We start from the raw sequence: 72,089 nt of genomic DNA on the forward strand, positions 1-72,089 counted from the left end.
CACGACTTTCACTTTTCCCCTTACAATACAAACTTCATTCACCCTGTTTTACACTCACACTTAAAAAAGAAGTTAGAAGTGCAGAAACTAGTTTTAGTCATTTGGACATAAGCACAGTGGTGACTGAAAATATAGACTTTCAAAAAGACTTTCCCCCAAAGTGCATACCTTTGAAAGAGAAAAAAACTGTAGCTGGATACAGTAGCTCTTTGTATAACTTAGCCAGCTTACAAAGCTATTTTCATTTATAGAGTTGTATTGTCTGTACTGTTACCAGTTATTTCTAAGCACAAAATGTTTTAGCAATCTATATTAGCAAGCAGAGTAAACATGCTTTGAAAGGCTCCAAATGCAAATGTAAGCTAATACTCCAAACGTTTCTATTCTGCACAAGGGCACATGGCCTCTAGAGTTCCATTCCCTAGCTTGCTCTCCCTTCCCTGGGCTTCTACTGTGGAAGACTTTTTCAGATAGGGTTGAGGGGCTCCATTTGTCATTCTGTCTTTCGTATGGGATTCTGCCTAAGGTAATTTGGCATCTCCTGTCCCATTTCTGTTGATATTTCCTACTTACAGTTGAAAGGCAGTACAGATTTTGGAGTCAGACAGACTTGGGTAATTCAAATATACTGGACTTCATCAAAAACAAGGACCTGCCACTGTTGTAACTTTCATCCTCTAGATTTTATTTAAAATAACTTTTGGCTCAAATACTACAGATTTGTAAAGAGCATTTTGCCTTTGTAATATTCTCTACGCTTATTACTATAGCTTAAAATGCCAGTGAAATAAACATGCAGTGATTTTAATGCCCCGGCAATTAGTGCCATGTAAGGTTAGAGTATCCAATGTCAAAAGAAAGACTAAATCGGTAGGCTCAAGATTCCTTCCTATAGGTTTCTTTTATCATTTTTCCTGAGGTGACATTCACTAACATCAAATCAATTATTTAAAAGTGTACAATTCAGTGGCATTTAGTTATTCACAGTGTTGTGCGACTACCATCTCTGTCTAATTCCAAAATAGTCTCATCATTCCAAAAGAAAATCCTGTACCCATTAAGCAGTCAGTACCCATTCCCTTCTCCCCCAGCCCCTGGCAACCACCAGTTTGTTTTCTGTCTCTATAGATTTACCTACTCTAGATATTTCATGTAAGTGGAATCATATAATGTGTAGCCTTTTATATCTGGCTTCTTTCCTTTAACATTATTTTTGAGGTTCATCAATGTGTAGCATATAGCAGTACTTCATTGTTTTTATGGTAGAATAATATTTCATGGTTTGGATACACCATATTTTGTTTATCCATTCATCCATTGATGTACATTTGGGTTGTTTCTGCCTTTTTTGACCATTGTGAATAGTGCTGCTATGAATATTTGTGTATGTGTATTTGAGTACCCATTTCCAATTCTTTGGGTTATATACTGAGGAGTGGGATTTCTGGGTCATATGATAATTCTGTGTTTGACTTTTGGGGGATGCTTTTGGCTTTTTTTCTCCAAGGGGAAAGACACAATCAAAGAAATGGGAGTTGAGAATTCATGTGAGCCATGCAGCCAACCCAATTTTTGTCTATCCTACTCAGCCAACCCTTTACCTTTCACCTCTTCTCCCAGCAAAGAAAGATGAGTGTTGTGGGTCCCTTACACCTCTGGCCTCTGTCCCCTAGGGCTGTGTTTGGCTGTCCCTGGGAAAACTGTGAGGTGGTGCGCCATCTCAGATCATGAGGCCAGTAAGTGCTCCAGTTTCAGTGACAATATGAAAAGAGTCCTTCCAGCGGATGGTCCTCACGTCACCTGTGTGAAGAGAACCTCTCACCTCGAATGTATCAAGGCCATTATGGTAAGTTGCAGCTGCCTACAGGAAAGTGGAAGAAAATCTATACTTCCTTTTTCTGGGGCTTGTTATTGTTTATTGCTTCAGAACAACTTTCTTCCCACAGGAACTAGACAATGCTTTAGACGAGAAAGAAATAAGCTGAAGACCTGAAAGTACAGCGACTGTGTGTAGAGAAAAATATAGGTGCTCAACATTCATTAATAGTAAAAACAGTAATAGTAATTAAATGACTAATAAAGAAGGATTCAGTAAAAATGCCTGCCATAAAGCAAAGCCAGAATTGCACTGGAAATCCATAGAGTCAGAAATAAACAAGAAGCTATAGTGTTACCGTTATTACTTAACATTGTTTTTGGAATTTCCCAGTAATGCAATATGATACAAATGCATATGATATAGAAAGACACAAATAAAATATCAATATTTTCAGATGATTGCATGCCTGGAATGTACAATGGGGTCAAGAAAAATATTACTATAATTATTTATTAATGAATAAATTAGTTTGACAAAAGATAAACATATCACAATGTCATTGTTGTGTATCAATGGTCATTAGTTGGGGGAAAGTTGCCCAAAATTGTGACTTATTTTCATTTAAAACAATATACTGTAATTTTATTATATTATAATATATTCTATAATATAGTAGAAAAACATTTCAGGAAAAAAATCATAGGAGAGATCTGCAAGATTGTTATAATACAAAAGTCTAGAACAAATGAACAATATTTATTAATGAATTAAAACATATGCCATATTCCTAAATGGGAAGACTAAATTATCATATACTTGCATATTTTCCCAAAGAGTAAGTTTAATATAATTTTCATCAAAATACAGTCTTTTTAAAAAGAATCAATTGAATAATTATAAAATCCTAAGAAAAAGCACATGGATGAGAATATAAATAGTATTATGAAAAAGAAAATTAGCAAGGGAGTGGCTGAGGCCTACCTGAAACTATAAAATATAAAAATAGCAGTGTTACAGAGACCAGGGTCCTAGTGTAGATGTAAGAGACCTGGAAGAGAACAAAATTCACACATTTAGTTACATACATTCATCCATCTACTTGTCTATGTGATATGATACAGATGTCAACTATGATCGATATCCAACATCAGGGCACTAGGGCCCTAGGTTTAATAAATTTAGGTAAGATACATGTAGATTTACATAGATATGTATGATAAGGCAAACTTTCTAAACAAATGGCTGAGAAAAGATTCTTTAGTTGGACAACTGGGTAACTATTTAGCAAAAAAAACAAGTGAAATGTTTAATCCATATACCAAAACAAGCTTTCAGTTTGACTCAATTTGACTAATATAGATAGACATCACAAGATAAATTGCAGAGGAAGATAAATTTGGAAATGAAAAATTATAAATCTCTGACAAAAAATTTTTTAAAGCCTTAAGCATCTAAAAATATATTCACCTCAGCTATGACAAAACACCATAGTGCAAAAACTAGATAAAGATGGCATTTAAATTTATAAGAAATGCTTAAGAATATCAAGCTATACACAAACCATTCACAGAAAAGAAATTGTAACTAATAAATAATATAAACCGTAAAGGAAAAGTGTTCATCCTTTTTAATAATCAAATGCAAATAAATGCAAATAAAGCCATTTCTTAAAGTAACAGTTTATACCTAGAAATGTAATAACATCTCTTAAATGATAGCATTTCTTTCTAGTAAGTTTCTGTGACATTAGGATACATTGCTATTGGCATTATAAATGATAAATTATGTCATTTCTGGAAAACAATTTGGAAATATTCAGTAAGAGTCATAAATATGCACACAAACTTATTTATTTATTTTTCTCTAATTCATGGAGAATGATTTGTTACAAGAATTTGACCTTACACAATCATGGGAGCAGGTTAAACTTCTCTATAACAGTACTGTCTTTGCATCTGCTCTTGGAGCTTGAGGAGGAGGCTGCCAGGAAGGGAAGATGTATGTAAAGTAGGGGAAGAGCAAGAACAATCTAGAACCTCAGTCTTGGAGCCCATGGGTGTGAACTGAAACCCATGTCTGTAATTGCTTCTGACCTTGATGGTGTTCACTAGGCCCAGTGGCCTTCTTGTCCTTTTACCTTTATACTAACTCCTTCCTTTTCTCAAATTAATTTAAGTTGGGTTCTGATACACGCAACCAACAGAGTATTAATTATATATAATACATACATATGTAAATACATAAGTGTGAATACATGTGTAATAAAAAGATGGGATGGGGAAAAAGGAGGCAAGTATATAGAAATGCAACACTAAATTCAGAAAAAGCCTAGTTACTTTAAACGTCAATTAATAAATGAATTTAAAAAATGATTTCCATGATGGGTTGAGAAATGATCCAATCTCATTTCTGAGAAGAGGCTGGGAGGTTGCTGCTTCTCACAAGAAGGAAGGAATGCTGGGCTGACTGACATACTTGAAGAGGGAATCCAGATGTGTGAGTGCAAACCATGACTTCTTATGGATAGAAATATTTGACAATTCACTCATTCACTTATCCAGCAAATGTTTATTGAACACTTACCTGTAGAAGGTGCTTCTCTGGGTACAGTAGGAACCTTAGAAGGAAACACACACACACACACACACACACATGTGTCCCCACCTTGGTGGAGCTTACATTCCAAAGAGGAAGGCAGGCTGTAAACAATGAAAGTTTGTCAGGTGGTTGATAAGCGCTAAGGAAAAAACAAAGGGGGATCCAGCATTCATGCATGAAGTTTTAAGATACGGTTGTAGAGAGCCTCGATGAGAAGGTGACCTTTGAGCAAACACTGGGGAGGGAAGGAGGTCTGACCCATGCAAGTATCTATGGGTCAAACATCCCTGGCAGAGGGCTAGGTTAGGGGCTCCGTTCATGGTCTGGTCTCTTCTCTCTCAGGCAAACGAAGCAGATGCCGTGACCCTCGAAGCAGGTTTTGTGCTTGAAGCGAGCCTGCCCCCCTTCAACCTGAAGCCTGTCGTGGCAGAATTCCATGGGTCAAAAATTGGTGCGTTCTCCCTGGGGCCCCAGGTCTCTGATTTGACACTGAGCCATCAGGGAGAAGTCAGGGTCTCTGTCAACACTGCACCTGAAGGAAACAGAATTGCTGGAGCTCTTTGGATCGAAGGAGGCTGTCATCTACACTGCCCCACAAGGGCTGGAATGTTGACTCTCCCTGGGAAGCTGTGAACTGTGTGCATCTAGGTGGAAGTACCCTTGGTGCTGCTAGATAAGAGGGGGGCAGGGCTGTCTGGGGTCCATTGCCTACCCAGTGGGGCTGCACCATTGGAAGGCCCATCTCTGGAGACACACAGACCTGGACAGGCTCTTCCCTGTGCTGAGTCCCCTGCAGGTGCTACAGAACATGGGTCTGTGAATGCCATGAAGAGAGGTTTGCAGGGGGCGGGGGGGGGGGCGGTGAAGAATAAGCCTTTGCCTCCGCCCCATACTTGTCCGTTAGTGTCATCAGTGTGTGTATGAGCACAGCCCACCTCAATCAGACTCCAACTTGCAGAGCCCTGGCAAAATCCTGGGGTCTCCCCTGCATCTGTCCTCTCAGGCCTTCACCATTGTGTCTGGGCTGCAGACGGAGAAGCAGAGAAGGGAGAAAAGCCTTTGGAGAGACAGAGTAACATCACAATGACTGGGAGCTGAAGATCTCCCTGAGAAAGCCCTGTAGGCCCTGTAATAGCTGGTGGCCCCCACCCCCATGTCTCTACTGGCTTGGAGGGGCTGGCAGAAAGACACTAGTGTTTATTGCCTTGAAAAGCACCCCCCCCCCCCCCCCCCCGGTTAATCAAAGGCTTTTTTCTTTTCCTTTTCTACCTGTTCACCAGGGAATGGTGGAGATCCTAGGATTCCCTAAAGTTGGCCGTTGCGCACACTCTGCAAGATGAGCTAGTGACAATGTGGTATCTTCCTTTAGCCCTTCTTTCTCTCCGCTCCTTTGCAGATCCACACACCTCCCATTATGCTGTGGCCGTGGTGGAGAAGGGCAGCGACTTCCAGCTGAAACAGCTCCAAGGCAAGAGGTCCTGCCACACGGGCCTAGGATGGTCGGCTGGGTGGTACATCCCCATCCAGACACTTTTTCCTTCTGACTCTGTTAAAGAAGGTGAGCTGGCTAAGGCTGGGTGCCCTCAGGCAGGGCTCCTGCTCCAGTCGCCCGCAGGGATTGTAGTGGGGCCATACAGTCACTATCAGGCGTATCAGTTTCATGAGCTGCAAGATGGGGTGAGGACAACCTGCTTCACGTGTGGTTAGCTGGGTTTGCTGCAGCAGCAACACCTGGGAACTGGCAGCTGAGTCTTCCCTCAGCAAAGGTACCTTGGTCTCTGAGCTCCCGACAGCCCCACACTCATTGTAACCCCGGTGGTTTGGCTTGACAGGGAAGGCCGCTTAGGCTCACGACACACAGGAACTCCCTCTGGCTTCCCAGGAAGGCTCACGAGGGATTATAGCCATACCACCAGCAGTCAGGCCTTTGTGCCTGGGGTAAGGGCTTGGGATGGGGGCAAGAAGGGAGGAGTGGCCTGGAGCCATGATTTGTGTGTGTGTGTACTTCTTGTCCAGTTATGATGAGCCAAGCGAGCCTAGGGAGCCCCTTTAGCCCTTGGGAGATGATGGCCAAATCTTTCTGTGCTGTTGAGGCCTGCCGACTCTGCAGCATTCATGTTTGGCCTGTAATAGGGACAGGGGGCTGCTGGGGTCAGATGGAGTGCTAGAGCCTGGGCCACAGCTCTGACTCTGTGTGCCCTTTCTTGGGGCCTCCCTCGCCTCAATGTCAGACACTGCTGGATGTCTGTGTGAAAGCTTGTGAGGTGGCTGTTGGCACACCCCCTTCCCCACCACCGGGCAAGTTATCCCAACCCCCTCCCATGGATTCCTGGAAGAGAAATCCCCACAAACTACCACAGCCCCTGGACCCAAAGGGGGGAGGAGTGGATGGGACCATGTCCTGAGGTAAGGAAGGATGGTCGGAGTTCCCGCAGCGTCTGGGGTTCTGCCTGCCGCACTTAGAGCCTCTGTGGTGAGTTAACAAGGTGAGTGGTCCTGGGGTTGCAGCTTGGTTCCGTGTAGGTCAGCCGCCCTCGTGTCTCGAGTGGACAAGCTAGGAAGCATCTGGTGGGCTGGAGCCCCAGGCCCACACAGTAGTGTGATACCTGAACACATGGGGACCCCGGGCCGTCCACTTCCTCAGCCACGGGCACTGTCGGCCACCTCTGCTCATCTGCTTCCTCAGGATGGTCCTGGGAAGTGTGTGCAGGCTCACGGGCTCTCACATAGGGCCACTCACCCCCACACATGTGCAAGCTGGAGGCCCCCAGCCGGTTCATGCCCTGAGGTCCTTATGTCTGTGTTAAGCAGCCACAGCAGAAATGGCCCAGTTCTTCTCCGGCAGCTGTGTACCCTGTGCCAACAGGGAGGTGTTCCCCAAGCTGTGTCAACTGTGTGCAGGGAAAGGGACAAACAAGTGTGCCTGCTCCTTCCAGGAACCATACTTCGGCTACACAGGCGCCTTCAAGTGAGTGGGGACACTCCCCCAATCCCCCACTCCTCCTCACTCTGATGGCAGGGAAACTAAGGTACAGGGAGTGGACAGGGCCTGCCCAGACCACCTAGGGTGTCAGTGTGAAACCCAGGGTCCTGAATGCCTCCCGTGGCCTGCCCTCACTCCTAACCATCCTGAGGAACAGTCTTCTGTGCGGGAGCCCCTCTTCTCTCCCTACAGCCTAGGGTCTGTATGTTACCCTCCCGGACCAAGGAGGGCTGAAGGGACAACACTGTATCTGGGACTCTGGGATTCACAGACACAGGCTTGGGCTTCCAGCTGGGCCAAAGGCCAGGACCTCCCCAGCTTGCTTCTTTCTCCCTGAGCATCTCCCTGTGTCGTGAACATGTGCCTGCCTCTCTCCACCTCCCTCTCAGCCCCCTGCAGGCACCTCTCCATGTCTGTAAGAGACAAGGCTACTGCTCAAAGCCAGAACAAAACTGTCCAGGAATCTGAGGCTATCCTAAGTTTTTATCCTCTGTATTAGGCTTTATTAAAACAAACAAACAAACAAACAAACAAACCCAAAACCCAATCACTTTGGGTTGCCTTTGAAGGGGAAGGTGAGGGTCCTGCCCTCACATCATCCCTCCCTACAGTTACCTGGGTTGTGATTTACAGAGCTCCTGCCTGCTTCAGACCCAGGTTGGCTGTGGGAGTACAAAGGCCCCTCAGATAGGGCCATGGCCTCTGAGGACACACTGAAGCCTGGGCAACTGTGGGCAAATCCCTGTGAGCCAGTGGTCAGGGCAGAGCCTCAGAGGGGTTGCATGGGGCAGGGGTGAGCTCAAATCATGGGGATTGGCCTGACGCCTGCTGTCCTGTTCCTCAGGTGTCTGCAGGATGGTGTAGGGGATGTGGCCTTCGTGAGGCATATGACAGTGTTTGGTAAGTGCTGGATGGAGGAAGAATCACGTGAACCATACTGGCCAGGGCAACTGGTTCCTGCCTGACGGTTTCCTTACATCCAGAGATGGGTGATGACAAGACCGTTAATGACATGGGAGAGTTTCTGAACTACTAGTCTCCTCAAATAACATACTACATCCACTAATGGCAAGATTTAAAAAAAAAAAAAAGGAGACCTGTACAAAAACCATTTCTGTTATTCGTACTTTGTTTAGTGTTCAATTTGTTCAGTCTGTAAATCTACTAAACAAATTTTCTGAACATTTAAAGAGTATTTACCAATTAATAAAATGAGGCAAATTTTAATAATTCAATTCTCTTAGCCACTGCAATATCCATTTTAAATGTAATCACACTCTCCTGAATGCTTCATTGTAAATGGTTCCTAAATCCTATAAATACCTTAAACAAACAAATTATAATGATTTCAGAACTTATTAGCACATCTTCAATTAGATGTGTTGCAAAAGCATTATTACTGTGGACAAAAATATATATATATATTTTTTTTTAAAAACCTTTCAAGAGTTTTGGCCAATTTATCAGAAAGAAAGAAAAAAACAACATAAATCTCAGACAAGTTGAAGTTACAGAATTTGTGTTTTGTTTTGTAGCCAATTAAATTTCTATCAGATACAGAATACACTTGTATCAGGTATATTCAGTATGCTAGGTTCATTTTTGAGATAAATGTCTGCTACCTCAAGGGAAATTTAAAGTCATCACTTTTTTTTTTTTTATGGGCCTTAGTTCCTTACAACCTAGTGTCTTTTTCTAGCATGAAATAGGAGCTCGGTGTCCTTTGTTCCCTTGTTCAGCCATTCACAATTCACTGTTCCTTCATTATTACACACTGACCTGGTTTGTTAGCATTTTGGCAATCGAGGACTGTCTTATTATCAGTACATTTAATTAGTGGGGTCATCTAGGGGTTTCGTCTCCCAGAATCAAGTTGTTCCAGATCCTTGTCCTTGCTGTTTCTTCTGGTCGCTCCAGTGAGTGCAGTTATGTTGCCAGTGGGCAGCATCTTCTAACACTCACCCTGACGTGTTTGAAAACATCTTCACTTTCTGAAAACACCAGGTTGTCCCAGAACGTCCTGGTTTATTTTTGCTGAAAGTCACTTGTCCGCTAATATATAAGATCACTCACTGCCTTTTTTTTTTTTTAATTTTTTTATTCTTATGTTAATCCCCTTACATTACAACATTAGTTTTAGATGAAGTGTTCCATGATTCATTGTTTGTGCACAACACCCAGTGCTCCATGCAGAACGTGCCCTCCCAAATACCCACCACCAGGCTAACCCATCCTCCCACCCCCCTCCCCTCTAGAACCCTGTTTGTTTTTCAGAGTCCATCGTCTCTCATGGTTCGTCTACCTCTCCGATTTCCCCCGCTTCATTCTTCCCCTCCCGCTACCTTCTTCTTCTTCTTCTTCTTCTTCTTTTTTTTTTTTTCTTAACATATATTGCATTATTTATTTCAGAGGTACAGATCTGAGATTCAACAGTCTTGCACAATTCACAGCGCTTACCAGAGCACATACACTCCCCAGTGTCTATCACCCAGTCCCCCCATCCCTCCCACCCCATGCCCCACTCCAACAACACTCAGTTTGTTTCCTGCGATTAAGAATTCCTCATTTCAGTGAGATCATATGATACATGTCTTTCTCTGTTTGACTTATTTCACTCAACATAATACCCTCCAGTTCCATCCACGTCGTTGCAAATGGCAAGATCTCATTCCTTTTGATGGCTGCATAATATTCCATTGTATATATATACCACATCTTCTTTATCCATTCATCTGTCGATGGACATCTTGGCTCTTTCCACAGTTTGGCTATTGTGGACATTGCTGCTATAAACATCGGGGTGCACGTACCCCTTCGGATCCCTACTTTTGTATCTTTGGGGTAAATACCCAGTAGTGCAATTGCTGGATCATATGGTAGCTCTATTTTCAACTTTTTGAGGAACCTCCATACAGTTTTCCAGAGTGGCTGCACCAGTTTGCATTCCCACCAACAGTGTAGGAGGGTTCTCCTTTCTCCGCATCCCCGCCAACATCTGTCGTTTCCTGACTTGTTAATTTTAGCCATTCTGACTGGTGTGAGGTGATATCTCATTGAGGTTTTGATTTGGATTTCCCTGATGCCGAGCGATATTGAGCACTTTTTCATGTGTCTGTTGGCCATTTGGATGTCTTCTTTGGAAAAATGTTTGTTCATGTCTTCTGCCCATTTCTTGATTGGATTCTTTGTTCTTTGGGTGTTGAGTTTGGTGAGTTCTTTATAGATTTTGGATACTAGCCCTTTATCTGATATGTCATTTGCAAATATCTTCTCCCATTCTGTCAGTTGTCTTTTGGTTTTGTTGACTGTTTCCTTTGCTTTGCAAAAGCTTTTTATCTTGATGAAGTCCCAATAGTTCATTTTTGCCCTTGCTTCCCTTGCCTTTGGCGATGTTTCTAGGAAGAAGTTGCTTCGGCTTGAGGTCAAAGAGGTTGTTGCCTGTGTTCTCCTTAAGGATTTTGATGGACTCCTGTCTCACATTTAGGTCTTTCAACCATTTGGAGTCTATTTTTGTGTGTGGTGTAAGGAAGTGGTCCAGTTTCATTCTTCTGCATGTGTCTATCCAATTTTCCCAACACCATTTGTTGAAGAGACTGTCTTTGTTCCATTGGACATTCTTTCCTGCTTTGTTGAAGATGAGTTGACCATAGAGTTGAGGGTCCATTTCTGGGCTCTCTATTCTGTTCCATTGATCTATGTGTCTGTTTTTGTGCCAGTACCATGCTGTCTTGATGATGACAGCTTTGTAATAGAGCTTGAAGTCCGGAATTGTGATGCCACCGGCTTTGCTTTTCTTTTTCAATATTCCTCTGGCTATTCAGGGTCTTTTCTGGTTCCATACAAATTTTAGGATTATTTGTTCCATTTCTTTGAAAAAAGTGGATGGTATTTTGATGGGGATTGCATTGAATGTGTAGATTGCTCTAGGTAGCATTGACATCTTCACAATATTTGTTCTTCCAATCCATGAGCATGGAACGTTTTTCCATTTCTTTGTGTCTTCCTCAATTTCTTTCATGAGTATTTTATAGTTTTCTGAGTACAGATCCTTTGTCTCTTTGGTTAGATTTATTCCTAGGTATCTTATGGTTTTGGGGGCAATTGTAAATGGGATCGACTCCTTAATTTCTCTTTCTTCTGTCTTGTTGTTGGTGTATAGGAATGCCACTGACTTCTGTGCATTGATTTTATATCCTGCCACTTTACTGAATTCCTGTATGAGTTCTAGCAGTTTTGGGGTGGAGTCTTTGGGGTTTTCCACATAAAGTATCATATCATCTTCAAAGAGTGAGAGTTTGACTTCTTCTTTGCCAATTTGGATGCCTTTGATTTCTTTTTGTTGTCTGATTGCTGTGGCTAGGACTTCTAATGCTATGTTGAATAGCAGTGGTGATAGTGGACATCCCTGCCGTGTTCCTGACCTTAGGGGGAAAGCTCTCAGTTTTTCCCCATTGAGAATAATATTTGCTGTAGGTTTTTCATAGATGGCTTTTATGATATTGAGGTATGTACCCTCTATCCCTATACTCTGAAGAGTTTTGATCAAGAAAGGATGCTGTACTTTGTCAAAAGCTTTTTCTCCATCTATTGAGAGGATCATATGATTCTTGTTCTTTCCTTTGGTAATATACTGTATCACATTGATTGATTTGCGGATGTTGAACCAACCTTGCAGCCCAGGGATAAATCCCACTTGGTCATGGTGAATAATCCTTTTAATGTACTGTTGGATCCTATTGGCTAGTATTTTGGTGAGAATTTTTGCATCCATGTTCATCAGGGATATTGGTCTGTAATTCTCCTTTTTGATGGGGTCTTTGTCTGGTTTGGGGATCAAGGTAATGCTGGCCTCATAAAATGAGTTTGGAAGTTTTCCTTCCGTTTCTATTTTTTGGAACAGTTTCAGAAGAATAGGTATTAATTCTTCTTGAAATGTTTGGTAGAATTCCCCTGGGAAGCCATCTGGCCCTGGGCTTTTGTTTTTTGGGAGATTTTTGATGACTGCTTCAATTTCCTTAGTGGTTTTAGGTCTGTTCAGGTTTTCTATTTCATCCTGGTTCAGTTTTGGTAGTTGATACATCTCTAGGAATGCATCCATCTCTTCCAGGTTATCTAATTTGCTGGCATAGAGTTGCTCATAATATGTTCTTATAATTGTTTGTATTTCTTTGGTGTTGGTTGTGATCTCTCCTCTTTCATTCATGATTTTGTTGATTTGGGTCATTTCTCTTCTCTTTTTGATAAGTCTGGCCAGGGGTTTATCAATCTTGTTAATTCTTTCAAAGAACCAGCTCCTAGTTTCGTTGATCTGTTCTACTGTTCTTTTAGTTTCTATTTCATTGATTTCTGCTCTGATCTTTATGATTTCTCTTCTCCTGCTGGGTTTAGGCTTTATTTGCTGTTCTTTCTCCAGCTCCTTTAGGTGTAGGGTTAGGTTATGTACTTGAGACCTTTCTTGTTTCTTGAGAAAGGCTTGTATTGCTATATACTTTCCTCTTAGGACTGCCTTTGCTGCATCCCAAAGATTTTGAACAGTTGTGTTTTCATTTTCATTGGTTTCCATGTATTTTTTTAATTCTTCTTTAATTTCCTGGTTGACCCATTCATTCTTCAGTAGGATGCTCTTTAGCCTCCATGTATTTGAGTTCTTTCCGACTTTCCTCTTGTGATTGAGTTCTAGTTTCAAAGCATTGTGGTCTGAAAATAGGCAGGGAATGATCCCAATCTTTTGGTACCGGTTGAGACCTGATTTATGACCTAGGATGTGATCGATTCTGGAGAATGTTCCATGGGCACTAGAGAAGAATGTGTATTCCATTGCTTTGGGGTGGAATGTTCTGAATATGTCTGTGAAGTCCATTTGGTCCAGTGTGTCATTTAAAGTCTTTATTTCCTTGTTGATCTTTTGCTTAGATGATCTGTCCATTTCAGTGAGGGGGATGTTAAAGTCCCCCACTATTATTGTATTGTTGTCGATGTGTTTCTTTGCTTTTGTTATTAATTGCCTTATATAATTGGCTGCTCCCATGTTAGGGGCATAGATATTTACAATTGTTAGATCTTCTTGTTGGATAGATCCTTTAAGTATGATATAGTGTCCTTCCTCATCTCTTATTACAGTCTTTGGTTTAAAATCTAATTTGTCTGATGTAAGGATTGCCACCCCAGCTTTCTTTTGGTGTCCATTAGCATGGTAAATGGTTTTCCACCCCCTCACTTTCAATCTGGGGGTGTCTTTGGGTCTAAAATGAGTCTCTTGCAGACAGCATATCGATGGATCTTGTTTTTTAATCCAGTCTGTTAGCCTGTGTCTTTTGATTGGGGCATTTAGCCCATTTACATTCAAGGTAACTATTGAAAGATAGGAATTTAGTGCCATTGTATTGCCTGTAAGGTGACTGTTACCGTATATTGTCTGTGTTCCTTTCTGGTCTATGTTGCTTTTAGGGTCTCTCTTTGCTTAGAGGACCCCTTTCAAGATTTCCTGTAGGGCTGGTTTTGTGTTTGCAAATTCCTTTAGTTTTTGTTTGTCCTGGAAGCTTTTTATCTCTCCTTCAATTTTCAATGACAGCCTAGCTGGATAGAGTATTCTTGGCTGCATATTTTTCTCATTTAGTGCTCTGAATATATCCTGCCAGTCCTTTCTGGCCTGCCAGGTCTCTGTGGATAGGTCTGTTGCCAATCTAATGTTTCTACCATTGGTAGGTTACATATCTCTTCTCCTGAGCTGCTTTCAGGATTTTCTCTTTGTCTATGAGACTCGTAAGTTTTACTATTAGATGTCGGGGAGTTGACCTATTTTTATTGATTTTGAGAGGGGTTCTCTGTGCTTCCTGGATTTTCATGCCTGTTTCTTTCCCCAAATTAGGGAAGTTCTCTGCTATAATTTGCTCCATTATACCTTCTGCCCCTCTCTCTCTTTCTTCTTCTTCTGGGATCCCAATTATTCTAATGTTGTTTCGTCTTATGGTATCACTTATCTCTCGAATTCTGCCCTCATGATCCAGTAGTTGTTTATCTCTCTTTTTCTCAGCTTCTTTATTTTCCAGCATTTCATCTTCTATATTACTAATTCTCTCTTCTCACTGCCTTTTAAGTAGCAGCTTATGACTACCCACCAGGCTTTTGGGGTGCAAACGAGTGTTGGTGGGGAGCTACTTCCACCACTGGACCCCTGAGTGACTGATGTCGAAAAGTTCTTTCTTTCTGAAGCTAGGAAATCATATGGATTCTTTTAATTTAAATCTGACATTACTAAATCATTTAAATTTTTTCTTTCAATATAAAGATTTAAAGAGTATTTTCTCTACAACATACATAACTAAACTTGTAACCATTCACAAGAACTCTAATTGTAGTCCTTCTCTTTCAGTATGAGAATATATGAACCCCACAAACCTCTATGAGTTTGCTAGGGCTGCGATAACAAAGTACCACAAACTGGGTGCCTGAAGCAACAGCAATTTGTCTCACAGTTCAAGAGGCTAGAAGTTCAAGATCAAGGTGTCGGTAGGGTTGGTTCCTTCTGGAGATTCCTTGCTTCTCCCCTGGTTTCTGGTGGTTTGCCGGCCATCTTTAGTATCTGTTGGCTTGTAGCCACATCACCTCACTCTACCTCTTTCCCTTCACATGGCATTCTCCCTGTGTGTGTGTGTGTCCTTTGTATCAGGACACCAGTCATACTGGATTAGGGGCCCACACTACTCTAGTATGACCTCATCTTAGTTAATGACATCTGCAATGACTCTTTTCCAAGTAAGGCAACATTCTGAGGTACTGGGGATTCAGATTTCAACATGGGAATTTTGGGGGGACGCAATTCAACCCAGAATACCTTTGAATACCTAGACCAGGGGAACCAAAGAGCCTGTTTTCCTCACAAGGTTTTCTGGTCTTTGTACCTATAGAGTACACTGACTGGGCCTCTAGGCCTCCTTCAACTCTTCCCCCAGCTTTCCCCAGCAAGCTCTGCCTCCAGGCGGGTAGTGCCACTGTAATAGGGGGACCCGGGCTGTCCTAACATGGCGATGCATCAGCCTCACACTGGCTGACAAGTCACTTTCTGTCTCTAAGTCTCCCCATCTCTAGAATGGGATCAACCTATTACTGGCCTCCCCTGGTTGCTATGAGGATTAAATGAAACAGAGCATGGAGAGCCTTCGGGACAATCTTTGCTGTGCTGTGAATGCTCAGAAAATATCATCATCCATATCAGTAGAGTTACAGATATGTGGGGATACCTGGAAGGGACCTAGGCAAGCGTGCCTCCCCAGCCTCGTGTCTATCTGCAGTAGGAACCAGTCATTTTGCCTCCTAAGGCCTCAGGTTCCTCATAGGTATAAAATGTATTTGGAAAAGATTCTCTTTCAGTCTCTTTGGGTTGTTAAAAAAATTATTAAAGGAGACAAATTAGGTGATACAAACAAACTTGAACATTTCACGAAGTGGACAGTCTCGTTTTGGAGAACTGCAAAATGGGGCAGAAGGCAGGGAGCTTCTATAGGACAAAGAAGAGGAAGAGACAAACACAAAGTATCTGATTGGCTGGGGCCACACAGTCAACCTTGTCTGGGGTGAGAGGCCCAGAGTTGGCTTTGTGTTTGGGGACTGGCTGACTGAATATACTTTGCTTCTGGTCAAGTGGAGCATTTATAAGAACACAAAAGTCATCTAGATTTTGGCTTGCTTAAGTGGCACCTGGGCAGGAGCAGGGCCTAGAAAGTTATTACAACAAGGTCAAAGAGTCTGTGATTCAGGGAGCAGCAGGGACCACAGCTCATGGTTCTGCCTGCAGTCGGCTCATCTGGGCTTTCCTCCTGCAGAGAACCTGGCAAACAGGACTGACCGTGACCGGTATGAGTTGCTCTGCCCGGACAACAGCCGGATGCCTGTGGATAAATACAGGGAGTGCAACCTGGGCCTTTTCCCTTCTCATGCCGTCGTGGCTCGAAACGTGGGGGGCAAAGACGACTTGATCTGGGAGGTTCTCAACCAGGCCCAGGTATTCCCACTCTCCATCCTCACTTCCTGCTTTGTGTGTGTATGGAGGGGTGCCTGCTTAGATTTGGGGCATTTTCTTACATTCCCTTCTAGCCACTCTGAAAGTTCTTTTGGGTATCAGACAGGAACCATGTCATACATCATCTGCTTCACCGAGAAACCACTCAGTCTGTGTGTTATAGACAGCAGAGGCCATGAACCCCTCACTTGGCGTCATCGACTCCATGGACCAAAGACTCCATAGAAGTGCCTCATTGCTCCATTTTTTTTTCTTTTCAGTTCTAAAGGGGTCCTCAGGATGTGGAGTAGATGCCCCTTCTCCATGGAGTGTTCCCCTATTATCTTACTGGCATGTGATCCTGCCCTCCTCACTTCCCTCAGTGGCAGGTTCCCTGGCCATGAGCATGTCTCTGTCTGGTGTTGGTGGCGGCCTCTCCTGGCCAGCTGTCATTCATTCCCTGTCCCTTCTCTATTAGTGCTCTCTGCTCAGCACTGGGGATCCAGAGATGAAGTGGACGGGGACTTGCCCTTGAGTTGCTTCCAGACGTGTGGGGGACATGATGAGTACACATACAAATTATCACCAGATGAAATGGTCCAACCTTGGGCACATGGATTGCGTACTTTGTAGAGGACAGGAACTGAGTTGCAGGGTATATCTAGGAAGATTCTTGAGCCCTGGGAAGAAAGCTGTGCGTACCCCTAGGAAGGCGGGTATTTGCCAGGGAGGGCAGCAGGTGACATTTCACGTAGAGCCACCACAAAAGCAAAAAGCAGACAGACATTGGAAAGAACTTGGGGATAGGTGCCATAGTCAGGAATGGCTTTGGGCCAGTTAGTGGGAGTTGTAGACAAAGGGCCCTTCCAGTTTTTGGAGGCCAGAAAGTTCCCAGCTGGTCCTTCAGTGGTAGGCCTGAGGTCAGAGAGGAGCCCAGGGCTCCTGACCTCCAGGCTCAGTGGCAGGTGTTGGACCACCAGCCGTTCTGGGATGAAGGCCACCAGAGCTACTTGGGACAGTCGGCTGGCCAGGAGTGAGGCAGACTTCACTGCCTGCCCTGTGGGAATATGCCACTGGAGAAGGGCAGCTGCCTGGCACGTGGCAACCATACCTCTTGGTGTGGAACTCGGGGAACCGCCCCTGGCTGTTTCCGTGAAGCTGCTTATGGCCAACTAGCTGGGATTTGGGTAAAGCATTCCCTGGAGAGAGGCAGGAGAACCCTGGGAACCACAGGGGTTTTGGTGGGCTGGGTGCTTTGCCTTAGCTCTCGGGTGTTCATATTTTCTCTCTTCCAGTTTTCCTTGTCTGGTTTTGGGTTTGTTTTCCCTTTCCCTTGCTACGCCAGCTTCCCTCCTTCTCTGTTTCTTTTATCCTTTGAACAGGAACATTTTGGAAAAGACAAGTCGACAGAATTCCAGCTCTTTGCCTCTCCTCATGGGAAGGACTTGCTGTTTACAGATGATACCGATGGGTTTTTAAGAGTTCCTCCTAAGATGGACGCCAAGCTATATGTGGGATACGAATATTTTGCTGCCTTTCAGCATCAGAGGATAGGTGTGTAAAGTCCTGGGAGGAAAGTAGAGCAGGAAAGCCAGAGAGGCTTTCCCAGTGCCTGCAAGCGTCACCTCACCCAAACTTCACTGGCCCATGGAGCCCAAGGGAGCTACCAACTGCACTGGGTTAGTGAGAGGATTTTCTGCTGAGCTGGAGAAAAGGCCTGAACTATGAGATCACAAAAGGTTTTTGAAGATCTTCAGATTACAGTCAGCTTGAAGTAATGATGGTTCTTGCTCCTGTGTATTAACCAGGGTCACCCCACCCAGTGGCAGGTCTATATGACAGGGAAAAATAGCACATCCCAAACTGAAGTGGGGACATGTCCTCTGCCACTACCAGGAGTGAAACTAGAATTTCAGAGGGTATTAATCCAACCTTTGCCTTCCTCTAGATCACTATGGTTCATTTCTTCTTTCCTTCTTTCTTTCCTTTTGTTTTCATTTAGTCAACCAATGGTTAATGAGCATCCACAAAAGTCAGTGTGTTAGATGTGGGCATACTGTGGTGATCAGACATTGGGTGAGGGGGAGAGCAATCAGGCTCACCCAAAGAACACATGACTACCAACTGGGGAATGCTACTGTTGGGAGAACCCAGTCCTGTCAGAGCAAACTCTGGAAGGTCCTGACCTTCTGGTGCTCAGAAAGTGTTCCCCTCAGGAGGATATACTCAAGGAGGTGAGGTCAGGAGGGTGGGGAACTGCTCTGCCTTCACTACTCTTTCTGAGTACCGAGCTCCCCATTTCTCCTGGAGGGTGATAGATAGGAATGAGCAGTGATATGGGCATGAGACATATCCACTCTGCTGCTGTCAGTGAGGGCCCCATTGGACAGCCATTCTATAGCCAGTGGCACTAAGCTCCCAGACATATCTTCGGACTTCTTTTGGATGCCTGGCTTTTCTCCACCTGTCCTAGGTGTGGAAGACACCCAGAGGGTGCTGTGGTGTGCAGTGGGCCACCATGAGAGGGTCAAGTGTGATGAGTGGAGTGTCCTAAGCGGTGGTGCCTTACAGTGCACCATAGAGGAGACCACTGAGGACTGCATCGCCACCATCGCAGTAAGGAGGGCCCCACCTCCACAGCTGGGCTTGGACACCCAGACATGTGGCCTCTCTGCCCTCTTCCCATGTCTTCCTGTTGGCCATGAGGCTAAAATGCACCCACTCTCCAAAGCCCCACCCAACTCTACTGAATGTGCTCCTGTAGCTCAGGCTGGCCCGAGACCCAGACTCCTTAGGTCAGCTCTGGAGTCCTGGGAGCTCTGAGTATTGTCCTGCCCAGGAGATGCAGGAAGGGGGGTGACATCCCAGGGGGTGGTCAGGGCCCCTGTGGATTGTGAAAGCAAATCAACCTCAGTCCTTGAGTTGTAAATATAATTTTTTTTCTGGTGATAAAAATATTATATGCTGGAAGTGAAAGGAAAGATAAGATCATTCACAACTTTCTAACTCAGAGATCATTACCACATAATTTCTGAGTTATGAAGTTGTGTCATTAACTTTCCATTTCTCTATGGGCAGATAATATTTTTGTGATTAGAAAAATAAATTTACAATAAAAGACTAAAAAATTGACACTCAGGAGATACACATTCTTCTTTAATAAGATCTTTATTTTTTTTTTAAGATTTTATTTATTTATTTGACAGAGAGAGACACAGCGAGAGAGGGAACACAAACAGGGGGAGTGGGAGAGGGAGGAGCAGGCCTCCTGCCGAGCAGGGATCCCGATGTGGGGCTCGATCCCAGGACCCTGGGATCATGACCTGAGCCGAAGACAGATGCTTAACGACTGAGCCACCCAGGCACCCCTAAGATCTTTATTTTGATAAACCTTCCTGGGGCTAACCCATCACTAAGATCTTGCAATTTATACAGTCTCCTAAATGTGTCAGTTTTAAGGATTAGATGAATTTGAGTGCTCAGGACATTGCCTAGCATATAGTATGTAGTCAATAAATGTTATCTATTGTTGTTATTTAAAGTCAGCACAGTAGGTGCACTTTCTTAGGTATCGGAATATTCATTTAAAATGTTTTTAATGGCTGCACAATATTCCACCAATATTTCTGCCTCAAATTATTGAACTGATTTCTCAATGTCTACATTTGAATTATTTCCAAATCCTTTGCTATTGTAGATAATATGGGATTGAAGATTTTTGTTCTATAACCTCAATATTTCTGGGTATATCTTTAATAATAATAATAGCTAATATTTTGGAAGTTACTTACTATGCGCCAAACATGTTTATGAGCTCTTAACTTGCATTAACTCATTTATTTATTTATTTTAAAGATTTTATTTCTTTATTGTCAGAGAGAGCACACAAGCAGGGGGAGCGGCAGGCAGAGGGAGAGGGAGAAGCAGACTCCCCGCTGAGCAAGGAGCCCGAATGTGGGACTTGATCCCAGGCCCCTGGGATCATGACCTGAGCCAAACGCAGATCCTTAACCTATTGAGCCACCCTGGCGTCCTGCATTAACTCATTTAATCCTCACAAAGAGCCTATGAACCCATTTTATGGATGAAAAAGAATGTGTATAGAATAGTTTTTAGGTATGTGTTCTTCAGAATAGTCTGATTCAGGAGGCCATGTGGTATACTGGTTATGAGCAGAAGCTAAGGAATTAAACTGTTTAAGTTTTAGTTTTAGTGAGCATCTATTGGAGAAATTATTTAACTTCCCTCTGCTTTACTTCACTAATGTATAAAAGGGGAAGAATTATAGTACCTACCTTATTGGATTTTGTGAGGAATACATGAGGTAATCACTGTAAGATGTTTAGAAAGGGCCTGGCACATAGTAAAGGCTTGGTAAGTTTTTGTTTGTATAGTTGCTACTGTTTTAAGATAGATTTCTAGAAGGACAGTTAATGGGTCAAAAGCCAAGAGTGAGTATGTATCTGTTTGTTTTTATCTCAATGATCTTATCTATCACTGTAAGTATACATTTTTTGCTCTGTTGTTGGAAAATTTCATTGATTAAAATAAGTTAATTATTAATGAATTATTTAATTAGAGAAATTGTTTCTTGCAAGTCTTTGTTGTGCCAGGGCTCTGAGTATAGTGCTAATGGGATTATGGGAACAGAATTGAACTCCACCATACAGAAGAAGAAATTCCATAGAAACATAGTAAATACAGGGGCGCCTCGGTGGCTCAGTTGGTTGAATGTCCAGCTCTTGGTTTTGGCTCAGGTTCTGATCTCGGGGTGGTGAAATTGAGCTCCATGTTGATCTCCGCGCTCAGCTTGAGAATGTGCTTGAGATCTCTCCCTCTTCCACACGCGCCCCCTCCCCGCTCCTCCCCATTTGTACTCTCTTTCTCTCAAATAAATAAATAAATAAAATCTTAAAAAAAAAAAGAAACATAGTAAATACAACCCCTGAGTCTGGCCATGTAGATTGTTGAGTGACAGTGGTCACAAAGAAAACGTGGTGAGGGCATGTCCAGTACTCAAGATGGGTCTAATGAGAGGTCAGAGATGCCAGGGAGCAGGATCTGGGTTGGGCACTTATTCCTGGGTCAACATGTCCAGTTTTCTAAACCCTGTGGTGAAATGGCAGAAGTTTTGGGTGATCCATGATTTGATGAATCAAAAGGACATGTGACATAAAGCCAATGAGAGATACCTCTGAGAGTCAGTGAGACAGGAAATGGCCTCACTGTTGTGCTACTGATTTATTTCTTAACTTCAGAAAGGAGAGGCTGATGCCATGACTTTGGATGGAGGCTTCATCTACACAGCGGGCCAGTGCGGTCTGGTGCCTGTCCTGGCGGAGAACTACAGTAAGTGGAAGGGGTGCCTGTCAGTGTTTTATTTTCTCTGGGCCGTGGACATAGAAAGAAGGAGAAATGATCCAGTTCCTTGTCGAGATAATAATTAACTACGGGTAGAGTGTAAGAGGCTAGCAGACAGTATCCTCCTTCTGCAGAGTCAGAGCCAATGAAGATACGGACACAGGAGTTAGCCAGAACGAGATGAAAAGAGCTATTTATTACCGGAAGGGTGATATTGGAGGGCATGGTACAGAGCTGGCTTCAAGGCTGGCCAAATTGCCCTGGAGTTAGAGTCACCCACTAGTTCAGGAGAACAGGTCTGTCGGCTTACCCTACGGCTCAGGGTCCGGGAGAATGCATATTGTCATAGAGCTTCATCGAAAAGATCTAAACTGCCCTCTCCCCACTCTCTTCCATGAAGAAAGGAGGGGTTGAGCCACATGTGCCTCACTCAATACTTTTGCTAAATTTACTAGTCCGAAATTAACTCACCCCAGCTGCCCTCGAAGGTTGAGTGGTGAGGCTACAAGGTCATGTTCTTCAGTGGGGATCCTTTCACATAAAAAAATAAAGCTGGGGAAAAGGGGATTTCACCAATATAATTTATTAAGCACCTCATCTGCTAGGCAGTGAGCAAGAAACCATACATTTTCCTTCAAAACAAAACAGCTCTGTGAAGTAAATAATGGTAGCTCTGTTTTACTGATATAAAAACTAAAGCTGGGAGAAGTTAAATGAGGTGTCCAAGGTAGAATGAAGACTGTATCCAGGTTTTTCTGACTCCATGGACTGGTTTTTTTCCCCTCCAACATGGCAAGAATATAATGATTGCCTACCACAGTCCAGAGCTCTGAGGGGAAAAAGATGTCAGGATGACTTGAATCACATAGCCAATGCAAGAGATCTTTGTCAAGATCTTTAGTGGTCTCTGCCCCTCTTCAAAGGGCATCTCATTTTCTTTCTCCGTAACTCCCTGAATGCTGGGGAGATTCTGGGGTGGAACCTAATATTCAAATGGCAAAGTTCAGGGAGAGAGGAGTTAAATGGGCCTGCAGAATCTTGGCTTGTTGATAACCAGTGACAAACTTCTTAGCTGGTGTTTCTTATTTTATTCCTCACTCTTGAGATTGAGAAGCTCATGACTTTGGATTGAGTAATATGAGAGTTTAATGCCATGTATCCCGATTGTTTTTCTTTTTAGTGCCTAAGGATGGGTCTACGTGTGTAAATACACCTGTGGTAGGTGAGTCAGAATCAGTAACACTGGGGCTCAAAGGTAAAGGCCATCATTGGGGAGAGGGTGAGGAGAGTCTTCAAAATGAAGCAAAGTTACTAGAGTTGTAAACAAAACAAAACAAAAAACAAAAAACAACAAGAAGGAGGATGAGCTATCACCACTACAGCTTATTGTTAAAGAGCAAATCTGTCATGAAGCTGTGGTGATAATTACTGTTTGTGGGGTTCTTTACCGGCAACAAAGGACTCCTGCTTGCACTATTCCCGTTTACTCTCCTCAGCAATCCTCTAGGATGTGGGCATCATTATCCCGTGTTGTGTAGATGGGGAAAGTGAGGCCCAGGGCCACACAGCCAGGGAGTGGCTGTACCTGGGCTTGAGAAGAGGTGGTGTGACCGGAAACCCCTTGCCCTTCCTGACGCACCACCTTACTCCTTGTCATATGCTGCCTGCCCTTCTCTGCGCCAGGAGGCAGGAGCCCACTTCTGACACTTCTGGGCCAAGTGGAGGCTTCACTATAGGAGGAGAGTCATAGATGCTCTAATGAAGAGGAGGGGGGAAATGAACTTGACCTTTTAGCTTTCAGCCAGCTGATTTTAATAACGGAGGAGTCGATCTTGTCTTTAGAATAGACCAGGTGACAAGTTCTCCCATCTGTATCTACATAGGCAGGGAGGGTCTGTATCTGTTCCTGAAGTACCTAATCTTGGAACACAGAGCAGTGTTTCTCAATCTAGTGTAGTGCCTGGACCGGCTGCATCAGGATCACCTGAGAACTTGTGAGAAATGCAAATTCTTGGGCTCCACCCAATCCACTGAGTCAGAAACTCCAAGGGTGGGGCCACTGCTCTGTGTTTTAACAAGCCCTCCAGCTGATTCTGATGCACATCGGGGTTTGAAAACAACTGTGGGGGAGGATTCTGAGATGAAAACAGGTGCTCACTTGGGTTTGGAGTTTCTTATGGGACAGGTAAACTGGGGGAAGTGGGTGGGTGGGTTTGGACCACCACAGCACCAGCAGCAGCTCTGGTCCCCGCTGAGCGCAGGGCCACAGAGGCCCTGCAGGCCCATGCCCCACCAAGGCCTCTAGAGTGCAAAGCTGCTCCCCTGCAGCAGCTCCCCTCCATGTGCAACAGGACCCAAGCCCTAGGATATGCTGTCCCCGCCCCCTCTGCTTTTATGGCTAACAGTCTTCAGTGAGCTGCGTCTTCATCCCCAACCCGAACGGCTGGCATTTTGTCAGCCATGCAGTCTCTTGAGTATGGAATACGTGAAGTCAGAAAGAACTCCGCTTCAAGAATGGTTGACATTTCCAGGAACTGCAGTATATGCAAATGCAGGTCAACAAAGATGCTTAGAAGACAGTTCAGGGTGGCTGGCTGTGATGCAGAAGGTTAGATTTGAGTAGAGACAGAGAGGGATCAACTCCAAAGACAAAGACACACACACAACACACACACACACACACCCGATGGCAATAATTAATGCCATTTGTGCAGAATTAGTTACACCTCCAGAAAGGTACTGCAACAGTATTTGGCTGCCAGAACGGTGTAATAGGGCACAGTCTGGTAAGCAAGGGCTTGCCCTGGCCTCAGGAGAATCTGCCTCACTGAGAGGGGGGCTCTGGTACTGCTTGTGCCACCAGCTGCATGGCCGGAAACCCAGCATTGTAACCTCCCCGTCCTATCCTAATGTACCATGTGCCCATATTAGCACATCTGATCCCCCCGAAAGCCCCCTGGATGGGTATCAGTGTCGCCATTTTACTGAGGAATAACTGGCAAGGCAAGTCTTCTACCTGCCATGTTGACTTCCAATTTTTCCAGGCTTGAATATACAAACCCGAACCATGACGGCAAGCAAGGGAGTGTAGAGGGGAGGGGGGGTTCGGAGTAGTGGTGGAGGACCACATTCCCTTCTAGTTCTGAAGATTTAGGATTCTAATCTTCTTATAAATTCTGCTTTACTGTTTAGGCCTCAGTCAATAAGTACAATGCAGTTACAGAGTATTGGGATAGGAATATATCAAATATCAGTGGTGTTCCCGTTAGAATCAAGAACACGAGAAGAAGGCCCACTCTCACCAAAGACACTTGGTATTACTTTGGAAGTGAATGCAGGATGATTTAAAAGATTAGAAAAATATTTTTCATATTGGAGAGAAAAGAGATTAAATTGTCACTATTAGAAAATGATGTTATCATAAATCTAGAAAATCAGAGACTTTAAAAAAGAAGTTATTAAAGCTCTTTCTTTTGGATTTCAACAAAAGTATTTCTTTTTTTTTTTTTAAAGATTTTATTTATTTTTTAGAGAGCGAGCGAGAGAGAAACAGCATGAGAGGGGAGAGGGTCAGAGGGAGAAGCAGGCTCCCCGCTGAGCCGGGAGCCCGATGTGGGACTCGATCCCAGGACCCTGGGATCATGACCTGAGCTGAAGGCAGACGCTTAACCATCTGAGCCACCCAGGTGCCCTCAACAAAAGTATTTCAACAGGCACACACTTATATGTACAAGATTTATATAGGTGATTTGTAATATGGCAAAGTGGGTCACACTGTAAATGCCCACCAGTGGGGGGATTACAAAATATGGTACTTCCATACAGTGGAACATAACTTAGGTTCAACCAATAAACAGAATGAGATAGCTATATCTACTTCTGCTGAATCAAAAAGGTGCTCACAATATATCACGGAGGGAGAATAAAGCATCTCGCAGTAAAGAATGTATAGCAGGAATCCATTGAAAAAGTATGAAGTATGTGTGTAAATATTTCTGGATGTCTGTATGTAGAAATGTCTGGAGAGCAGTAGTGGCAGACTGTTTGGCCCCATACCTAATAATGATAGTTATTGGTAGGGTCTTCTGCTAGAGTAAGGGGAGGTGTTCAAGGCATTCCCCTTCCCCTGGGAGAGGGGCAGGCAGGGGCTAACTGTAGCAGCTCTAGAATACATTTTCAGAGGGTCCTGGAGCTACTGAAATTGCATTTTGTTATCTCTGTTGCCAGGTCATTATGTCGTGGCAGTGGTTAAGAAATCAGATCCCTACGTCACTTGGGGCTCTCTGCAAGGCAGGAGGTCCTGCCACCCCGCAGTTGGTACTTCTGCAGGCTGGATCATCCCCATGGGTTTGATATACAACAAAACCGGGTCCTGTAAATTTGGTAAGTGTATTCTGTGATGCGGTGCAGCAGCCCCTTCCTTGAGCCTGTACCTGCGTAGGACAGGAATTCAGTTCAATGACAAGGAATGTCAAGGGATGGCATAAATTGATAGTGGGGTCAAGGGCTGGGCAGACATTACAGGTGAGCTTCACCTGTCCTTGAGCAGGTGCTTCCCTTTCTCCTCACCTCCTTACTTCTGAGGGGAGTGGCTTGGCCCAATGGGTAGATATCAGGGAAATACCCTATTCTTTATGTTTTACAACTGGCTCAGGGAACAAGCCTGGGGTTGCAGAGTAAGAGTGGTGTGTGTGTGTGTGTGTTGTTTTCCCATATAAACCAGATTAGCTGCTTTGTAAAAATTGAAAACCATATACCAGTAAGTCCTTGGGTGCTTTTTCGCTTGCATCCTTATCTCCCTTAGAGTCTCAGATCTATCATTTTAGCAGTAGTCTTGCCAATACCTAAAAGGCTCCCGGTGCCCTGCTTTTCCCAGCCATCTGACAAATCCCACCTCTGCATGAACCCCATTACCTGCTCCCTTCACTCGCTTAGCAGCTAAGGAAGCTTCATGTCTTAGCAGCTAAACATGGCTGGAGAAGTCACAGGGTAGATCAGTTCGTTCCACTGGAAATGGTCCAGAAGCTGGCCCCGGTGGGCCTCGGGCAGGCACACCCTCACTGTGTTGCTCCTCCACACCCCTGTACTTCGCAGTAATTATCCTAATGTCCTCGCTGTCCACACGTTTCCAGCCAACACCCATCTACCACCCGTTCTCAGCACATGACTCATCTCAGCTGCAACGGACAACTGAAAGGGTCAGAAAGGTTCCCCCTCACCATCCCACTGCCAAAGCTGTGGGCCTCCTCATGGCTGTATCCGCTCAGCTTCCCTCCACCTGTACTTTGGGTGTGGGCCTACAGAAAAGGGGCCTCCCCTCCCTAGAGCCTCATACCCTTGGTTACTACTTCTCATTCTAGTATAGCCAACAATTTCTTTCAACGTCAGTGTTTTCCATCTTTAAAAGTCCTCCCTCTCCCAGCAGTCTCCTCCAGCTTCTGACTTGTTTCTCTTCCCCCTTGCTGCCAGACTCCTTAACAGCATGGTCTGAGCCACTCATCTCCCACTCACTCCTCCACTCCCTGTCCTCTGGCTTCTCTGCATCATTCCATAGGAAGGACTCTGGTCAAGGCTACGGTGACCTCCATGTTGCTCAGTTGGAAGGTCATGCTCCAGGCCATTCCTCTGTTACTTCTCTTTCTTCAGATCACCTTAAAACACTATCTTCTGGCTTTTGTGAAAACACTGGCTTGGTTTTTCTCCCACCCTTACAAAGCCCCCTCTCCCAATCTGGTTAATAAATGTTTCAATTGCTTAAAGCAACTTTCTTCCCCCACCCTAACTCAATCTGCAGGCACTCACATCCATGCCTCGTTTACCATCTAAGCAAATAATACTATACATACAAAACTAGGCACTTGCCGTTTGCAACGATGTGGATGGAACTGGAGGGTATTATGCTGAGCGAAATAAGTCAATCAGAGAAAGACATGTATCCTATGACCTCACTGATATGAGGAATTCTTAATCTCAGGAAACAAACGGAGGGTTGCTGGAGTGGTGGGGGGTGGGAGGGTGATAGACATTGGGGAGGGTATGTGCTATGGTGAGTGCTGCGAATTGTGCAATACTGTTGAATCACAGATCTGTACCTCTGAAACAAATAATACAATATATGTTAAAAAAAAAAAAAAGCAGGAGGGGAAGAATGAAGGGGGGGAAAGCGGAGGGGGAGACGAACCATGAGAGACGATGACTCCGAAAAACAAACTGAGGGTTCTAGAGGGGAGGGGGGTGGGAGGATGGGTTAGCCAGGTGATGGGTATTAAAGAGGGCACGTTCTGCATGGAGCACTGGGTGTTATACACAATGAATCATGGAACACTACATCAAAAACTAATGATGTAATGTATGGTGATTAACATAACAATAAAAAATTTTAAAAAAAACTAGGCACATAGCCAGCACTAGATAAATGTTTGCTGCTATCACTATTATTGTTATATCTATATGCTGATAACTATTACATCTTTATCCCTAGCACAGATCTCTTTTTGACCTCCACACCTGTGTATATTGAACTGCCTATCTGACGTTATCTAATTGGATATTTCAAAAGCACATTAAGCTCAAAACAAAATGTATCATCTCTGCTGAGTCTGCTCCAGAGCTGCCTAGCTCAGTGGAGGACCCTACATCCATCCACTTGCCCCAGCGGGAAACCAAGCTGTCATTCTCCACGTACCCATCCATCACCAGTGATGTCCCCCTCTACTGTCTCCCACCCCTTGTGTTACTCTAGTCCAAGCTGTCCTCATCTCCCCTGGACTACTGCACCCCTGCACCCCACATCTGCCCTGGATTCCATTCATCCCACTGGCAGACCAATCTTTGCAAAGTGCAGATCTGGCTATATCCGGCCCACTACCCCTGGTCCAGCATTGCTGTAGGCCTTCAGAAGCTCCTGATTTCTCTAAGGATAAAGAACAAAATTTATACAAAGGTGTAAAAGCGGGTCTGGACCTTGCCTCCTCTCCATTCACTCTTGTACTGGATGGTCTAGACCAATGGCCTCTTATTGAACTTTCCATGCTATTTGCCCTCACTCCCCACCCCTGCCCTGGGCCTTTTCAGATGCTGCTCCGTGTCTGGAAAGCTCTTGTCCTTTCACCCTTTACTTAAGTAATTGCTATTCATTCTTCATCTCTCGACTTGAGGCCTCTCCCTGATTCCCAGGTCTTTACCAGGTTCCTTTATGTACAACCGTGTAGAACCATATTCTTCTTTCCCATTGCAAGCCGGGTAGGAGGTGGGGGGTATGAATTCACTAGTGTGGCTACTTGAGTTATGACTGTTGCTCATGGACTTGGGTTCCAGGAGCACAGGGCCTATGTGATGTCCTCACCGCAGTGCCCTGGGGCCCAGCACAGGGCTTGGCAGCTGAGCCTCTCAGCCCCTTCCTGCATTTGGAGTCAAGATGGAATACCTTATAAGGGAGGGCAAGGGCAGCAGAGGTCAGGGAAAATGTGGGAGAGGTTCGACCGGGTGGGGCTTTCAGTTTTGTTCTCTCTCTTAGAATTGCATCTGTGTCTATCCTTCCACACCTCCCACCCTGTGCCATTTCTGTTCCACAGACCCTTGTCCCAACTTCAGCCAGTCCCCCTTCACTTTGCTCTAGTTGCAACTTTTTTTTTTTTTATTCTGTAAGGTTCTTCTTTGTAATAATATGGTACCAAACACCCAAATGTGTCTCTACACCATTCAAGCAACTCTAGGGACAAAATCGGAGGCTTTCTGGCCAACACAGGCAAGAAGAGCTGACCTCCTGTGTTTTCCTGCACAGATGAATTCTTCAGTCAAAGCTGTGCCCCTGGGTCTGACCCAGATTCCAGTCTCTGCGCTCTGTGCAGTGGTGGCAGCAGCCCAGCCCACACCTGTGCCCCCAACCACCACGAGAGATACTATGGCTTCAGCGGGGCATTCAGGCGAGTAGTGTCTGTGCACCACCTTTCTCTTGGGCACCAACCCAGCGAACCTCTTGTCCTTTCATCTTTTCCATCACCCCAGGATCTGGCTGCTACAGTTAGGAGAAGCCAGAATTAGAAAACAGAACGGCAAATTCCCACTGGCTCTAAGGACTCAAGCCCAGCTCCTTTCTGGAGCGCTTTTCTGCAGACCCAGCTGACTTAGGGCACCTGAGGAGAGGCAAGAATGAGGGGTGCAGGATCACAACCCTGGGTCTACTTTTGTTCTTTTCTTCTGTGTGATTGTGGACAAGTCACGGAATCTTTCAGAGCGCCAGTTTAAAATCAGAGGACGGGTACTGGACATGTGCTTCTTACACCTGGCTGATGAGTACATTTTAAAAATAGATATTCCTGGGCTGCTCCAGCCCTTCAAGAAACCTTTATTGAGCACCTACTATGTGGCAGGCACTGGTCTAGGTAGAGGGGTTATAGCAGCAACAAGACACAGGTAGCTCCCCTGTCGCCTGTGTCTTATCTCAGGGGGAGAGTAGGACAATAAACATATAAATAAGGGTCAATCACTTCCTGACTGTGCTGAGTGCGGCAAAGGAACAAGGAGGGTGCTGTGGTAGTGACCTGGGTAGACCAAACGAGAGTCAAGAATTTTTAAATAAAATTATACAAGGGGAATTTTGTCTTCCTAGATATAAAAATCACATTTTTTTTTAAGATTTTATTTATTTACTTGAGAGAGAGAGTGAGAGAGAGAAAGAGCACAAGAGGGGGGAGCGGGAGAGGGAGAAGCAGACTCCCTGCCGAGCAGGGAGCCCGATGCGGGACTCGATCCCGGGACTCCAGGATCATGACCTGAGCCGAGGGCAGTCGCTTAACCAACTGAGCCACCCAGGCGCCCCTAAAAATCACATTTAATACTATATAATACTGTAAGACTATGATCAGTACAGCCTGGTTTGTGTCGAAGAATGACAAATCAGTGGAAGAGAATAGACTTCAAAGACTTATACATGGACACATTATATTTGGCGTATAACAAAGATAACATTTCAAACTGGGGAAAGATGAACTTGAAAGATCAAATAAATGAGTGTGGCGAACTGGCCCCTGGATCTGGTGGGAGCAGATTCAATAGTGAGTCAGTCCCATAAGCTGATTGGCAGGGGTCGGTGAGGGTGGGGTGAAGGGGTGCTGATCACAGGTGCAGTGATTCCTTTTAGGTGTTTGGATGAGTTGGGGAGGGAGGCCCATTGCTAAGGGCAGTGTGGGATCGAGACAGGGATTATTGCTTTTCAAAAAAGGAAAGAAGTATGAATGCTGATGAAAAGAGCCCAGTGAATGGAGGAAGACTCCAATTGCATAAGGGAGAGAGGATAACTATCAGAAGGTGCCTGAGGGGATGGGATGCAGGACACCTGGGGAAGACACTGTTGTAGAGAGGGAGACCTTCACTTCTTTGTGCCTGGAGGGCAGGAAAAGAGCCCTGGAGACTTAGGCTGACAGCTTTGGCAGAGGGAGGCTGGTAGAAAGCTCATGTCACGATACCTGTATTTTCTCTGGGAAGCAGGAGCACATGGTAGAGTGAGTGTTGGGGAGAGGGTATGTGGAGAGACAGACGCATGCAGGAATTTGAAAAACATTTTAGTCACTGCTCTGTGGAATGGGGAGGTGGCTATCTCAAACAGTGGTTCTCACCACTAGAGCACAGATTCTCCTAGGGGGCTTGTTAAAACACAGATTGCTGTACCCCACCCCCAGAAGTTTCTGATCTAGTAGGTCTGGGGTAGGGCCCCAAGAATGTGCATTTCTGACAGGTTCACAGCTGGTGCCGATGCTGCTGATCCCAGCCCACACGTAGAGAAACACAGATCTAGAGTAGAATGAGGAAAGCAGGAATGCCCAGGAGAAATGAATGATCAGGAGCTTCTCTGCTCTGCCTCCCTGCTGAGGTACAGACACCTGAGGCAGACCATCATGCTTATTCAGGACTGGGATTATATGAAGGGCAGGAAGAGGAAAGAAATGGGGCAAAGGGAGCTTAGGAAAACTGAATAGGAGTAATTAGTCCTAGCTAAGTATAGAGGGACCTGAAGTTAGGAGAGAGAGAAAACTGGAGAGGTGCTCCTGATAACCAATCACTAATGTCAATTGCCAACTGATTGGATGTCATAGTACTGATTGTTAATGTGTTTGACATTTCTCATAAAGAATGGACCTTAAACACAGAGGAACAGTTTTCTGGGGATTAAGTGTGAACACATATCTAGTGATGCACATTCACTACTGAGCATTAAGGCTGACTAGGCGTATGGATGTGAAAAGCCTCCTTCAAAATCATGTCTTCCATGTTGATTTTAATCTCTGGTGTGAGTTTTGATCTGACCAGAGAGTCATTCTTGAATATTCCTATTAATAGGAGAACACAAACATCTCCTCTGGAGAAAATGATCCATATTTAAAATAAGGAACCCAACAGTGGTTATCTACAATGGAAACAAAATAAGCAGGTTTCTTCTTTTTTTTTTTTTAAAGATTTTATTTATTTATTTGAGAGAGGGAATGAGATAGAGAGCATGAGAGAGGGGGAAGGTCAGAGAGAGAGGCAGACTCCCTGCTGAGCAGGGAGCCCGATGTGGGACTCGATCCCGGGACTCCAGGATCATGACCTGAGCCGAAGGCAGTCGCTTAACCAACTGAGCCACCCAGGCACCCAGCAGGTTTCTTCTTATTATTACATTTCCCCTCGAAGTCTCTGGGACAACCCGAGTGTTACAGTTGTGTGTGTGGATGTGGTAAGCATTAGGTGTGCCCACTGGCCTCAGGTGGAGGGGGTGTGAGCCTCTCAGTGGTTCCCTCTGGGTGTCTCTCCCTCCCACTCCCATTGGAGCTCCTCACTGATCTGACGCTTGCTCTGCAGGTGTCTGGTTGAAAAGGGAGACGTGGCCTTTGTGAAGGAGATCACCGTCTTCCAGAACACTGACGGTATGTGCCTGTGCTGTCATTTCCTCCCTTGGAAAAAGTCTGGGTCTCTTCCAGGAAGTCACTCCCCAATCGGGCAACTAGGGAAGTTTATTAAAGCATGGCTGGCTCTCTTCATTTATAGGCGTTCCTTATATATTCTGGATACAAGTTTTTGTCAACTATATGATTGACAATACCTTGTTTCTCTCTGAAAGGCTTACCTTTTCACTTTCTTAATCATGTCTTTCGATGAACAGGTATTTTAATGTTTAATGTAGTTCAACTTATCAATCTTCTTTCTGGCTAGTGCTTTTTCAGGCCTGTTTAAGAAACTTTTGCCTTTAACAGGACTGAAAAGGCACTAACCAAAGAGGCTATGAATTTATAACTATGCATTTTTCTCTTTCTTCTATTTTTAAAGTTTAATTATTTCATTTTTCTGTGTCTCTGTGATTCTCCCAGACATTGGTGGTTGGTCACATCCCCCCGGGGAGGGCACCTTGACCAAAGCTGTCAGCTGTGGCTGACCAACCTTCCTCCTCCCCAGGAAAGAGCCCTGAAGCATGGGCTAAAGATCTGAAGCTGGGTGACTTTGAGCTGCTGTGCCTTGATGGTACCAGGAAGCCTGTGACTGAAGCTTGGAGGTGCAACCTGGCCATAGTCCCAAATCATGCTGTGGTCTCAAGGAAAGATAAGGCAGCTTTTGTTAGCAGAATGCTCTTCAATCAACAGGTATGGGCACACAGGAGGTCCTTCTACACGGTCCCCCCAGCCGAGTACTCAGGTCACCTCCAGAACTGACACCCAGCCCAGTCTCACACCCTTTCTCCCTGGGCAGATTCTCACAGCCCTGCCTCTGAGGAAAGCAGAAAGCTAGCTGGTAACTATGTTCAATTTGTGCTCTGGGGGTGTCTAGGATATCAACATGGACTGAAAAAGCTTCGGACACATGAGTATCTGAAGGGTCTCCCTAAGACTCACTTACCTCTCTGGGCAGACTCCTGGTATCTCCTGGACTTGTTTAGTTCCTCCATGAGAGTTATCTCTTTCTTCTTCTGTCACAGAAATAAGGGATTTGGCTCAGTGCCCTTCACACTAGAGTGAGGAATTATATGTGGGAAAAGCAGAATAGAGGCTACTCTACCTGACTTAGGGTGGGTCCCAATGCATTACTGAACCTGGGCAGGCTGAGCTCTGCTTTAGGCTTCATGAAAGTTCAAAAGCCAACATTCAGACAACTTATGACCTCTACAGGCAGCCAACAAGGGCTATGAAGTAGCAGGATGCCTAAATCTTAAGGAAAACCCAAAGCCTCAGCTGCCTATCACACTCATATGCCCCATTCCTGGAAGAGCCCCATATGAGTAATCCATGTCTTAGCATATGCTGCCCACATGTTTAGTTAGAGGACTACAACCCAGGGAGAACTGGCAAAACCAGAGACTCTTGGTCAGGGACTCCTGAAGGCATGTCTCCCAAAAGGCAAGCTGCCCCCTTGGCTGTAGGGGGCTGAACAAAGAAAGAGGAGGGGAAGGAAGAGATGGAAATGGTCAGGTGCCTGGGGCACATGTAGAGAATAGAAGAGGCAAGGCAGCAAGGGCTTTGGGCAGCAGAAGACAGGTAGTATGACCCAGGAAGTTGAAAATATCCAGCAGTGACTGGCAGAATTGTGATACAGTGGCTACAAAACTTGAAGCTTTTTTTATTTAGCAATTACTTTACATACACCATCTCCATTTACAAATGAGTAAACTGAGGCTCACTGACACAGTAAAGAAGTTTCCTAAAGTCACATGACAAGGAAAAGTGAGGGCCACGATTTGAACCCAGATGCCGTGTTTTTTTTGCCATTAATGGTGCCTCTGAAACTGTTGGCTGTGTCCCAGGTCTCCCGGGGGCTGGAGCTGAGCAGTGCAGTAGACTTAGATCTTCTGAAGCAGAACACACAACCTCGTGCTCTCTGGTGCTGCTGCTAACTCTCTGTCTGTCTGTCTGTGTGTCTGTCTGTGTGTCTGACCCAGGAGCTCTTTGGAAGAGATGGGTTTGAATACAGGATGTTCCAGATGTTTCAATCCTCAACTAAGGACCTGCTCTTCAGCGATGACACGGCATGTTTGGCTAACCTTCAGGATAAAACAACTTATCGAAAATACTTAGGACCAGAGTATCTTACGGCCATTGCTAACATGGGACAATGCTTACACTCTGGTGAGTAGAATAAAACACCGAGGAACAATACCATGGGGGTCAAGGTAAACATATTTGTATTAAGGACCATTGTGTGCCAAGCCATGGGCCAGTACTGATGGGAGCACAAAGATGGAGAAGGCTTGCTTCTGGCCCTGCAGGAGGATGCAGACCTACCAGTGAGGTAACTCAATTAGATGGCAGTATAAGAAACTACCTGAAAAATGACCAAATCATTTGAAGGAGAAAGAGAGTGCAATTGAGATCATTTGGAAACTAAACTTGTTTACTTGTGCATTTCCATTTTTTTTTTCCTAACAAAATGAAAAGGTATACATGTGTGAGCACTTCAGTGTAGAGAGAGGGTTGGGAAATGACCTATATATATCACTCATAGAGGATCAATTTTCAAAGATTTTAAGTAAAATGTATAAATAATATTAACAGAAACAGAATGAAGTTAGCACTGTATGTGCCCTTTCTAGTTTTATATATACGTATTAGAACGGCATAGTGTATATGTGTGTGTGTGTGTGTTTTAGAATGGTATAGTTGCCTCAAAAAGGATTAAGCTGGAGAAATAAAATTAGAGCTGGGATAATCAAATTGCTGGGAGTGTGCCTGAGTTTTTGTTGAATTATATTGTGTGTTGGAGATGATGAGAGCAGGAGGAAAGGAAAATGTAGGTATTTAAGGATAGCACTGACATCAATTAGGAGATACAGACACAGACACAGAGAGAGAGAGAATTTAAAAAAATTATTATTGGGGTGCCTGGGTGACTCAGTCATTAAGCATCTGCCTTCGGCTCAGGTCATGATCTCACGATCCTGGGATCGAGCCCCGCATCGGGCTCCCTGCTCTGTGGGAAGCCTGCTTCTCCCTCTCCCGCTCCCCCTGCTTGCGTTCCTGCTCTCACTGTATCTCTCTCTCTGTCAAATAAATAAATAAAATCTTTTTAAAAAATTATTATTACCTAGCATTTGCTCTTAGAAAACAGGAACAGAATTGTGTTTAGTAAGCACAGGAAGTACCTAAAAGTCTTTCTCTTATGTTTTGCTTCACAGAACTTCAAGATGCCTGTACATTTCATGTACATTAAAAACCGATCAAAGTGGTTAACCACAGATGCTCAGTGCCTGCAAATATGGTGGGGACACATCCTCACTTGTCTGCATGTGGGCCTCTGTTAACCTCAGTTGTTTTATATAATTATGTGCTGTAACTGATACAAAAATTAAAATGAATAAAAATTATTGTGTCTTCTCAGAAAACTTCATTATATGTTCTCAGATTTTTTGAGGGGAGAAAACTATGTCTTTATACTAGATTTATGCTTCTAAATTTAATATCTATTAGATTGTACTTTCTTAAAGAACTGCACAAGACTAGCTCATCTTCCCACCCTATTCTTTATTTTACTGAAGAGGTGAGTCACTTACATAGAATTTAAGCAATAAATCTGTGTGAAGGGAGCCTGAGTGGTGATTACAAGTGTGCAAAAAAAATAAAAGCATCAGTGTGCGCAGTATCAAGGACTTACATAATAAAAACAAAGGATGAGGAATGAGTTTGTGTATTTAAAAATATATTTGAACATTTAAAATTCATAATGTCAAGTGGAATAAAAATCCTGACTCAGATTAATTGGGAGACATTAAAATTGCTGCAAAAATCGAACTCTACTACCCTTTTACAGTCAACTTCCCGAAAGTCTGACTCAATTAAGTCAGTTTCTTAGTCAAAAGTCAGAGATTCTGCCATATCTAGTATTACCATAATTGCAGTTTATGGTAATGACTCAATAAATATTGAATGGGACCCTAAGTTATATATTGTTAAATGTTAGTTTTATGAGTGTGAACTTCTGTTTCTTTCTGTGAAAGAGTAACCAGTACAGGACTTGCCCTCTTTCCATAAACAACTAAAAAACTGGACAAAGTATATGAAACAACCATTGGACAATAGCAGCACAGGACTCCGGTCCCTCAGAGAAGGGAAAGAAAAGAGGTAAGCAGGATGGTGACCCTACTTTTTGCCTGGAGGAAGTTTCCAGATGATGACCCAGGGAGGGGGAACCCAAGAAAGCCTGTCACACTGAGTTGAGGAAACAGAGGTAAGAGCTTGGAGAAGCAAGATGACTGGAGTTTGTATACAGAAGACATCTGTAGAAGAGTCCTCCTTGAGTGTTTGGTGAAATACTAATCTGCATGAGTGTAGAATGAAATTGAAATCCATCAGACTAGACAAAGAATAACTGTGAGAGACCTATAAGCTGAACAATTCCCAGCGCCCACACAGAGCTAGGAATCATTTGTGTTCCTACTATAACCAGAGTGAAGAGACCTAATTGAATATCTAAGGATTTTACTGAAGGTCAGGCCTTGGATGGGAGGATAAATAAAGTACCTGTAGACGAAGGGCTGCTCTATTACTGCACTGAGAGTGAAACTAGCCTTGGTAGGATCCAGCTGATCTGTAAGTAACTTAACTTCCTTCTAAAACAAGCCTCAATACACATAAAGAAAGACAACAAAATCTAAATATTCGGAAACATAGCTTACGTAATATCTAGCATCAAATGCAAAAATTACCAGATATGCAAAGAAGCATAAAATGTAACTCAGAGTCAGAAGAAAAATCAACCAATAAAAACACACCTAGAGGGGCACCTGGGTGGCTCAGTCGGTTAAGTGTCAGACTCATGATTCTGGCTCAGGTCATGATCTCAGGGTTGTAAGATGGAGCCCTGTGTTGGGCTTCATGCTCAGTGCAGAGACTGCTTAAGATTCCACTTGAGATTCCCTTTGCCCCTTCCCCCCACTCTCTCTCAAATAAATAAATACTTAAAAAAAAAAAAAAGCCCCACACACCTAAAAACCAAAGAGATGATAGTATTTAGACAATGGACTTGATTTAAAAAATTTTTTTTCTTCAAGTTTTATTTAAATTCTAGTTAGTTAACATACAGTGCAATATTGGTTTCAGGAGTAGGATTCAGTGATTCACCACTTACATATAATACACAGTGCTCATCACAAGTGCCCTCCTTAATACTCATCACCCATCTAGCCTATCCCACACCCACCTCCCTCCATCAACCCTCAGTTTGTTCTCTATGGTTAAGAGTCTCTTATGGTTTCCCTCTCTCTCTTCCCCCCCCTTCCCATATGTTCATCTGTTTTGTTTCTTAAATTCCACATATGACTGAAATCATATGGTATTTTTCTCCAACTGACTTATTTCACTTAGGTAATACACTCCAGGTCCATCCACGTGTTGCAAATGGCAAGATTTCATTCTTTTTGATGGCCAAGTAATATTCCACTGTATATATGTACCACATCTTCTTTATCCATTCATCAGTTGATGGACATTCTGCCTCTTTCAATATTTTGGTTATTGTTGATAATGCTATATACATTGGGGTGCATGTACCCCTTCAAATCTGTATTTTTGTATCTTTTGGATGAATACCTAGTAGTGCAATTGCTGGATCGAAGGGTAATTCTATTTTTAACTTTTTGAGGAAACTCCATACTGTTTTCCACAGTGACTGTACCAGTTGTCTTCCCACCAACAGTGCAAGAAGATTCCCCTTTCTCTGCAACATCGCCAATACCTGTTGTTTCTTGTGTTGTTATTTTAGCCATTCTGACAGGTGTGTCTTATCATGATTTTGATTTGTATTTCCTGATGATGAGTGATGTTGAGCATCTTTTCATGTGTTTGTTAGCCATCTGGATGTCTTCTTTGGAAAAATGTGTATTCATGTCTTCTGTCCATTTCTTAACTGGATTATTAATTTTGGGGGGTGTTGAGTTTGAGAAGGTCTTGGATACTAACCCTTTATCAGATACAGACAATGAACTTTAAAACAGTTGTTATAAACATTCCCAAAGATTTAAATGAAAACATGAACATAACAAAGAAAAAAGTATAAGGCTTAAAGAAGACCCAGTGAAAAGCTAGAGCTGTAAAATTTGTGTTTTTTAAGGAATTTGTCTATTTCATTTCAATTGTCTATTTTTGCTATAAACTTGTCCAAAATATTTCCTTACTATCTTTTAATATTTATAGGTTGTATAATGTGTCTATTCTTCCATTTTCATACTGGTAATTTGTGTTTTCTCTCTTCATTTTTCTTGATCAGTCTAGTCATAGCTTTATCAATTTTATTGAACTTTTCAAAGAACAAATTTTTTTTTAATTTTCACTATTTCCCTATTTTTTATCTCATTTTCTGTTCTATTTTTTTAAGACTTCATTTATTTGAGAGAGAGAGAGCATGCCAGAGAGAGAGCACGAGCAGGGTGTAGGGGCAGGCAGAGGGAGAAGCTGAGCAGGGAGCCTGATGTGGGACTTGATCCTAGGACCCTGGGATCATGACCTGAGCTGAAGGCAGTCACTTAACTGACTGAGTCACCCAGGTGCTGTCATTTTTTGTTCTTGCCCTTATTTCCTTTCTGCTACTTACTTTTCATTTAATTTGCTTCTTTTCTTAGATGCTTACGGTACAAGTTTAGATCAGTTATTTAGAAGAGTCTTCTTTTTTTTTTTTTTTTAAGATTTTTATTTATTTATTTGACAGAGAGACACAGCAAGAGAGGGAACACAAGCAGGGGGAGAGGGAGAGGGAGAAGCAGGCTTTCCGCCGAGCAGGGAGCCCGATGAGGGGCTCGATCCCAGGACCCCGGGATCATGACCTGAGCCGAAGGCAGATGTTTAACAACTGAGCCACCCAGTCACCCTGGGAATTTATAATTTTAAATGTCTATATTAGAAAAGAAGACTCTTGGGGCGCCTGGGTAGTAATACTTCTTAAGCCTATGTCATTGGATATTAATATGATTACTACATATTTCTTGTGAATGGTGTGTGCTTGGTAATATTGTTTTTCATTCTTTTACTTTAATCCATCTGTTTATATTAAGGATGGTTTCTTAGAAAGAGCACATGGTTGGGTCTTTATTCTTTCATTTGGTGTGACAATCTCTACCCTTTGAAAGGATGTGTTTAGTTCATTTATATATAATGTAATTATTAATATTTGTTTTCTATCTGTTTCCTCTGTTCTTTGTCTCTTGCTTCCTCTTTTCTGCCTTCTATTGGCTTGAGTGTTTTTTAGTATTACATTTTATCTTCTCTATTGGCTTTTTGGCTATTTTTTATTTTTTAATGTCTTCTCCAAAGTTTACAATACTTATCTTTAGCTTAAAACTAGTGTCAGATAATGCTATACCAGGATACAAAGTTAATATACAGAAATCTGTTGCATTTCTCTACACCAGAAATGAAGTAGCAGAAAGGGAAATTAAGAAAACAATAATATTTACATTTGTACCCCCAAATAATAAAATACCTAGGAATAAACTTAACTAAGGAGTTGAAAGACCTGTACTCTGAAAACTACAAAACAACTTGAAGATGACACAAACAAATGGGAAGATAGTCCATGCTCCTGGATTGGAAGAACCAATATTGTTAAAATGTCTATACTATCCAAAGCTATCTATAGATTAATGCAATCCCCATAAAAATATCAGTGACATTTTTCACAACTAGAACAAATAATACTAAAATTTGTATGGAACCACAAAAGACCCTGATAGCCAAAGCAATCTTGAGAAAGAAGAACAAGGCTGGTGGTATCACAATTCCAGACTTCAAGCTCTATTACAAAGCTGTAATAATCAAAACAGTATGACACAGGCACAAAAATAGATACATAGACCAACAGAACAGAATAGAGAGCCCAGAAAAAAAAAAAAAAAAGACGAAAGAGGCAAGAACATACAATGTGGAAAAGACAGCCTCTTCAACAAATGGTGTTGGGAAAAATGGACAGCTACAAGCAAAATAATGAAACTGGACTGTTTTCTTACAGCATATAAAAAATAAGTTCAAAATAGATTAAAGACTTAAATGAAACCTGAAATCTTAAAACTCCTAGAAGAAAACATAGGCAGTAATTTCTTTGACATTGGCTATAGAAACATTTTTCTAGATATGTCTCCTCAGGCAAAGGAAACAAAAGCAAAATTAAATTATTGGGACTACACAAAAATAAAAGGCTTTTGCACGGCAAAGGAAACCATCAACAAAACAAAATAATCCAACACCCCAAAAACCCCAAGTAATCCAATTAAAAATGGGCAGAAGACATGAATAGAAAAATTTCCAAAGAACATACAAATGACCAACAGACACATGAAAAGATGCTCAACATCACTAATCATCAGGTAAATGCAAATCAAAACCACAGTGAGGTAACACTTTACACCTGTCCAAATGGCTAAAATTAAAAAGACAAGAAATAACAAGTGTTGGTGAGGATGTGGAGAAAAGGGAACCCTCATCTACTGTTTATGGGAATGCAAATTGTTACAGTCACTGTGGAAAATAGTATGGAGGTTCCTCAAAAAATTAAAATAGAATTACCATATGATCTAGTAATTCTATTGGGTATTTACCCAAAGAAAATGAAAATTCTAATTTGAAAGGATACATGCAACCTTATGTTTATTGCAGCATTATTTGCAATGCCAAGATATGGAAGCAACCCAAGTGTTAATCGATAGATGAATGGATAAGAAAGAATGGTATGTGCATGTGTATAACGGAATATTATTCAGCCCTGAAAAAGAATGAGATGTTGCCATTTGCAACAACATGGATTGACCTAGAGGGTATAATGCTGAGTAAAATAAGTCAATTAAAGAAAGACAAACACCATATGATTTAACTCATATGCGGATTTTAGAAACAATGAATAAATGAACAAACAAAGAAGAAAAAAGAGACAAAAATGCCAGACTCTTAAATATAGAAAATAAACCAGTGGTTGCCAGAGAGTATGTGGGTGGGGGAAGGGTGAAATAGATAAAGAGGATTAAGAGTACACTTACCCTGATGAGCACTGAGTCACGTACAGAATTGTTGAATCATTATATTATACACCCAAAACTAATATAACACTGTATGTTAATTATACTTCAATAAAAAATAAATTTAAAATAATGTTATATCACTTTGTGTATAATGTAAGATCCTATAATCTTACAGTTCCACTTTCATCAGTGATTTCTGGATAAACTTTTCTTTTTAAAGATTTTATTTATTTATTTGAGAGAGAGAGAATGAGAGAGAGAGAGCATGAGGGAGGGAGGGTCAGAGGGAGAAGAAGACTCCCCGCCGAGCAGGGAGCCTGATGTGGGACTCGATCCCAGGACTCCAGGATCATGACCTGAGCTGAAGGCAGTCGCTTAACCAACTGAGCCACCCAGGCACCCAATTTCTGGATAAACTTTTAACAAGCAGGTCTTCAAGGTAAAAAAAAAAAAAAGGCCCTGATTTGTATCATTTACCAATTTCATGAAGTAAATACTTTTACCATGGATGATTTCAAGCTACCAAAGTGATGTCAATGAATTCAGAGTTTAGAAGAGATACATACAATCAACTTTTACAAACCAGCATAAGCTGACTGCACTACCCTACTAATTTCCCTTTTATTTGTGTATTCTTGCTATCATATATTTTACCTCTGCATACATTAAAAACTTGACAATAATTTTATTATTTTTATATCATCGATTATCTTTTAATGAAATTTTTAAATTATAAAAAGAAATTTTTTTAAAAAAAAACTTTATTTATTTATTTGACAGGGAGACAGAGAGAGCAGGAACACAAGCAGTGGAGTGGGAGAGGGAGAAGTGGGCTTCCTGCCAAGTAGGGAGCCTGATACGGGGCTCGACCCCAGGACAATGGGATCATGACCTGAGCTGAAGGCAGATGCTTAACGACTGAGCCACCCAGGCGCCCCAATAAAAAGAAATCTTTACTATCTACCCACATCTTTATTGTTTCCAGCTCTCTTCATACCTTTGTGTAGATTGCAGATTTTAGCTATTTTGTAGGCAAATCTATCTGGCAAACTTTCATTGTCAGACATGTTATAGACATGTTATTTTTTCTTGTACTAACTTTGTATGGTACTTTCTGTTCAACTCTAGGTGAAATTTGCTTCCCTGGACTTTTAGAATAAGGCTATTTTTCGGAAAGTTTTTCTTACTTCACAAAGCTCCCTCTTCTGTCATTTTGTGCATTATTTAAAAACACAGTAGCGGGCGCCTGGGTGGCTCAGCTGGTTAAGCAACTGCCTTCAGCTCATCATGATCCCAGGGTCCTGGGATCGAGTTCCACATCGGGCTCCCGGCTCAGCGGGGAGCCTGCTTCTCCCTCTGACCCTCTCCCCTCTCATGCTGTTTCTCTCCCGCTCACTCTCAAATAAATAAATAAATAAATAAATAAATAAATAAATAAATAAATAAATAAAATCTTAAAAAAAAAACCCACAGTAGCTTACTTTCTAGGGTTTCTTGGTTTCATTCCCTTCTCTACTTTGGTCTAGACCTTGTTTGTTCCTTCATCCTTGTTACCCCTTTTCAGTGCAATTTTTATTCCACTTCTAGATCTATATTGCTCCAGATCCTTTGGTCCTTCTTGGGAAAGGTATTTTCACATCTACTCCTAGGTCATCTCCCTGCCGGCTACCCCCAGGAAGCCAGCTGCATGTTCATCTTTTATGTTGGTGCTTCCAGAAAGACTCCTAGAGTTTCACCTGCTACAAAGTCCTCAGGTGCTCTTGTCCAAAGCCTCAGAGACTTTTGGCTCTGAAGGGCTTGAATTTCTGCTGCCAATTTTCCCCACCAGGAGAGCCAAACCTGTGAGTAATCTTCAGTGGCATATCCAGGCAGGAGCCCAAAGATCCTGGTCCAACAGAGACCTTTCACTGGCACTGACGAAGAGTTGTCACAGACCCTACACCTACTTTCTCTGAATTTTAAAAACTTGGAAAGAAGACCAGAGCAGATAAATAATGTTTCACATTTCAACATATTCAAGATACCACTGGACCTGTTTCAGATGTAATAAAATCCTGGGACTCTAACCTTAGTAACACACACACACACACACACACACACTACTTGACCTACAATTTTTGTGTTTATAGCTCCAGTCCAGTGATTTTTCTGTACCTCACACCATTTTCCTCTGGGGTGAAGGAGTGAGGATGGAGGGTAGTTAACCTGTTTTCAGGCAGATTCTACCCTATGGGGCTAATAAGTCTTACTAAATTATACATATAGATAACTTGTACATATTTGTGTTTAAGGCCTATTTGTGGGAACATTTAGAACAATTAAAAGGGTAAAATCATTCAATTGTAGAATCCAGCAATTGATACCAATTGTCTACAGATCTGTATAGGCCAGAGGTTTACTTTGGAACAGCTGAGAAACCCAGTGGACTTTGCTCTTCTCTTCCCATGGAGAGCAGGGACATCAAACAGTGGCGTTTGCAGTGGGGCAGCAGAGGGATCAGTGATCTGTTTGTTTTGCCCCACGAGTACTAGACTATGCTCAGCGTAACCAGCCACTTTTCATGGGTCCACCTGAAGATCTCAGGACTGGGCTTCTCCTGGTGAAAAACCAATGGGAAATGAAATACCTAAATAACCTTGGAAGAAATTATGAATGACCCTCCAGGACAGTGAGTTACAGGATGACTCAGGATGTCAAGTGCAAAATAGGTTCTAGCTTTGCCTGCCCTGCTGGGCACCCCACCTATTACGTCCTCTGGCTGGGCCTCAGTTTTTCTCTCTGTAAAATGAAGTCAACGTATTAAATGGTCTCACAGGGTATGTTTTGTCGAAGGGCCCATCAGCAATAGACACAGCCATTAAAAAATTATGTGGGGTCACTTCATTAAGTCACTGAACATGTTAGTACTTAGTCCATACTAACTGTTTTGTAATAGTCATTGCCATCTACTGGCAGGGCCAGCACTTTAATAGCATTGAGTAATCTTCAAAATGGCCCTAGAAGATACGTATTCATATTCTTTTTTTAAAAAAAAGCATTTTAATTTATTTATTTGTCAAAGAGAGAGAGCACAAGGGGGGGCAGCAGGCAGAGGGAGAAGCAGGCTCCCTGCTGAGCAAGGGCCCCAACGCGGGACTCGATCCCAAGACCACGGGATCATGACCTGAGCTGAAGACAGACACTTAACAGACTGAGCCACCCAGGCATCCCTCATATTGTTATTACTAATGAGAAAACAAACATAAGTAACTTGTCCAACATCATGTAAGTTCTAAGTGGTCTATGATTTAAACCCAGGAATCTCTGACTCCAATTTCATACCCATTTTATTCCACAGATGGAACATGATAGTACTTAGTACCTGCCCTCAAGAATGGACAGGTGAATAAAAGGAGCACACAGCATTATTTTGTCTGTATACCAGTTTTATAGACAAAATAATGCTGCCAGGCTCTGTCTGGCATATTATCTATGATACACTGTCTAGGATCTAGGGGTCAGCATGCTTGTAGGATTCCCTGATGTGATGTGACCCGAGGGGCTGGGCTGACAGTGCTGTGTACACAGGACTTAAAGGGGAAAGATATTGGTCATGACACAAATAACAATAAGAAGGAGAATAATGTGCTGGGTACTGTACTAGGTGATTTACTTTAATTGGTAATTTAGTTCTCATAACAAGCCTATGAAGTAGGTATTATTATTCTCATTTTCTAGATGGGAAACTGAGGCACTGAGAGTTAAGTAACTTGCCTAATTCACTGAATAACTACAAGTCTTATTCTATACAAGTGAATGTATAAAGTAAATGACCAAACCACACTAGCTTTAGTGGTGTTCCCGGTCAGGGAGGACGAGGGCCATGTTCTGTTCTTGGCCTAATCTTTGCAGTTGCGATCATTTCTCATGCTTATTTCTATCACCATCTAATGCTACATTTATCACCACTACATTCCTGCTTTGCACTGGGTAGATGATTTCCAAATACAAATATGGAAATAAACTCCACTTCTGGGAACAGATTCTTATACCTGAGATCCTTCCCTTATTTTAAAATCCAGACTCCTTGACATTCTGGTATCCTGGCCCAATTTATACCATGCTCTCAAAATTACCCACCCTTTCTACCTCCTCCCTAGTATCCCACTTTGTGGTCAGGAAGAAGCCGATTGTCAGAGGGGCCCCTGGAATGGGGACTGAAGCAGCTTCTGTAATATGTTACCTGTTTCACAATTTTGCCTGAAACCAGCCCTGCCATGGAGCTCTAAACTATGCCCCTGGCCCTGACCCCTAACCCTGTTCCCATCTTTCCCAAGCCTGTCCAGGTGTCCAGCAAATGGCATGCTAGAGAAGACTAGCTTTCCCTTAATGCCAACCTTTGACCAGTGACTTTTGTTCCTTTACACATGAAAGTTTCCAGAGTCCACTCAGCTCCAGGGTCAGTGGCCTCTGCACCTGTTGGCCTAGAGGTCAGGTATGGCTGGGTTAGGTTGAACATTATACTGACAAGGAAAGGGTTTTCTTAGGAAGTTCTTTTGCTTGCAGAATGGATATCTCTAGATTTTGAAATGAGGACAGTCTGCAGTCTTTCCCAGTATATTATAGAAGAATGACTGAATTGAGAAAAAGAAGCCCAGAGCTTTGTAACATTGAATGATGCTGACCACCTTTGCTCAGTTACTCCTCAGTCTGCACAACATCCTAGTATCTGCCCTTCACAGTATACCATATGACTGTGAAGACAGACAAAAAGGCTCCTCTTTTACTCTTCCTTTTTCCTACCTTTCTCTCTTTCCTTCCTTTTTTGTTCTTTTCTTCAGTTCAAAAATATATATTTGTTCTCCACCCTTTCTTGTCCTTGAGGTGGCCATGGGCCGTGGAGCCTGACAGTCTGGGGCAAAGAGGCAGCTGGAGGTCAGAAGATTGATTATGTACAGAGGAAGTGTGCAAAGAGTTAAAAATATTGAGAATATTGGGATCCAGGTTTCTCTCTGTCAGAGAAGGAAGTTGCAAGTATGGAGAGGAAGAAAACTAGAAGATTTTTCGTGGTGTTCAATTGGAATTGGAGGAATTAGTATGAACTCATAGTTGAAGAGAGAGAGAGGGAAAGAGGGAAATAGCTGTAGATGTGTTATGTTTTGTGTGTGTGTGTGTGTGCATTCCTAGCTGTCTGTTGAAAGATCTTAGTATCAATTTCTTTCCAAAGCAGTTACCACATCCATCTCCCAGATTTTGGTTCCTAAGTACCATTCTATACTAAAAGAATAAAGTTTCCTAGAGAAATAAGATTCCATAAACAGAGATTCCAGAGCTGGTGTGGAAACTACAAGATAGGCCTGGATGTCTTATTCTGCCAGAAAGTGAAGTGCTTAAAAAATAATGGGGCTTGTGAAATATATACAGGAACAAGCTTGAAGGGCCACCCAGTGGCCAAATTTACAACATCTTGAACATAAAAATAAATAAGGAGGAAAATTCTGGGAAGACAGCAGAGTAGGAAGCACCAGGAATCTGTCTCCCCACTCAGACAACAATTACACTGGTAAGATCTGTTTGATATAGCTACTTTGGAATTATGGAGGCTACTGAAGGCTTCCAACATCTAGGAGAAGACTTGGAAGGAAGATAAATTGCCATTAATTTCAGTTCTTACCTTGGCTACCTACCCCCTTCTTCCCACCCTGCATCAGGCAGCTTTGCATATATTTCAAGAGAACCCTGGGGACGCCTGGGTGGCTCAGTCGGTTAAGCGTCTGCCTTCAGCTCAGGTCATGATCCCCGGGTCCTGGGATCGAGTCCCACATTGGGCTCCTTGCTGAGCAAGGAGCCTGCCTCTCCCTCTGCCTGCCTCTGTCTCTCTCTCTCTGATAAATAAATAAAATCTTAAAAAAAAAAAAAAAAGAGAACGCTGCACACAGCTGTGGGAGCCAGGGTGGGCAACAAGGATCCTGTCATGCAAATATCAGGGATCTGTATTATGGTCACTGATTGTTGCTTCTAAACATGGAGGTGCAGATACAGAGCAGGGAAACCTTTGTTATTGTACCTCCCTTCATTGTTGCAAGTCTTTCCTCCTTCAAGTGACTTCCAGAGAATTTGAAAGGCTAACACCTTTTTCCCCTTTCATATTTCTCTTTTTCTCCCTCTTGAGAGCCATACATTTAAGATTAGGGCATCCAAAAGCAATGATATGTTCCAGAGAAATTAGAAAGTTACTGCACAAACCCAGGGAAAGAAGTAGGATCAAAAAGACCTTAGGTTTTCACTTACATCAGACCCTTGGTACAGAAACAGCCTACAGAAATTAAAAAAAAAAAAAAAAAAATCTGGAAACACTGGGGAAGAAGGAGAATTTTATTTCCAGAGTAACTACATTATTAGATTCAAATTTCCAGTTTTCAACAAGAGAATCACAAGGCATACCATGAAACAGGAAAGTATAGCCTATTCAAAGGAAAAAATAAACCAACAGAAACTATCCTTGAAAAGGACCTGATGATGGATCTACTACACAAAAACTTTAAAACAACTGTCCTAAAAATGTTCAAGGAACTAAAAGATGTGGAGAAAGTCAAGAAAACAATATATAAACAAAGTGGAGATATCAATAAAAAGACAGAAAACTTAAAAAAGAAATTCTGAAGCTAAAAAAAATATGATAACTGAAGTAAAAATTCACTAGAGGGATTCAAAGACATATTTGAACGGGCAGAAGAAAGAATCAGTAAACTGAAAGACAGGACAATTGAAGTTATAGAGTCTGAGGAACAGAAAGAAAAAGTTGGAAGAAAAGTGAACAGAGCCTAAGGGACCTGTGGGACATCAAATGCAGAACAATATATGCATTGTGGGAGTCACAGAAGGAAAGAAGAAAGGAGTAGAAAGAGTATATGAAGAAATAATGGCAAAAATGTCCCAAATTTGATGAAATACATAAATATAAATATCCAGGAAGCTCAATGAACACCAAGTAGGGACCCCTACCAAGACATATAATAACCAAACTGTTAAAGGCCAAAGATTAAAAGAGAATCTTGACCACAGCAAGAGATAAGTGACTTATCACATATAAGGGTCTTTGATAAGATTAATAGCACATTCATCTTCAAAAACTTTGTAGACCAGAAAGCAGTGAGCTGATATATTTAAAGTGCTAAAAGAAAAAAAAAGAACCTGTCAACCAAGAATCCTATATCCAAAGCAAAACTGTTCTTCAAAAATAAGGGAGAAATTAAGACATTCCCAGATAAACAAAAACTGGGGAAATTTGTTACTACTAGACATACAAGAAATGCTAAAAAGAGTGCTGCAGGTTGAGACCCAAGAACACTAGATGATAATGTGAAATCTTTGTGTACTTTTCTACAAAGATTTTATTTACTTAAGAGAGAGAGAAAGAGAGAGATCACGAGCAGGAAGGAGGGGTAGAGAGAGAAGCAGACTCCCCACTGAGCAGGAAGCCCCATGCGGGACTCGATTCCAGGACCCTGGGATCATGACCTGAGCTGAAGGCAGCTGCTTAACCGACTGAGCCACCCAGGCACCCGATAACGTGAAATCTTATGCTGAAATAAAGATCACAGTAAAGGAAAATAAATGGGCTATTATAAAAGTTAGTATTGTAACAATGATTTGTAACTTTACATTTTGTATTATATATATATATATGAAACTAATGCATTAAAAACCAATTATTTGTTTTTATTTTATTTTATTTAAAGATCCATTTATTTATTTTAGAGAGAAAGAGTGCATGCACACGAGTGGGGGGAGGGGCAGAGGGACAGAGAATCTTTAAGCAGACTCCTTGCTGAGTGCAGAGCCTAACGCAGGCTCAATCCCAGGACCCTGAGATCTTGACCTGAGCCAAAATCAAGAGCCAGCTGCTTATCCGACTGAGTCTACCCAGGTGCCCCCATTTGTTTTTAGACACACGATGTATAAAGATGTAATTTTATGACATCAACAACTGAAAGGGGTGAACAACAAAGCTTAAATTAGCAGTTTTTATATGCTATTGAAGTTAAGATTATGTAAATTCAAACAAGTGTTAAAACCTTAGAATGTTAAATGTAATCTCCATGGTAACTATAAGGAAAATAGCTATAGAATATATCCAAAAGGAAATGAGAAGGGAATTGAAATGTTTCACTACCAAAAAAAAAAAAAAAAAAAAAAAAATCTACACACAAATGAAGATAGTAATGCAGGAAAGGAGGAATAAAAAAGCTACAAGGCATATAGTAAACAAATATGATGACAGAAGTAAGTCCCTCCTTATCACTGTAATTACTTTAAATGCAAATGAATTAAACTCTTCAGTCAAAAAAAAAAACAACACAGAACTTAGCAGAATGGTAAAAACACACTATCCAATTATACACAGGACAAGAGACTTACTTTGATCCAAAGATACAAACAGATTGAAAATTAAAGGATGGAAAGATATTCCAAAAGAGAGCAGTGTTGGCTATAATATCAGGTAAAATATATTTTAAATCAAAAAAGTTCATGTGAGGCAAAGAAGGACATTATATATTAATAAAAAGCTCAATACTGCAAGACTATATAACAATTATAAACATTTATACACCTAATAACAGACCATCAAAATATATGAAGTAAAAATTGATGGAATTGAAGGGAGAAATAGACAGTTCTTTTTTTAATTTTGTATTTAATTTTTATTTATTTTTATTTTTTTAAAGATTTTATTTATTTATTTGAGAGTGAGAGAGAGCATGAGAGGGGAGAGGGTCAGAGGGAGAAGCAGACTTGCCACTGAGCAGGGAGCCCAATGTGGGACTCGATCCTGGGACTCCAGGATCACGACTTGAGCTGAAGGCAGTTGCTTAACCAACTGAGCCACCCAGGTGCCCTTATTTTTATTTTTTAAAAGATTTATTTACTTATTTGAAAAAGAGTGAGGGGAGGGGCAGAGAGAGAGGGAGAATGAATCCTCAAGCAGACTCCTTACTGAGCATGCAGCCTGATGCAAGGTTCAATCCCAAGACCTCAAGATCATGACCTGAGCTGAAATCCCGAGTCAGCCCCCCAGGTGCACCAGAAATAGTTCTATAATAATAGCTGGGGACGTCAATACCACACTCTCAATAATGGACAGAATAACCAGGCAGAAAATAAGTGTGGAAATAGAGGACTTGAACAACTCATTAAACCAAAGGGACATGTACAGAACACTCTACCCAATAACAACAGAATACAAATTTTTCTCAAGTGTGCATGGGACATTTTCCAGGACAGACCAGGACAAGCCATACATTAGGTCTCAATAGATTTTAAAAGATAGATATGATACCAGGATTCTTCTCTGACCATAATAGGATGAAGTTAGAAACCAATAGCAAAAGGAAAACTGGAAAATTCACGAATCTGTGGAAGTTAAACAATACATTGTTAAACAACCAATGGGTCAAAGAAAAAATTTCAAGTGAAATTGGAAAATACTTAGATATGAATGAAATGAAAACATAACTTATGGGACACAGCAAAAGCAGTCCTAAGGGGGAAATTTATAGCTATAAACACATTTAAAAAGAGGAAAAGATCTCAAATCAACAGCCTAGTTTCACAACTTAAGGAACTAGAAAAAATAATAAACTAAACTCAGCTGGTAAAAGGAGGGAAATACTGAAGACTATGGTAGAAATGAATGAAATAGAGACTAGAATAGAAAAACTAGAGAAAAATCAGTGAACCCTAAAGTTGGTTCTTTGAAAAGATCCACAAAATTGCAAACCTTTAGTTTGGCTGACTGAGAAAAACAGAAAGAAGGCTCAAATTACTAAAATCAGAAAATGAAAGCAGGACATTAGTGATTTTACAGAAATAAAAATGATTATGAGATTACTATGAATAATAGCATGTCAACAAATCAGATAATCTAGATGAGATGGACAAATTCCAAGAAACACAAAGCCTATCAAGACTATATCATGAAGCAATAGAACATCTGAATAGACTTTTATTTAGTAAGGAGATTGAGTCAGTATTTAAAAATCTCCCAACATTAAAAGCCCTGGATCTGATGTCTTGACTGGTGAATTCTACCAAACATTTAAAGAACCAACACCAATCCTTCTTAAACTTTTCCAAAAAATTTAAAAGGAAAGAACACTTTCTAACTTATTCTGAGGCTTATTATATGATATTATACTTATTCTATGATACTAAAACCAGACAAGGGCTCTGCAGGAAAAGAAAACTATAGACCAATATCCCTATGAACATTGATTCAGAAATCCTCAACAAAATACTAGCAAACTGAATTCAGCAGCATATTATATACCATGAACAAGTGGGATTTATTTCTGAAATGCAAAGATGGTTCCACATATGAAAACCAATTAATATAATACACATTAACAGAATGGAGGAAAAACCCCACATGATGCATAAAAGGCATTTGATAAAATCCAACAATCTTTCATGACAAAAAATCACTCAAACTAGGAGTGGAAGGGAACTACCTCAACATAGCAAAAGCCATATATGAAAAACCCAACGCAGAAATCATATTCAATGGTGAGAGACTGAAAGCTTTTCCTCTATGATTAGGAACAAGGCAAGGAAGTTCACTTTCACCTCTTCTGTTCAACACAATACTGAAAGTTCCATCAAGAGCAATTAGGCAAGAAATAAAAATAAAGGCATCCAAATTGGAAAAAGTAAAATTATCTCTGCTGGCAGATAGTATGATCTTACATCTAGAAAACCTTAATGATTCTCCCAAAAAATTTTTGTTAGAACTAATTAGCAAATTCAACAAAATAGTAGAATACAAAATCAACAAACAAAAATCAGTTTCTCTTCTATATACTAACAGTGAACAATCCAAAAAGGAATTTAAGAAAAACAATTCCATTCATGATAGTATCACAAAGATGCTTAGGAATTATCTTAACCAAAGAGGAAAGACTTGTACAATGAAAACTACAAAATATTGCTGAAAGAAATTAAAGAAGACATAAATAAATGTGAAGATACACCATGTTTATGTAATAGAAGACTTAATATTGTTGTGATGTAGATACTACCCCAAACAATCTACAGATTAAATGCTATCAAAATCCTAACAACTTTTTTTTCATAAATAGAAAAAAAAATCCTAAAATTCATATGGAATCTCAAGTGATCCTGAATAGTTAAAATCTCTTGACAGAACAAAGGTGGAGGAATCATACTTCCTGATTTCAAGACTTACCATATGTTACAGATATCGAAAGTATGGTACTGGCATGAAGACAGACACATAGACCAATGGAATAGAATAGAGAGCCCAGAAATAAACACTTGCATATATGGTTAAATTATTTTCCACAAGAGGTCTAAGAGTTAAAAAGATAGTCTTTTCAACAAATTGGGCTGGGAAAACTGGATATAAATACATAAAAGAATGAAGTTGGATTCTCACTCAATATCATATACAAAAATTAAAAATTATTTAAGGACCTAAACTTAAGGCCTAAAAGTAAAAAAAAAAAAAAAAAAAAAAGAATCTTAGAAGAAAACATAGGGCAGGAGCTTTAGGACATTGGATTTGTCAGTGATTTCTTGGATATGACATCAAGACACAGGCAACAAAAGCAAAAATAGACAAATTGAACTTAATGAGAATTAAAACTTTTGTGCAACAAAAGACACTATGAGCAGAGGGAAAGGCAACACACAGAGTGTGAAAACATATTTGCATATCAGGTAACTGGTAAGCCGTTAATATCCAAAATGTATAGAGAACTCCCAAAACTCAACAACAGAAAAACAACCAACCAATTCAAAAGTGGGCAAAGGGCTTTTCTTCCTGAAAAGAAATTATACAAATGGTCAATAGGCACATGAAAAGATGTTTAATATCACTAATCATTAGGGAAATGCAAATCAAATCTATAACAAGATACTATCTCATACCCACTAGGATGGCTACTATTAAAAAAAAATACCTGGAAAGTAGTAAATGTTGGTGAGGATGTGGAGAAATTAGAATCCTGTGCACCATTTGTGGGAATATAAAATGGTACAGCTACTATAGAAAACAGTATGGGGATTCCTCAAAAAATTAAACATAGAATTACCATATCATCAATGGTGTTGGGAAAACTGGACAGCAACATGCAAAAGAATGAAACTGGAGCACTTTCTTACACTATACAAAAAAATAAATTCCAAATGGATTATAAAGACCAAATTGTGAGACTTGAAACTATAAAAATCCTAAAAGAGAACACAGGTAGTAACTACTTTGACATCAGCCATAGCAACTTCTTTCTAGATATGTCTTCTGAGATAAGGGAAGCAAGGAAAAATAAGCTACTGGGGCTACATCAAAATAAAAAGCTTCTACACAGAGAAGGAAACAATCAACAAAACTAAAAGGCAACTTACGGAATGGGAGAAGATACTTGCAAATGGCATATCTGATAAAGGGTTAGTATCCATAATACATAAAGAGCTTATAAAACTCAACACCCAAAAAACAAATAATCCAGTTTAAAAATGGGCAGAAGACATGAATAGACATTTCTCCAAAGAAGTCATTCAGATGGCCAACAGACACATGAAAAGATGCTCAACATCACTCATGATCAGGGAAATACAAATCAAAACTGCAATGAGATATCCTCTCACACCTGTCAGAATGGCTAAAATAAAAAACAAGAAACAACAGGTGTTGGCAAGGATGTGGAGATAGGGGAATCCCCTTGCACTGTTGGTAGAATGCAAACTGCTGCAGCCATACAAAACAGTATAGAGGTTCCTCAAAAAGTTAAAAATAAAACTATCCTATGATCCAGGAATTGCACTACTAGGTATTGACCCAAGGAATACAAAAATACTAATTCAAAGGGATACAGCACCCTCATGTTTATAGCAGCATTATCTACAATAGCCAAAGTATGGAAACAGCCCAAGTGTCCGTTGACTGATCAACGGATAAAGAAGGTGTGGTGTATATATACAATGGAATATTACTCAACCATTAAAAAGAATGAAATCTTGCCATTTGCAACAACATGAATGGAGCTAGAGAGTATAATGCTAAGCGAAAAAAGTCAGTCAGAGGAAGACAAATACCATATGATCTCACTCATATGTAGAATTTAAGAAACAAAACAAATGAGCAAAGGGGGGGGAAAAGAGAGAGAGGCAAACCAAGAAACAGACTCTCAACTACAGAGAACAAACTGATGGTTACCAGAATGGAGGTGGGGGGTGGGGATGGGTGAAATAGGTGATGGGGATTAAAGAGGGCACTTGTGATGAGCACCAGGTGTTGTGTGGAAGTGTTGAATCACTATATTGTACACCTGAAACTAACATAATACTGTATGTTAACTAAACTGGAATTTAAATAAAAACTTAAAAAAAAAGAATTACCATATGATCCAGAAATTCCACTTCTGAGTATATACTCAAAAGAATTGAAAGCAAGGTCTTGAAGTGATATATATACACCCATGTTTATAGACATATTATTTGCAATAACTAAAATGTGGAAGCAACCCAAGTGTTCACTGATAGATGAATAAATAAATAAATAGGGTAAATACATAGAATGGAACATTATTCAGCCTTATAAAAGAAGGAAATTATTGACATATGCTAAAACATGTATGAACTGTGGACATTATGGTAAATAAAGCAAGCTAATCACAAATAGACAAATATTGTATGATTCCACTTAAATGAGGCACTTAGAGTGGTCAAAATCATAGAAACAGGAAATAATGTGATGGTTACCAGGGGCTAGGGGTAGACGGAAATGAGGAATTTTTGTTTACTGGGTATAAAGTTTCAGTTTTTCAAGATAAAAGGAGGTCTGGAAATGGATAGTCACAGTCACACAACAATATGAATGAACTGTACACTTAAAAATGGTTAATATGATAAATTTTATGTAATGTGTATTTTACCACACTAAAAAATTGAAAAAAAAAATGATAGTAAAGGATAACTCACTGAGAAAGATGGAACCCCTGAGTCCATGCTGATAAAAACAAATAAGGGGCGCCTGGGTGGCTCAGTCGTTAAGCGTCTGCCTTCAGCTCAGGTCATGATCCCGGGGTCCTGGATTCGAGCCCCGCATCGGGCTCCCTGCTCAGCGGAGAGCCTGCTTCTCCCTCTCCCTCTGCTGTTCCCCCTGCTTGTGTTCCCTCTCTCGTTGTGTCTCTCTCTGTCAAACAAATAAATAAAATCTTTAAAAAAAAAAAAAAAACAAATAAAAGGAAATAAACAAATAATTGGAGAACAGGAAGCATTTGTTTACTTTAGAATGCCAATTGATTAATGTACAAAGAATGATATAATCAGAAAATCACTATTTGGCAATCAATATAGTAATACTTGATCTAGGCAAGAAACATCAATGGATGCTAAAACTAGTCAGTGTATGTCTAATGAGGAATAAAATATTAAATAGTCTCAACATATCTTCCCACAAACTACTCATTAATTAAGAGGGAAATTTAGAGTGTAGAAATCTGTCAGACACCCCCTTAACCAAGCAAAGTTAACAGAATTGATGATGAGACAAATCACTTTTGTGTTTCTTCTAATGCAATAACCTGAGAAGAAAATGAATTTTATTTTTTCCTTTTCAATTCTTGTACATAGTATATCTTTTTTGTACTTGACTGAATTGGCAAGGTCCACAAGTAAAATGTTGAATAGAAGTGATAATAGTAGAACTTTTTCTTGATCTCAAAGGGAAAGCTTTCATTCACCATTCTACCACTGAGTATGATGATTTCGTATATATATATATGAATCATATATATATTATATATATATAAAACATTTCTTTTATGTATTCATATATATTACATATACACGCAATCGGATTAAACATGTTTCCCAGGATAAGTTTGCTAAGAGGTTTTAAAAGAATGGTTGCTGAATTTTACCAAATGCTGTTCCTGTACTGACTGATATGATCATATAATTTTTCTCTTTTATTCTGTTAATGTGATCAATTACACTGATTGATTTTTCAAAAGATAACTTGCATTCCTGGAATAAATCCAACTTGCTAATGATTTAGTATCCTTTTTAGATATTGCTGGGTTCAATTTGCTAATATTTTGCTTGGGATTTTTGCATCTATGCTCATAAAAGTTATTTTTTAAAATATTTCTCATGATATCCTTGATGTTTTTGGCTTTCAAACTATACTTACTGGCCTCAAAAACTAGTCAGGGAGTACTCCTTCTTTTTCTATTACCTGGAAAATATGTATAAGATTGTTATAATTCTTAAATGTTTGGTAGAATTCACTGGTGAAGCTGTCTGGCCTTGGACTATTTGTGAAAATGATATTTTTATGGACTCCTCTGGGAAAAGAATGGAAGCCTGAGAATCTTCCCTTGTCCAGGGATTTCTGAGGGGACTGAGATAGAGAGAGCTGGGGGGGTGTGGCATTTCAACGGCCTGACATTTTTCTAAAAGGACAGTGCCCTTTGTTCTCACCTCTCTCACCACACACTTCCTGAGCAGTAGGTCTGTGGGGTAGTGGGTCGATGAGCATCAATTCTCAGGCTACCTGATCCCACCTTCCTGAAGACCCAGACTCAGGTCTTTCAGAGGAGAAGCCTTGGTGTTGGGCAGAAAGCAATGAGGGGAAGGGTGAGAGGGACTGGTTCAACCAGACAGAAGTTCTTTGTTTGCTCTGTTTCTTTGCAAATGAGGCAACATTTGGAAACAACAAATATTGGTTCAGAGAGCCAATGCATTCCTGCCCATCCCTTTAGGTCAGCAACCCACCCCTCACCCCCTGCACGTACACACAAGTTCAGCTCTTTCTACAAGAGACCCAATCCCACTGAAATTAAAGAGTTTTATTCAGTTTATGGTGGACGATTTGGGTCATGACTGGCTTGGTCATGGAAGTTCTCTTCATTCCCCTCAGCCCCTCTTATCTCCTTCCTTCCTTTCTTCCCTTCATTGCTCCCTTCCATTTCTGGATAAAGAAAGAGAAGATGAATATCCAGAAGGCAGCTGTAGTCTAGAGAAGGCTGGGACTTAGGAGATTTGAGTTCAGGTCCCAGAGCTCTATGAAGGAGGATGTGTCATTTTAGTGTAGTGTCCACATCTGAAAATTGGGGAACTGATCTCATCTCTCAAGGTAGTTGGTCAAGATCACAAAAATCTTACCTCAGAATAGTGCTTGGCACATGGAAGGACTGAAAATGTGATACTTTCCTTCCATCTGAGCATAATAAATTGGTGCATGCCTGAGGTTCTGCAGTTGGGGCACTCAGCCCACTCCCAGATGGGCAAACCTCTCTGCAAACTGAAATGTGGGGTGGTGTGTCTGTGAAGAAATGTCAGGGCTGGGAGTGCCCTGTTTGTCCCTCTCCGTGTGATCCCAGATGAGTCCCTTGGTCTCTGTATGTCCCTATTTCCTGGGAGAGGCAGTGTCCCTGGTGGATGGGTACATGCACTCTGGAACCAGACTGCTTGATTTTGCATCTGACTCAGCAGTTGATTTTGGAAAAGTTATTAATCCTTCAAGGCCTCAGTTTCCTTATCTCATCTTTAAAATGGGGCTTCTAGTACACTGGCCAGAAGGTGCTCCCTCTGAGGGGCTCAGGCTTCGTTGTGGGCCTGTCCCTGAAGGAGTTGCCTCAAGAAAGGCTCACTAACCCCTCTGGTATGAGAGTAAATGCAGTAGGGGCCCAGCCTCAAGAAGGGCTCACTAACCCCTCTGGTATGAGAGTAAATGCAGTAGGGGCGCAGGGGCGAGAATCATGGTCCATCTGCTTTCCATGGCCTCCACAGAGCTTCCCTGAGTTTGTGGGTTATTCAACATTGGGCAACTCTCCCTCCTACTTCTGGGCAGACCCTGCAAGCTCACTGCATGGCCTAAGGAGGCATCAGCTGAGCGCAGTCTCCTGTGACGACTCCTCCCAGCCAGCCCTTCCCCTCACTTTCTCCCTCCATCTTCATCTCTGTACCTCAAGGTCTCCCACAGGAAGCCAGACCACTCCCTAATATGCCTGCTGCAGGGGGATGTAGGAATATGCCCTTCCTGCCATGATTCTGGGTTTCCCATGGCTTAAGCAGGAGGGCCCATGAGGGGCAGGGACCGAAGGAGGGCAGCAGCAGTTACTCTTCCTCAATGGTGAGGCAGGCTGTCTAGGCTTGTCTTATGTCTCTACTGTAAACAGAAAGTCCCCGCTATAGCTATGCTCTCTAAAGTGGGATGTGTGTAACCGCTTGTATATGAGACAGTCTACTGGGGTATGGGAAAAGATAACCTAACTTCCAGTTACATTTATTCTTTTTTTTTTTAAATAATTTTTTTTAAAGATTTTATTTATTTATTTGAGAGAGAATGAGAGACAGAGAGCATGAGAGGGAAGAGGGCAGAGGGAGAAGCAGACCCCCCGCTGAGCAGGGAGCCCGATGTGGGACTCAATCCCGGGACTCCAGGATCATGACCTGAGCCGAAGGCAGTCGCTTAACCAACTGAGCCACCCAGGTGCCCCAGTTATATTTATTCTTAATGCGAAAGATTAACAAACGAATATTCACTACTATTTTGAATGAGGATTGGCACTGTCTCCCACTGGTCTATAGGCCAGACAGACACAGGTCTTGTAGAGCTTCTAAAGTGTCTGAGGGAAGATGGGGGAACACCTTAAAAGGGGAGGAGTGGGAAAGGGGGTAATGGATGGTTGCGACTCTCTGACCTGTCCTTTGTTCTTGGCTTTTGTGGTTCCACATTTTGTGGTTTTCTCGTGCCCAGGAAATTGGATGTACAGATTAGGTGATGTGGTATAACTCACCAAACCTCATAAAATGCACAAGTGCCTTAAAAACATTTCTGCAAAGAAACTAGAATTAGAATATGATTCTGATATCACAAACACAAGTGAACAAAAATAAAATGACAATACTGACATCTTAGAAGGACTGGTATAGATTAGTTAGTGTAGCTAGAGCCCCAAACCACAATCATCTGATCAGACTGGATAAGTAACTTTTCGAGAAACCTAAAATTATTTTGATGACTTTCTGGACTATTGACTTACATCTACTATCAGGACCCTTGCCCTTTCCCTAAGTGTATTATTTTGCCTTGAGATATTATTCAGTGTATATAAGGCAGAATAAACAAAGGAACATTTTTTTTTTTAATTTATTTGACACAGAGAGAGAGACAGCCAGAGAGGGAACACAAGCAGGGGGAGTGGGAGAGGGAGAAGCAGGCTTTCCGCAGAGCAGGGAGCCCGATGCGGGGCTCGATCCCAGGACCCTGGGATCATGACCTGAGCCGAAGGCAGACGCTTAACGACTGAGCCACCCAGGCGCCCCAACAAAGGAACATTTAAAAAAGAATGTTTCATCTTTGTTTTATTGCTTTATAAATTTATATTCCTCACATGGCTGAAATGCACACAATATATTAGTTTAAAAAATACATACACAGATTGTACAACCTCACTATTTTTCCTAATAAGGATGTGTAATCAAAGCCAGTTGGAAACCACTTAGCTGGAGGGAGACAGGGATGACCCAGGCATTGAGACCAGGCTACATCCTCCCCTGGGCCCCTTGCTTTGTGCTGGTGTATCACTTTGTTCTGAATCTCTAGACTCTTCGTCGCATTCTTGGGTAGCTTCTTGTGGGAGATAATTTTTCTCCCCTGTGAATCTGTCCCTAGGCCAAGGTGTCCAGCAGGCTGCATGGAGGAAAGGAAGGTTTTTAATCCAGGAGTTTTAGTTTAGTGGGGCATATAGAGAGAGAGCAATTCCTCAGTTAGGAGGGCCTTTGAGAGCCCAGGAGCAGGGTTTCTGGGGACACCTGGGAACAAGTGAAGGGTGTTGAACTTGTCTTTGATTTGAGGCCAGCTTTATTCTTCTCTGACACCCTCTCTCAGGAAGGTCTTTGCCTATCATTCTGCATTTCTACTCTGGATCTAGGGTAGCTCCTTCCCTCTTTTATCTGTGAAATGAATACATAGGACTGGTGCAGGACCAGCTCTGGCATCCTGCGATTCAGGAGCAGAGGCACGGGCCCCAACCCCCGCCACTACCCGCTGCAGCCCTGCTCCTGGCACAGAGAGAGCACGCATTAACAAAGGGTTGATTTTTCTTTAATTCCCTTACAATCAGCATTTTTGTGCTGGAAACCATCCGTGGGTCTTTCCAGAGCTCAGGAAATGAGGTGATCGGCCTGGCGAAGGAATGAAGGGGGAGGGATGAGGGGTGATTGGGCAAGCGGGCTGCGCAAACACAGGAGGTCAAAGATTCTGCTTGACCCGCTGAGCCGAAGATAAAGGGGCACCGGACGTGGGAAGACGGCGCAGAAGCCCACAGGTCTGTGTTCCCGGCTCCTAGACACCGACCCAGGAAGATGAGTCTCGCTGTCCGCGCCCTGCTGGCCTGCGCGGTCCTGGGTGAGTGCCGGCGCGGGCAAGGTCCGCAGAGTCGCCAGCCCGGTAGCTCTTTGCACGCTCCACTCGGCCACACAGGCTCCTGGGTTCCACTCTTGGGCTGGAAGCCCGGAGCACTTCCTTCGCTCTTCCCCGCCGCATCCCTGCACCTGGTTCAGCTTAGGTTCAGCTCTGCGCCTGCGCGCAGCTGCTGGTCTTGGTAGTGCCTCTGCCCCCTTTCGTGCCCTCCATGCTTCCTTGCTTCCTCTCCTTGCTCTCCTCCTCCTTGTCCAGTAAATCTTGTATTAGAATACAGTAAGAGCACTTCCATCATAGTTTATCAGATCCCTTCTATGAGGCCTCCTGAGTTGAGTCTGAACTGCTAAGCATGGTATTCAAGGCCTCCCAGATCTGACCGCGCCCCCACCCTTGGCAGTCTGATGTCCCATGGGTGCCATTGGCGCTGAAGATGTCCTGCTAAGAAGCAGGGCTGCTGAGAGGTTCAAAGCATATTTGAATCCAGGCTTCTTGGGTCCTCACCGGTGAGAGGGCTGGGGCTGGGAGGGTCAGGCGAGGGTAAATGAGGCCATGGATCCAGGCACCAGTGGAGTGGAGTTCGTTGCACAAGTCCGTGCTGTGGGGCCTGTGAACTGGATGGCCTCTACCACACCCATCACCTCCTGAGATTGTCTGGCTCCCTTTGTCCTTTAACTTTTGCCTGCCTCTCCTGGTGCATTTGTTATACCTTTGGAGACTTGTGTTTAGATATTTGTCTCTCCTGGAAAAGTTTACCCTTGGGAGTTGGCCCTGTATTACTTGCCTTTGCCCCTGGCCCCCTCCCACCCTCAAAGCACCTCATAGGGCTGTGCAAGGTAAATGCAGGACTCAGGACAAATTCCTGCCCATGAGACCTCAGGAGGGGCAGTTTAGGAAGGGTCTGCCACTGATTCCTGATGCTTCCCATGACTTCTCATGGGCAGATGTGGGATAAAGGGTGGTTTGGGCACTGATTTCCCTGTGGCTCCTCCTTATGCATCCTGGAGAACTGTTGTCCTTTCCCTTTCCTGCTTTGTGCTTTGTGGATATTCATCAGCTTCCCTGAGTCAGCCCTGTGCTGTTATCCACAGAAAGTGGAGATGATAGAGGTCTTTGGGAGCAGTGCAACCACATGATTTTAATAGCTACAGACATGGCTGGTTTTAGTTTCTCCTAATGGCAGCCCAGAAGACTGATGAAAATTGAGGGAGGGGTCACTGGAAACAGAAGAACCACTGAATATGTGGAGTTCTAGTTATTCCTGGAACAGAGGATGATAGATGAGTATCACAGGCAAATTCATTATTTCATCAATCATTTATCCCTACCTACTGGCCAAGCAGATGGAAAATAACTCAGAATGTCATCTTCTTTTATTCCCTGGGCAGAGACAAAAGTCTGGAGACCTGGTTTCTAGGCCAGTATTGGCCACTAACAGGCTGGGTAATTCCTACCTTGCTAGCTTCCCCAAGTTGTCATATCAATCCAATGCCTTCAAGAGGCTGAAAAGGTCTGGTCACACTGATGAGGCTTATGTCCCTTGGCAGTCCCATGATGGTGAGATAAGGAGGCAGGGAAAACAGAGAAAAGCAGATTATTGTGGTCTCCACTTGAGAGCTGATGATCAAGCCAGCATCCCTCTGGGTAGCACAGGGTGGTTAGCAGGTGACTAGGAGGCCATTAGGGTTCCATTCTCTTGTCCCCAGCCTCAGAAGGCAACAGAATCTGTGCTCTGTGGTGTTAATGGGAGGAGTGGGAGGAGGGCAGGATGGAGGGGATGGAGACTTCAAGAGGGTGTTCTGTCTCTCCCACTAGCACAACCTCTGGCCTCTTTCTCCTAGGGCTGTGTCTGGCTGTCTCCCCTGAGAAAACTGTGAGATGGTGCACTGTCTCAAATCATGAGGCCAGTAAGTGTTCCAGTTTCATGGAAAATATGAAAACTGTCCTTGAAAATGGTCCTTTTGTCAGCTGTGTGAAGAAAAGCTCCTACCTTGAGTGCATCAAGGCCATTTCGGTAAGTCACTGTTGCCTAAAAGAGAGTGGAATAAAATCCATACTTTCTCTTCTGTCATTTTGGAACAACTCTTTACTCACAGGTAGGAGGCTGGTGTGGAACAGTCAACCCCCAGTGCTAATAAAAGCACTTCAGAAAGGGAAATTGGAGTGGTTATCTTTAAGGAGTCTTAAAATCCAACACACTCTGAAAAGGGGACTATTTTGAGGCACGAAGTTCTCTGAATTCAGGGAAAAAACAAGAATGTTTACTATCAAAATTTCCATATGACATTGTTTTGGAAGTTCTTGGTACATCACGGGAACTAGATGAATGATGCTCACAGGGAAGAGGAATACAGTGCCAACTGCAGATGTTTGCTGATCTCTTTGTTTTCTAGATTTTCTAAAAACACTTCACTCCTTCACTGTTGTCCCTGCACATCTGAATGTGGGTCAGACCCTGTGCTGAGCAATGGGGCTGCAGCAGTGAATTTCCTCCTTACTCTTGAGGAGCTTATAGTCTAGTCAGGAGAGAAGAAAAACATGCAAACAAATAAATTGTAAATTTCCAAATTGTGTGATGTACAATGAAGGGAAAGAGTAGAATGCTCTGACAGAGACTTTCAGAAGAAACTTGCTTTGGCCTGGGTGTCAGGCACAATCTCCCTGACAGGGAAGCAATGAAACTAAGACCCCAAGGATGAGCATGGATAAGCCTGCCAGGTGCCATTGGTGGAATACGCCAGGCAGTGAAGAACAGTTTGTGCAAAGGGCCTGAGACAGCAGAGCTGGGCTTTCTGAAGTTGCTGTAGGGAAGTCAGGGTGACAGGAGTAGAGCAATCAGGAGACTCGAAAAAGTAATGAGGTGGGAGAGGTAGACTTTGCCAGATGGAGCATGATTGAAGGAATCAGTCATTTGGTAAAAACAACTGGCTTGTGTTTTTAAATTGGATCTCAGTTATGATCATGCTTTAAATTATAACCCTTGAATTACGACATTTGTTCAGTTTTAGTCCATGCATGCCCCTTTTTATTTTTAAATGTCGATAATATGAAATAATACTATTCATGAACCTAACACAGGTTCTCAAAACTTCATCAGTACCAATAGCTTACTTCTAGGGCTGTTGTGTGGCAGCACTGGATTTTATGGGAATGGCACCCATGTAGTGTGGTGTAACCCACAACTACTGATGTGTTTCTCCATCCTGAGCAAATTGAATCCTACAACTTTCTTGCCTTTTATTTTAGTTTTAAGATGTATATAGGTATGCATGAACGACTGCACGGTTTTGATTCGTAAAAAGTTTCATAAACATGGCATTACTATGTGTTGTCTTCTCCTTGTTTTTCCCTCCTCAATATTATGCTAATTCATCCACATCGTTGAATATAGCCATTGTTCATTCATTTTCAGAGCTCTACAATAGTCCATTATGTTAGTATAACACAATTTATTTTTTCTTTTCTGGTCATCAGGCATTTGGGCTATTTCCAGCTTTTTGTTATTCTAATCAGGGCTTGACAAATATTTTTATACAAATCTCCTAGGACACAAATATTAATAGTTTTTCTTGAATATATATATGTAGGAGCAGACTTGCTGTGCCAAGGGATATGTATTTGCCTTTTAAGACAATGCCAAATATGTTTGATTTTTAAAAAAATTAATGAATTAACATATAGTGTATTATTAGTTTCAGAGGTAAAGTTTAGTGATTCATCAGTTGCATATAACACCCACTGCTCATTATATCAAGTGCCCTCCTTAATGCGCATCACCCAGTTACCCCATTCTCCACTCCCCTCCCCTCCAGCACCCTGTTTGTTTCCTATAGTTAGGAGTCTCTTATGGTTTTTCTCCCTCTCCGATTCCATCTGATTTTATTCTTCCTTCCTTTTCTCTATGATCCTGTATTGTTTCTTAACTTCCACATATGAGTGAAATCATATGATAATTGTCTTTCTCTGACTGACTTATTTTGTTTAGCATAATACCCTCTAATTCCATTCATGTCTTTGCAAATGGTAAGATTTCTTTTTTATGGCTGAATAATATTCCATTGTATATATATACACCACATCTTCTTTATCCATTCATCTGTTGAAGGACATCTCAGCTTTTCCATATTTTGGCTAATGTGGACATTGCTGCTATAAACATTGGGGTGCAGGTACCCCTTTGGATCACTATGTTTGTATCCTTTAGGTAAATATCTAGTAGTGCAATTGCTGGGTTATAGGGTAGCTCTATTTTTAACTTTTTGAGGAACCTCCATACTGTTTTCCAGAATGGCTATACCAGCTTGCATTTCCACCAGCAGTGTTTGATTTTTAAGTCAATTCAATGTGGTTCTTTTTTTTTTTTTTAATTTACCCATGTAGTTAGTCACCTTTATTTCCTTAAAATTTTTTTTAATTTAAATCCAATTAAATTAACTTATACTGTATTGTTAGTTTCAGGGATAGAATTTAGTGACTCATCAGTTGCATATAACACCCAGTGCTCATTACATCAAGAGCCTTCCTTAATACCCATCACCCAGTTACCCCATCCCTCCACCCACCTCCCCTCCAGCAACCCTCAGTTTGTTCCCTATAGTTAAGAGTCTCTTATGATTTGTCTCCCTCTCTGTTTTCCTCTTATTTTATTTTTCCTTCCCTTCCCCTATATTCATCTGTTTTGTTTCTTAAATTCCACATATGAGTGATATCATATGGTATTTGTCTTTCTCTGACTGACTTATTATGCTTAGCATAATGCCCACTAGTTCCATCCATGTCATGGAAAATGGCAAGATTTCATTCTTTTTGATGGCTGAGTAATATTCCATTATATATTCACACACCCCCACATCTTCTTTATCCATTCATGTCGAGGGACATCTGGGCTCTCTCCTCTTTTTTTGGGGGGGAGTGTAGTTGACAATGTGATTATTTCAATTTCTACTCCTACCACCAGCATATGAGAGAATAATCCATATCATTCTGGGTGAATTTGGTATTTTATCATTAAGAAATTATCTGGCAGTTCTTTTTGACTAAACTCTATTTTTCTGATATTAACATACTATACCAACTTTCTTTGCTTAGTAGTCTTCTCCTGTGCCTTTTTTCATTCCTTTATTTTCAATATTCTGTGTGCTTCTGCTTTAGGTGCATCTTTTGAAAACTGTTTATTGCTGGATCTTATTAATGCAATCTGACAATCATTTATTTTATGTGAAATCTCATTTATTTTATTATTATTACTGGTAAATTTGGACTTATTTCTGCCATATTACTTTTTGATTTCTTTTAGTCCAGGCTTCCCCTGTTTTCTGATTTTTCCTTTTCTGATTTTTAAAAATTGAGTTTGCACATGTGTTTGTTCATTTGCATTGTTTTCCCTTTATTCCACTTTCCCTCCTACTGGTAATGAATTTAAACACTTTATTTATATTCCTTAATGAGTTCCTTAAATTTTTACTACATACTTTTAGCTTACCAATATATTACAGTAAAGTAATCCTGGTCCTCCTTCCCAAACAATAAAAGGACTCTGGGAAACAGTAGCTCAGACTTCCCTCTTCCCTGTTTAAATATTACCATTTAATATTTTATGTCTTTTTTTTTTAAGATTTTATTTATTTGACAGAGAGAGCACAAGCAGAGGGAGAGAAAGGGGGAAGCAGGCTCCCCGCTGAGCAAGGAGCCCAACATGGGACTTGATCCCAGGACCCTGGGATCATGACCTGGGCTAAAGGCAGCCACTTAACCAACTGAGTCACCCAGGCGTCCCTTATGTCTATCTTTTTTAAAACACTCAATGTAAATACTTCATGTATTTGTAGACACTATATATAAACTTATGTGTGTGTGTTTGTGTATCTGTGTGTGTGTACACACACCCAAAAATTTAGAAAGAGAGAAAGAGAACACTTAGATTTATCTACATTTTTGTCATTTAGTCTGTTTCCCATTCCTTCTCATTTTTCACACTATCCTTCTGGGATATGTTTCCTTCTTGAAATATGTTCTTTTGGTGATCCTGTCAAGCCAATCTCTTGGTGTTAAACTCTCTCAGGTGCTTGCTTGTTTTCTCTGCAAATGCTTTAATCTCTGGAATGATAATTTTGCTGAATGTATAATTCTAGTTTGACATTTTTACCCTGTTTTAAAATATTATTCCACTCTCTCCTGACTTCCACTGTAGTTGTGGAGAAGTCTGGTATTATCCTGTTATTCCTTCAATCATCTCTGAATAATTTTGAGGTTTCATTTCCTTGGTCTGTGACATTCTATAGATTCACTATGATATTTGCAGTTGCGAAAATCTTGGTACCTATCCTGCTTAGGGTATATCGGGTCTGTGGAATTATGTTTTTCATCAATTCTAAAAATTTGGAGCCATTATCTCTTTAAATACTGGCTTTTTTTCAGTTCCTCCATTTTTTTTTTTTTAATTCTAGGATTCCAAGATAACACATATTAGGTCTTCTTTAATCTAACTTTTTAATCCTTCTTTCACAATTTCCACCATCTATACCTCCTTTTGGCAGCATCCAGGACACATTTTTCAGATATAGCTTCCAGTTCACTAATTCTTACTTTAAACATGTCTAATCAACTTATGGCCCATTCATCACTTTTTTATTTCAACAGTTATATTTTTTGTTTCCAGAAGCACCAGTTCAAATAATTTTTCTTTTTATTTCTGATAATTTCCTTTTCTATGCTTTGTCTCTGATTGCAGCCTTCAATTTGTATAGAAAAGTAAATACCTCATAGGCAGCTCTTCTCAACTTTGCATCAGACAGCTTCAACCTCCTTTGAGGGCCCAAGTCTGTTGTTCCTGTTGATGCTTGTGCATTGTGGCTTATATTCTTCTGAGTGTGTTTATCTGCATCTGGGAGGTCATACTTGATTTTAATCCTCCTCCTCCTTGCTGGTTCAGGTTCCCCTTGGAATCCTTGCTGCTCTAGTGGATCCCATGAGTTAGGCCTTGGCTCCTTGGTTCCTATTCCTCTGAGGCTCCAGTGATTCCTGATCAGCATCCTGGTGTCTTGGCCACAAAGCCCCAATCTCATTGCTCTGCGGAAATTTGTTTGTTTGCTTATTAATTTTTGTTCTGTGGTGTGTGGGGTGGGTGGGGAGAGGCCAGAGGTTATACTTACCTTTTCTGATACCAAGGAGGCCACAAAGGTTGTTTCATATTTGGTGTTTAGTTGTGGAATAGAGCTGTCCTTCACCAATGTGAATGTATCTAATGGCACTGAAATGTACACTTAAAAAAAGGTTAAACAGTAAATTTTATCTTATGTATATTACAATAAAACAAAAACGATCCCAACCCTTAAAAGTTGCTCCAAGATTAACTAACTAAATAACCAGCAAGTAACCGTAATGGAAGAAATGAACCCAGACGACCTGATTTTAAATCCCAGCTCCATGACTTACTAGCTATGTAGCCTGGAGAAGTGACAAACTTTCTGTGTCTTTGTTTTTTCATCTGTAAAATGGAGCTGAGTTGAACAGTGGTGACCTGTGACATATCTGAGTAGTCCATTAAACAAATAATGAGCCACAATGGAAATAATAATCAGCATCTAACCCTTAGTTCATAGTATAAACAAGAGGTAAAGCCCAAAGAAAGTACCAAATCCTTGAACAAGACTCTTGTAGTTATGGGGTCCCAGGACAGGAAGGAAAAGTACAAAGTACTGAATCAGAGTGGAGACAAGTGTCTTTAAGACTCCCCTCCCCCATAAGGAGGGCTTCACAAAGTGCCTGAAGAAGACCTCAGCAGAAGGCCCAAGATGAAGAGGTTACCAAACGAAAGCAACTGGGTTCTCAATATAAATATGTGTAAGAGCATGGTTGCAACTTCCTTCAGTGTCTGTTATGCTTGGGCAGTGTACCCAGTCTAGGGTTGGGAGGGCAACTTTCCCCCATGAGGTCTGCCATGTAAAGCTTCTCTAATTCATGTTGATCTTGAAAGATCACACATAGGTTTCTGGGCCAAGAACCAGACTCTTCACCAGGGGAAAGAGAAACATAATTCATTCCTTTCTCTATGTGGGAGGAATAGGAATATGGTGGCCAAATCCCCTCACCAGGGAGGTGGAGTCAACTGAAGCTCTTGGTGTGGTGTGGTGTGGTTTGGCCAAGGTGAGGGTTCTTTTGGCCCCAGGTCCAAGAAGGCCTGCCAGTCACCTTCACTTGCCTGGGTATAGGTGGACCTTCCTCAGAAGTAAGGACTTCATCAGGATCTGGTCTGTTTCCTTTCAGTCAAATGAAGCAGATGCTGTGACACTGGATGCAGGCTTGGTGTTTGAGGCTGGCCTGACTCCCTACAACCTAAAGCCTGTAGTGGCAGAGTTCTATGGGACAGGAGAGGGTAAGTTCTTCCTGGGGACGCAGGAAAGAGTTTGTGGCTCTTGTTCTCTCCTGGTAGATGCTGAGTTTGTCTTGCCCAGGCAGGTAATGGAGATTAAATACTGATGAGCATTCTCTATTGGGTGTCAGTGGGGAATGAGAGGCCTTATCAGCTGCCACAGGCACAAGTCAAGGCCTCTGGGGCTTTGGGATGGTTGAGGACTGGGGCTCTTGACACTGACCTTCTGGGCTAGGAAATGTGCTCCCTGGAGAAACAGAGAAGACTGTGTGCAACCTGACCTTAACCAGTAGGGTTTAGAGCTACATAGAGGAGCCCTCCAAAAACCATAGGTGCCACACACAGGGGAGAGGCCACACTAGAGTACATACTTGGAGCCCCAGCAGCCTTGCATTTCCTCTGAGAGCAACCAACTGTCCCTGGGCCTGTGTCAGTGAACAGGATATACTTAGAATGAATGTGGTCTCTGTGTTACAACTCCAAGTTCGTGGTGGGTTTGAGTTGGTAGGTGTAGGCAGACACCCTGCAGGGCCAGGGTAGGCCTGTGTTTGCTTGGACTATTATTGCAAATGTTCTCTCTGCAGTCCTTTCTTCCCCCTGCTAGTCTAGGCAGGTTTTCCTGATCTCTCTCTCTTTGTGACCCAACCAACATATATGTGCCCTGTGGATTCCCTTTCTCTACTCAGGAGTCCAGTAGTGATGAGCAGTGTTTCCCTGTGGCCCAGGTTGAGGGTCTTTCACACTGTCTCTTGGCAGATAAAAAAACCTACTATTATGCTGTGGCTGTGGTGAAGAAGAGTAGTGACTTCAAACTGAATGAGCTCAAAGGCAAGAAGTCCTGCCACACGGGCCTTGGCAGGTCTGCTGGGTGGAACATCCCCATGGGCTTACTTTATTGGAACCTGCCTGAGCCACGTGAATCTCTTCAGAGGGGTAAGTAGGCAAGAGGGTGAGTGCTATCAGGCAGGCCTACACAGGCCACACTGGGGTCACTCAGACATGATCAGGTGATCATGTGTGATGAGTCTAGGGGGTGGAGGTAGGAGGTACACCAGCTTTAAACTGATCAGTTCTGCCACACCAGCAGCCCTTGGGAGGTGTCAGCTGAGTTTTTTCTTCTCTGAGCTCCTAACACCCACCCAAAGGCTATCCTGAGAAGTGGCGGTGGGGGAAGGCCATCAAGCCCAACAGAAGGCTTCAGTCAGGGCCAAGTTTTCTGGGCCCTACTGATCACTTTCCTGGGGTTCTTTCCGGTCTGTGGCTGATGTGTTTCCCATTCTGCTGGAGCTTTTCTGGTGGCTATCTGCTGCCCATGAACTTGGCCTGTACCTCTCTATGTGGGTCTCCCATCTCTCAGATATGACCCCCAGAGGAGACCTCTCTCTGAGCTGTTCCAGTCTGATAGCAACCTGAGACAGGCCTAGGTCAATGGCAGGCACAGGCCTGGTTCTTGGGGAGGAGGGGGGGAGGACAAAGGTTAACTTGTCCCTTTTTGGAAAACCTTGATCTTGATCAGTGAACACACATAAGGATGTGCTGAGACTGGGTGTGCTGGTTTTGCTTTAGTCACTCTCTGTTCCCTAGAGTCTAGACTGGGAGCTGGGAGCTGTAATTGCTTGTAACCTGTGCTACATGTCTTATGTTGAGCAGCAGTGTCCAATTTCTTCGCGGGCAGCTGTGTTCCCTGTGCAGATCGGACAACCTTCCCCAATCTGTGTCAACTATGTGCGGGGAAAGGGACGGACAAGTGTGCCTGCTCTAACCATGAACCATACTTCGGCTACTCAGGTGCCTTCAAGTGAGTGAGACCAGCTGCTGTTCCATGGTGGCCAAAGTGTCCAATGTCCTCAGGCTGGGAGGCCCTACCTGGCCCATAGCAGAACCCAGTCTACAGAGGTGTCCAGGAGGCCTAATCCCCTCACAGTGACTCAGTGATCCAGCTGGGACTCTGTAGGCCAAGCCAGTGCATATGCCTTTCTTGTGACATTTGACAAGGGAGCCCCTCTCCTGGAGGTCTTTTCTATCTCTCCAGAGCCCTTGAACTTGCCCAGTGTGTTCTTTCGCTGGACTGGGCAGAGCCTAAGGGAACAGGCACATCCTTAGTGTCTGGACCATTCTTCAGTGACTGTCCCTCTGCTTTCTATTGTAGCAGTGTCTCCTGTTCATTGCACTGGCCTCTCTCCTGCCTTCCCTCATTGTCCCTGTGCAGACAGCTCATGTGGCTGATTTTTCACTCCCTCTTTTACCTTGGTTATATCCTAAAGTTTGATAGCCAGCCAAGGGACATTTCCTCTGTAAGACTCTATGTCTTTATCTTCCATTTCAGAAACTTGAAAACTCTTTTCTGTATTAAAATATCTTCAGTGATTTTTTTTGCTACTTTGGGGCACATGATAAGGGATTTCTAGTTCCCATGAGCTCAGCCCCCACCCCCCACCGTCTTAGTGGTATATCAGTGCCCCATAGTGCTTCCTCCTCTGTGGGTCGGCATAGAGGCCTCCACCAGTCTCTGCCCTTGTCCCAGGGCTGGATGATGTGATCAGACAGACCCTCAAGCCTGAGGTGAAGGG

The 72,089-nt window shown here is 42.3% G+C and overlaps 2 protein-coding genes across 2 annotated transcripts in view; both read left to right on the forward strand.

Moving 5' to 3' along the window:
- Positions 1 to 1,747: 1,747 nt before the first annotated feature.
- Positions 1,748 to 36,108, forward strand: LOC118003865 (inhibitor of carbonic anhydrase-like). The gene is made up of 16 exons (XM_034994929.1): positions 1,748 to 1,846; positions 4,760 to 4,868; positions 5,814 to 5,975; positions 7,238 to 7,385; positions 8,245 to 8,300; positions 16,223 to 16,401; positions 17,781 to 17,952; positions 18,821 to 19,014; positions 21,657 to 21,747; positions 22,940 to 22,981; positions 25,987 to 26,142; positions 29,543 to 29,684; positions 32,599 to 32,663; positions 33,190 to 33,374; positions 34,664 to 34,850; positions 35,897 to 36,108. The coding sequence occupies exons 1-16, from the start codon at positions 1,763 to 1,765 to the stop codon at positions 35,929 to 35,931; spliced, it is 2,007 nt and encodes a 668-aa protein (XP_034850820.1). The 5' UTR covers positions 1,748 to 1,762; the 3' UTR covers positions 35,932 to 36,108.
- Positions 36,109 to 60,996: 24,888 nt separating this feature from the next.
- Positions 60,997 to 72,089, forward strand: part of LOC118003867 (serotransferrin-like) — a 54,042-nt gene continuing 42,949 nt past the window's right edge. The window contains 5 exon segments of the mRNA XM_034994943.1: positions 60,997 to 61,136; positions 62,990 to 63,162; positions 69,414 to 69,522; positions 70,276 to 70,452; positions 71,170 to 71,317. Of these exon segments, the coding sequence (XP_034850834.1) occupies positions 61,094 to 61,136; positions 62,990 to 63,162; positions 69,414 to 69,522; positions 70,276 to 70,452; positions 71,170 to 71,317 (650 nt within the window). The 5' untranslated portion in view covers positions 60,997 to 61,093.

The sequence above is a fragment of the Mirounga leonina genome, unplaced genomic scaffold (assembly GCF_011800145.1).
Source record: "Mirounga leonina isolate KUSES-001 unplaced genomic scaffold, KU_Mleo_1.0 Mir_115, whole genome shotgun sequence".
Lineage (NCBI taxonomy): Eukaryota > Metazoa > Chordata > Mammalia > Carnivora > Phocidae > Mirounga > Mirounga leonina.

Coding starts and splice junctions, on each gene's coding strand:
- LOC118003865 (XM_034994929.1), top strand. CDS start 1,763: ATGAAAAGAGTCCTTCCAGCGGATGGTCCTCACGTCACCTGTGTGAAG. Junction 26,143..29,542: donor AACCGGGTCCTGTAAATTTG/GTAAGTGTATTC, acceptor TTTCCTGCACAG/ATGAATTCTTCAGTCAAAGC. Junction 29,685..32,598: donor GGCTTCAGCGGGGCATTCAG/GCGAGTAGTGTC, acceptor CTTGCTCTGCAG/GTGTCTGGTTGAAAAGGGAG.